This window comes from Lynx canadensis, chromosome X, assembly GCF_007474595.2.
Source record: "Lynx canadensis isolate LIC74 chromosome X, mLynCan4.pri.v2, whole genome shotgun sequence".
Taxonomy (NCBI): Eukaryota; Metazoa; Chordata; class Mammalia; order Carnivora; family Felidae; genus Lynx; species Lynx canadensis.
Genome location: NC_044321.2, coordinates 55,660,121 through 55,732,209, shown reverse-complemented (window position 1 = coordinate 55,732,209; position 72,089 = coordinate 55,660,121). Strand labels below are relative to the sequence as shown.

The 72,089-nt window shown below is 43.2% G+C and overlaps 2 protein-coding genes across 2 annotated transcripts in view; both read right to left on the bottom strand.

Moving 5' to 3' along the window:
• The window catches only part of DGAT2L6 (diacylglycerol O-acyltransferase 2 like 6), a 25,502-nt gene extending 17,266 nt beyond the window's left edge, over positions 1–8,236 (bottom strand). Inside the window, exon 1 of the mRNA XM_032592194.1 lies at positions 8,152–8,236. Coding sequence (XP_032448085.1) covers positions 8,152–8,236 — 85 coding nt within the window. The remainder of the gene's footprint in view (positions 1–8,151) is intronic.
• Positions 8,237–20,597: 12,361 nt separating this feature from the next.
• IGBP1 (immunoglobulin binding protein 1) lies at positions 20,598–53,533 on the bottom strand. Its single transcript, XM_030305397.1, has 6 exons — positions 53,191–53,533; positions 52,514–52,807; positions 43,907–44,102; positions 36,516–36,595; positions 35,728–35,840; positions 20,598–21,092 (listed from the first exon to the last, which is right to left on the bottom strand). Exons 1-6 carry the CDS (start codon positions 53,379–53,381, stop codon positions 20,947–20,949), a joined length of 1,020 nt encoding a protein of 339 aa, XP_030161257.1. The 5' UTR covers positions 53,382–53,533; the 3' UTR covers positions 20,598–20,946.
• Positions 53,534–72,089: the final 18,556 nt, after the last annotated feature.

The window sequence follows — 72,089 nt, the reverse complement described above, 5'->3', positions numbered from 1 at the left end:
CTGTAGGTACACTAGATGATCTGAGGTGGTGTATGGATGGTAAATCATTTTAATATATAGTGAATAAAAAGTGAATTTATGGTAGTGATCTAAAATATCTGTTATAATACACTAATTTAGGTAACAGCAATGAGTCAATTTGGAAAAAAATGTTGTCATAATAGCATAGGTGGTACTCAACTGTAGAAAATCCAGAAGGTGGGATGTGAATGGCTGAAATATGGGAAACAGGGGCCCAACCACCTTAGTGTACTCCCCATTCCCAACTCTATACCTTTGGTGGTGCTGTTCCTTTATTCTGACTACCCTCTCTTCAACTTTCTGCCTATCAAAGTTCTTTCAGGCTTCAAGGATTTGCTCAAATGATACCCCCTTGATGATACTTTTGGTGATTCTCTGCTCAGAATGAAGGGTTCCCTCCTCCACACAACCACAGCACATTACTTATGCTTCTGTTTGACTCTGTTTCATTCTGGTGCTTATGTAGTTAGTACCTCACAAGTCTAGCCCTCTCCCTATTAGACACTAAGCTTCTTTTGTTTTATAAATTTTTAAGTTTATTTATTTATTTATTTATTTATTTAGAGAGAGATAGAGACAGAGAGATCAGGGGAGGGATAGAGAGAGAGAGAGGGAGAGAGACAATCCCAAGGAGGCCCCATGCTGTCAGCACAGAGCCCAATGTGGGGCTCAAACTCATGAACTGTGAGATCATGACCTGAGCTGAAATCAAGAGTCAGATGCTTAACTGAGCCACTGAGGCACCCTCAGCACTTATTATTAATAAGCACTTGTTCAGGACTTAATGTACATTATCTCATTTAATTCTCTCATAACCCTGACAAATAGATAATTTTATTATCCCCATTTTATATATGAACAAATGTGATGCTCGGAGTGGTCAAACTTTGGGGGAATAAAAAGTTCCAAGCTTTAGGAAAAAAGTAGGTAGCATTTGTGGAGTCTTTACTATGTGTCAAGAGCTATTTTAGACACTTTGTGTGTGTTACCTCATATTAATACCTGTAGGAAAGAAAGTTCATGCCTTCCAGGAACTGACAGTCTAGTGGAGAAAATTGATACCATAAATAGTGGATAGATTCCAGAGGGTAAGACTATATAGTCAAATGTTATTTTATGTGAACCCAAGCAGAAGACCATTCCTTACTGCTGGGGAACCTGGAAAGGCTTCTTGTGGAGGGTAAGATTTAAGTTGAATTTTGGAGAAAGAGTAGGATTCTGACAGAGAGATTAGTGGAGGAAGGGCTTTCCATGCATGAGGAAGAACTTGAACAAAGATCTGTAGATGGAGGAGCCCAAGGCCCATAACACCATAACCTGAAAAAGTACAGGGAGACGGGGAAGACATGGAATAGGAGATGGAACTGAGAAGGAAGCTGGGGAGATTAGGCTTCACGCTAGAGGAAATATGAAGCCAGTGAAGGTTATCAAGCAGAGGAACAGCATGATCATATCTGTGTATCAGGAAGATAATTTGAGACAAATGTAGTAGCAAGAGAAACTGTAGGCACTAATTAAGAGATGCAGTAATATATTTTTAAAGTGTTTATTTATATTTGAGAGAGAGAGAGAGAGAGAGAGAGAGAGCAGGAAAGGGGCAGAGAGAGGGAGAGAGAGAATCCGAAGCAGGCTCTGTGCTGTCAGCACAGAGCCCAGTGTGGGACTCAATCCCATGAACTGAGATCATGACCTGAGCCGAAATCAAGAGTTAGACACTCAACTGACTGAGCCACTCAGGTGCCCCAAGATGCAGTAGTTTAGATGAGAGACAATGGGAACACGAAGTAGGTTACTATTTCTCAAACCAATTTGAAAGATACTATGGAGGTAGAATTTTCAGAGTTTGGCAGTTGATCAGATGTAGGGGGTGAATGAATAATGCCTTGAAGGATCTGGGAATGCTAGGAAAGTATTAAAGTCTCTATTTGCCTAATTTTCTAGGATCTAGTTACTCATTATTCTTCCTGAAGGTGCAATGAAATCAGAATGTAGGGTGCTTGTCTCAGAAGTGGTTGGCTTTCCTCTGTTGATTAAATGGCAAGGTTGGCAGTGTCTTATGAGTTGGAGTGGTTGGGCTTGAAGTAATGTCAATTTCTATAACAGAAAGAAAGAAAATGAACATCTATTGAGGATTTTTTTTGGCTCTTTGATCTTCAGAATGGTATTTAGAGGAAGATACTATACTCTGTTTCTACAATGGTGGAGGGTGAATGGCTTACTTGTGAAGATCACATAAAAATAGTATTGATGGAGGCACCTGGGTGGCTCAGTCAATTAAGTGTCCAACTCTTGATTTTGGCTCAGGTCATCATCTCACAGCTTGTGAAGTCAAACCCTGCATCAGGTTCTGCACTGAGAGCGCAGAGCCTGCTTAGCATTCTCTCTCTCCCTCTCTTTCTGCCCCTCCCCCTCTCAAAATCAGATAGATAAACTTTAAGAAGAAATAACATTGACTTACTTGCACAAGGTCCAGTAGCAACAGGTGGCAGACCTGGCCTATCTGATTACTAAGACTATGTTCTATTTTATGTAGTATCAGAAACCAGAGAAAGAAGGCAGACCTAAAAAAAGTGGGGGGTGATCAGAGGTGATCAGGTGAAAGAGAGGAAAAAGAAAAAGAGATGGACTTAATGGTCTCTACTGAGGGAGAATTTAGAATTTAGTGTCAATTTAGTGTCAGGCCTGGTCTTGTGAGAAATATAACTATGACAAGATATGGCTCCTATTCTCATGGGGCTTATTGAGTAGAGGGGGCAAAGGATACAAGGGCTGCTACCTAACCTATTTTTACAAAGTGCTTTGGACTTTCAGAGGTGATACGGTCTTGGGTTGGCTAGAAAATGTTGCAGAGAAGATGTGAATTGAGCAATATTTCAAAGGACAGGTTGTCCATGATTATTAGTCCAGGGAGAGGGATCAGAACATCTTTCCAGTGGAGGGAATAGTCAGAGCATAGGTGAAGGAGTGGGAGAGTACCCTTTATGTTTGTTCTATGAATAGACTGCTTGGAACACAAGCTTCTTATAGGGTAAGAGTGGGGGGATGAGCTGGTTAAAGGTTAGAGCCAGAGAGTGGAGGAGGGCCTTGAATGCCCAGGCTAACATATTTGTACATCACTGAGTAGGCAGTGGGAAATCACTGACTATTTTTGAGCAGGAGAGGACTGTAATTAAAGATGTTTTCAAAAGACTCTACTGGGAGCAAGCAGTGGAATAGATTGGAGAGGGTGAAGACTAGAGGGTAGAGAGCCAGGAAAGCAGATATTGCAACAGTTTAGGTAGATGGTGACACATGCCCAGAAAAGAAGAGACAGAGAGCCATCCTCCAATGGAAGCTGGCCCTCAGAGGGCCTCTCAGGGCCATTGCCTAATTCTAAGGGTCACGAATATTTGTATTTTACACCTCCCCCAAACTGTCTTTTCATTCCTCTCTTCTCCCTTCTTCCCTCCTTCTTGTTCCTCTCCTTTTTCTCCTCTTTCCCCCTATTTCCTCTCCCATTACTTTCAGGGATGCTCAGTAATCAGCCATGATTCTAAACGTCATTCAGGAAAGTGGAGAGGTGCTGAGGGAGGCTCTGAGCAAGAAAGAGGAATGAAGGAAAGCAGGTGCATGAAAAAATTAAGAAGGAAATCGAGGAAGGAAGGAAGGAAGGAAGAAAGGAAGGGAGGATGGAAGCTATTCTATATGGAGCATTTACTGTATACCAAGCTAAGAGGATGGGGATACTGAGGCTTAGAGGGGTCCAAATACTTGTTGGAAGTCACACAGCTAATTGTTATCCAAGTTTGACAAACTCGAGAACCCATGTCCTGTTCATCATGTTTCACTGTTTCTATTTCCTGCTTTTCCTGATCCCCTTAACTTGGTGTGATAATTTTTCCCTGAAACCCTAATATCACTTTGTTGTGACTATTTCTTTCACTTACTACAGTCTGTCTTACATCGTAGTGACTTCTGTGTGTGTCCAGCACTGATGCATAAACTGTGTACAGTGGTGGAACTAATGATTGCTTTATCTTTGTTGCTAGATAGTAAGGAGTTTGTACTTGATCCATGGTAGTTTCGACAAGGACCGTCACCACCTTGTAATTAGTATTTGCTCTATAACTATTGAACAGATTTGAATGTCTTAGGCACTTCTGGGGACATCTTACACTGTTACAGATGCTCCAAGACCCAGGATTCATGTTGTATTTCTAGCACAATCACTAAAATGATAGAAACAGGATGTATAACATCTAACCTAGTAGAGGAAGGCAAATGGAATGATAAAAATAATCAATGTAAAACAAGACAAGATAGGGGCACCTGGGTGGCTCGGTCGGCTAAGCTTCTGACCCTTGGTTTCCACTCAGGTCATGATCTCACACTTTGTAGGACCGGGCCCGGTGTCGGGCTCCATGCTGGCGGTGCTGAGCCTGCTTGAGATTCTCTCTCTACCCCTCCCTGCTCGTGCTTGCTCTCTTTCTCTCTCAAAATGAATAAACATTTTTTAAAAAGAAAAAAAAATAAGTCAAGACAAATGGCCAACAAGCATATGAAAAGATGCTTAACATCACTAATTGTTAGGGAAATGCAATCAAAATCCCACAATGAGATATCACCTCACATTCATTAAGATGGCTCCTATTAAAAACCCCCAGAAAATAAAGAAGTGTTGGAGAGAATGTGGAGAAATTGGAACTTGTGCACTGTTGGTGGGAATGTAAAATAGGTGCAGGTGCTGTGGAAAACAGTGTAGCTGTTCCTCAAAAAAATTTAAAATGGAATTTCCATGTGATCCAGCAATTCCACTTCTGGGAATATATCCAAAAGAATTGCAAACAGGATCACAGAGATATATTTGAACACTCATGTTCACAGAAGCATTATTTACAATATTCACACAATAGAATATTATTCAGCCTTAACAAGGAAGGAAATGTTGTCATGTGATACAGTGTGGGTGAAACATGAAGATATTATGTTAAGTGAAATAAGCCAGTCGCAACAGGACAAATAGTGTATGATTCCACTTATATGAAGTACCCAGAGGAGTCAAATTCACAGAGACAGAAAGTAGAAGAGTAGTTGCCAGAGGCTGGGGGGAGGGGACAATGGTGAGTTCTTGTTCAATGGGTACAGACTTCAGGAAGAGAGCTCTGGAGGTGGATGGTGGTGACAGTTGCACAACACTGAATGTACTTAATGCTGCTCTAATGTACACTGAAAAATAGTTAAAATGGTTGGTTTGATGTTATATGTATTTTACCACAATTAAAAAAAACTTTTAAAAATGCAGGTGAAAGAAAACATTCACACTTATTATTAGTGTTTTCACTTTAGACACGTAGGTGCCATCATTTGTCCATAACATTCCCACCCCACACCTCCAGCTCTTCCAGAAGAAGTGGAAGCTGGTAAGATGGTGGGGGGGGGGGCTGGGAGTGGGCATTACTAGGAGGCTAACCCTCACCTATGGGCCCTTACATATTCAGTGTTGGATGTGCCTTGTACCCTATCCCTGTCCACAGTGTCCTTTGAAAGGGGGAAAGGAAGAGAGAAGAAAACACTTAAAAACAAATCATTTTCTGGGAGAAAAATGAAAACATTTTATTGAGGAGTGCTCCCTAGAAGAGTCAGAATAATCTGGGCACTTGTGTTCGAAGACCACACAAAGGGTTTCTGGGTCAGTACAGACTCCACACCTAAAGGGAAGAACTTACACACCTCTTCCTCTCTCTTTTATTAAAAATTTTTTTAATGTTTATCTTTGTAGGGGGGGCAGAGAAAGGGAGACAAAGAATCCAAAGCAGCTCCAGTCTCTGAGCTGTCAGCACAGAGCCAGACTTAGGGCTCAAACTCACAGGGTTGTGAGATCATGACCTGAGCCAAAGTTGGACGCTTAACTGAGCCACCTGGGCGCCCCTCTTCCTCTCTTGACCTCTTTTCCCTGCTCTCTAGTTCCCAGACTTGCCCACTCTTTCTAGGATCCAGACTTGAAATGGTGGCTGCCACCGCAATACCAAGACTTTTAGGACATTCCTGTGCCCCCCTCACTTTCCTGAGGGCTGCAACTTGTCAAAAGGGTCTGTTTGAGGAGTTAAGACAAACGTAAAGGAAAACAGAAAATATGAAAGACTAGAAGCAAGTTTACAAAAAAATCGCTTTTTCCCCCCTTAATACAGCTAGAGTCAGGCCATTGATGAACTAAGTGCTCAGCATGATTTGATTTCAATAAGGCTCAATAAGTCATCATCTTTGGCAGTCACAGATGCCTTTGGCAGTCTGGTGAAGCCTATGGACCCCTTCTCTGAATAATATTATAAATGCACAAAATAAAATATATAGACTTACAAAGGAAATGCAAAATATTAAAACACAGTTCTCAAAACATCACCAAAAATGTGTCATAGTAACATGGGCTTCTTGGTTTATGCATCAAATAACAGACCTAATGGCAGTTCCAATAACCACTGGCATTTTGAAGTAGTCGTGAGCATAAATGACATTTCGAGATGCCTGCAACAACTGGCAAATGAAACGCAAATCTGTGATGTCTATTACTGACAAATTCACTGGTGCTGTTAATGTTTCTGTGGCTTGTTGCCTACATTCATTATTTCAATTCGAAGCTAGTGAAAATAAAGGTAAATTTTGCTATATGAATTCAAAGTTGTCCACCCCTACCCCCAATTCTAGGTCCATAGGCCTTTGGTTAAGGCCCTCTGCTCTAAGGGATCATATAGTCTCCCATAGATTGGAATTGGCTGCCTTCAGGGTGACATTTCTCCCCATCCAGTTTCCAAGCTTTGGCCCTGGAATTGGTTGCCCATGAAGTCCTAGATTCCGGTTGGGAAAAGCTTAGCACTCTCAACCCATTTGCCCAGCACTGATAATTGCCATGCTCTGAGTCCACTGAGCAACTTGCCTTTTATTAAAGTTCTGTCTGGGGTGCCTGGGTGGCTCGGTTGGTTAAGCATCCAACTTTGGCTCAGGTCATGAACTCACGGCTTGTGGGTTCGAGCCCCACGTTGGACTCTCTGCTGACAGCTTGGAGCCTAGAGCCTGCTTCAGATTCTATGTCTCCTTCTCTCCCTGCCCCATCCCCACTTGCACTCTCTCTCTGTCTCTCTCTCTCTCTCAAAAATAAATGTTTTAAAAACTTTAAAAAAATGTTTGTTTAGGGGCGCCTGGGTGGCTCAGTCGGTTAGGCGGCCGACTTCGGCTCAGGGCATGATCTCACGGTCTGTGAGTTCGAGCCCCGCGTCGGGCTCTGTGCTGACAGCTCAGAGCCTGGAGCCTGTTTCGGATTCTGTGTCTCCCTCTCTCTGACCCTCCCCCGTTCATGCTCTGTCTCTCTCTGTCTCAAAAATAAATAAACGTTAAAAAAATTTAAAAAAAAATGTTTGTTTAATGAGTCACTAGGGCAGCTCCCAGATTTTCCAGAATTTTCTCCCCATAGTTTTAGACTAGAGAATCACCTTATGCCTACCTAGCAATACCAACTCTGCAAGCCACCATCACCTTTGCCCCCAACCCTGAATAGGACTCTTTTTGGCAAGTTCAGAGGGAGTGAGCGGGGGGATGCATAAAATGGGTGTTGGGCATTAAGGAGAGCACTTGTTGGGGTGAGCACTGAGTGCTGTATGTGATGAATCACTACATTCTACTCCTGAAAGTGATACTACACTATATGTTAACTAACTGTAATTTAAATAAAATCTTGAAATTAACAAAAAAAACAAAAAAACAAAAAAAAAAACAAAACAGGGGGCAGTCCTGGGAAGGCTGCGGTGATCTTTAAACCAGAACAACCATGTATGGAAACCAATTTGTCAATAAATTTCATATATATAAAAAAAAATAAATAAACCAGAACAACCAAAGGCTCACTCATGGCCTTCATGCCCTCAGTTGGAAAGAGGGAAATCTGATGATTTCATTAGAAACCTAATGATTTCATTCTTGCTCAACAGCATCCATCTTTCTGGGTGAGAAGCAATAGTCCTTCCCAAAGAGGGTGGGTGGGGTGTGGCGGGGGGGGGGGGAACCAGCCAAATGATCTCTTTGGATCCTTCCTCATCTGGGATTCTTGCCCTCGTTCTTGGCCTGTTCTCCTGTGCTCTCCAACCCCTGGTGTTCACTTACCTAAAAATACGTAGACGGGGAGCCACTGCAAAACAGACAGGGTTTGGAGGCATTCGTGAAGACCCAGTCGGGAAAGGAAGGCCATGGCTGTTGTGGCAAGAAGCCCAAACAGAAGGCCAGCACTTCTAAAGCTGTGCTGATTACAGGTGCTTTGCTTTCATCTCTTATCACTGAGTCCCTTTAGCTGCTGAAGGTTTTAGGCTTGACCTAACCTTTCCTCCAGTCTTCCTTGTTCTCTGTCCCGCCCTGGCTTCCTACACACACATGAGGTTTCAGATCATGCTATCTAATCTCCCTAATATATATCCCTTCTCCTTGTGTGCTTCATTGCAATAAGGGAGATATCGCTTAGGGGTGGTTCTTGCTGTGTGTGGGGAGGTCCCTGATAGAGGAGTGCAGGAAAAGAGAATGGCTTAGACTCCAAATAAGACCTCTGAAAAGCAACCTACTTCCCTGCTTAAGAAAGGAGACCTGGTAACTCCACTTGTTTCTGCCCTAGTGGCTGCTCTTTGGCTCCTCCTGTCTTCTGCTGAGAGCCACCTCGTCAACTTGGGCCTTTTTCTGCACAGATATCTTAACTTCTCAGATCCCTCCTTGTGCCTCTATTTCACAGGGGCTCGGTATCAGCGGCCAGATACCACATGGTAGAGTGGGAGAGGCACTGTACAGAGAACATATCTTGGGTTCCAGTCCAAAGTCCACCATGTTATTCCCGTGACACCTTTGCCAATTGCTCCATCTCTCTAGATCTCAGCTTGAGCATTCGTTGTTGGAAGGCAGTGTAGTGGTTAGGAGCACAGATTTTAGAGCCAGATAGCTGGGGTTCAAATATCAGCTCTGCCACTTACAAGTTGGTGAACTCCTGTGCCTCCGTTTCCCCATCTATAAAACAGGGATGATAGTAGTACCTACTTCATAGGGCTTTTCTGAGGATGGGATGAGTGAATGAGTGTAAAGTGCTTAGCATAGTGCCTGGCACACAGTAAGCATTGTGTGTTCCCTGTTATTATTTGTTGACTTCAGTTCATGTCTATTGAATATCTACTATGTTTCAGGCTAAGAGGCTTACTTGTACACACTGGCCTTTACAAAATTAAAGATTGTTCCCAGGTCCCAGAACTCTGGATTTATAATTTTTTTCTGCAACTATCTATGGAGTGACTACTGTTTGCCAGGCACTGCTGTAGATGCTGAAAATTCAGTGGGGAAGAACATGGACATGATTTCTGCCTTCATTGACCTTACAGTCCAGTGGGGGAGACAGACATTAAGCAAAAGAAAATCATAAAAGTGTCTATGCACTTGAATTTGTGGTAAGTGTCTTAAACAAAAAGGCCAGTATTGTCAGCATAAGGCCTTGGATATAGAAGGTGCTCAAAAAACATTTTGAATGTAATCAAAAAGGCTGCTAGGAAAATCAAATACAAAAATGGTATCAAGTATCCTACAAGTGCAAGGAAATAGATTCCTTAGGCTTTTCCATGCAGATTAGCAGAATTCTGTCTTCCTCCCTAAACTCCACTCTGGTTTTCACCTGCCTGATTAGACTGACTAAGATTTTGCAGAGTTAAGCTTAGGGAACATTTTTGGTATGTTGTGGGGGTGGTGTGATTTCATTCCCCAATGTACTCTAGATGGTCACCAAGCATGTCACCCCATTTTGTCTAATTCCTCTTTCTTTTCTTCCCCTGGCTTCCTGGGGTTCTCAATCTGCTTATTGGGGCTACTTGGCCACATACAGGGTGAGATGTATTGGAGCACGTCCACTCAGAATTTTCACAAGAGGAGGGAGAGAGTTAAGTTAGGTGGGCCTCGGTCTTCTAGGGGAAAGCGCAGATGTAGAAGGCTGGAGTATCCAGAATGGACAAGATCCACAATGTTGAGAGCTCCATGTCCCCTTATATATCAGGTCTCTACCCTCCTTCACCTTCAGATGGGTAAATGGAAGAGGCCTAGAAAGGACTCAAGGTCACACAGGGTGTCCAAGGCAGGGCAAGGACAGATCAATTTCCATTTCTCTCTCCCTAATGTCCAGCTCAGGGCCTGGTACAGAGTAGATACTCAAGTAAATGTTTGTGGAACAAATGAAGGAGATCTGGTCTTCTGGTTCATCAAGCAAGGTGGACAGGCAGGGATGGGTCAAGCCCCTGATTGGTCACCCTTTTCTCCCCAAAGCAGAAATCATGCTTTGGAGCTGGAGCTTTCTATAGCCAAGTGGACAAGTGTAACATAAATACCAGGGAATGCAGAAAAGGCAGGACAAAGTGAAGTAGGCCAGCAGACAAACCCTGAACAGTCAGCACTCATGATTTCCCAATTACAGTTCATTCAACCAACAAACAAAAGCTTAGCTGTCTCAGAGTAAGCAGTACCAAAATAAAGGTGGCCAAGAAGCACAAAGGTCTGCCAATTTCATTCACAAACATTTAAGGCTGACATGATTCTACCCCTCAAGAAAGTCACAGTCCAGGATGTGAGGTAGACATAATCACCAACACATCTGGGGTACTATGAGGTGCGCAGAAGAGAGAAGCGCCTACTAGCCTGAGAAGATAAGGGAGGACTTTATGGAAGAGGAGGTGCTGCAGTGAAGGGAAATGGACTAGGCACAAAAGGCATGAACGACAGTCCAGGAAAGACTGCAATTAGTTTCTCAAACCAACAGGAATGGGGTTCTGGGATAAGCTGGCAAGCTAAGGAGTGTCTAAGGAGCAACAGAAAAACAAAGACAGGAGAAAAATGGAAGGAAGAGAAGGTCAAGGGGACTGGGGGCTTCAAAAGGAATGGTGGAAGTGAGGGAAGCTCTGAGAAAGAAGCAGTCCCAGGATTCTTCTTCCTGGATTCAAAGGTCCACCCTCAGCCTTCAGAATGGCTCGTTTCCAGAAAGCTTTGGATAGCTGAGGTTTTACCATAGTGCTCTATCCTCTGATCTTTCCCCTTCTGCCATACTTTTTTCCTAAGTTTATTTTTTGAGAGAAAGAGAGAAAGAGAGAGGGGGGAGGGGAAGAAACAGAGGGAGAAAGAGAATCCCAAGCAGCCTTCATGCTGTCAGCACAGAGCCTGACAGGGGGCTCAAGCTCACGAACCATAAGATCATGACCTGAGCCGAAATCAAGAGTCGGATGCTCAACCAACTGAGCCACCCAGGCGCCCCCTTCCCCCGCCTTCTGCCATATTCTTATTGGGTTAGGTGTTGCAATTTCAGTTCAATTAAAAGTACATATGGAGAACCTATTTAATGGCAAGCACCAGACTAGGTACTATAGAAGGTACACACATAGTCCTTCATTCACCAAATTTTTATTGAGGTCTGGTTATAAGCCTGGTATTGTTCTAGGCTGACAACTGTGCATGTGTGGTGTGTCAGGGAAGAGAGGCAGAGAGTAAAAGAAGTGCATAGGTCATCAATACAAGGATTAGGGCCATCGGAAAATTACAAAGACAGAGGGAAAGGCTAGTGACCTTGGACAAGATACTTCTCCAAGTCTCAGTTTCCTAATCTGGTAAAAAAAAGGACTAATCATATTTATTCGCTGTGACGATTAGTGATAATGTTTGAAAAGCTCCTTGGGCAGTGTCTGACACCCAGGAACTGCTTGATAGGACTGGTATTCAGCTGTAGGGAGGTGGTGTTTGCAGTGGGCTCCAACAGGCAGAGAAGTAGGGAATATGATCCTTCCTGTGGTGCCCAGTAGACACAAAAGTCTGGAGGGTTTTGCTTTGGCACAGGGACTGGTTTAGTTTGACTGGAGTCTCAGGTTTGTGGAAGGAAGAGGACAGAAGGCTGGAAATCATACGTGGGATGTTTTTCTTACAAATCTCTTCACGTCTGGAGGTCAGGGGGTCTAGAATCTAGTGAAAGTAGATCCTGGAGAGGTGGTTCCAAGGAAGGGCCTGCAAAGGTGGAGGGTAGGGCAGAATAGGGTGGGTATTTCAAAATCTCATGAATGTCAGTGGATCACTTCTCAGGGCAGGCAGGCCTTGGAGTACAGTGGCATCTGGTACCTTGTTCAGGCTAAGGTGACCAGCCATGTCTGTTTGCCAGGCACTGAGGATGTGGGATTTTCAATGCTAAACCCAGGATGGTCTTGGGCAAACCAGGCAGTTGGTCCCCTAGTTCAAGTGATTGTCACTGTCTCCTGGACTTTAGCTTCCGCAGGTCTCCCATCCTTTTCAGTCTCCATGCTGCTGCTAGAGGATGTCTGTCAAATACAGTTCTTTGCATCTGTCCTGTTTCAAACCCTCCAAGGTCTCCCATGGTCTTCGGGATCAAGTTGGAACCCTAGAGCCTGGCATCCAGAGCCCTTTCTACACTGGTCTCTGCCTTCCTTGAGAGTCTCATTTCCCATCACTTTCACAACCCATTAAATACAGCCTCCTTCCCCAAACAGGAAGTGCCCTCTCCTCTTCTGGGCCTTACCAGCTTGACTAACTCCTACCCCTTGCTATCTCTACCCTGCTCTCCCCTCTGGATTCCCAGGGTACATTACACCTATTTTGGGGAGAGTATATATCAGGGAGTTAGTCTGGGATTGTGGACCCTACCTCTACACCCAGCTTCTAGTACAATGCTTGGTAGGCTTTTGGTGTATATATTTTGTTTTTTTTTTTTTTAATTTTTTTTTAATGTTTTTTATTTATTTTTGAGACAGAGAGAGACAGAGCATGAACGGGGGAGGGGCAGAGAGAGAGGGAGACACAGAATCGGAAGCAGGCTCCAGGCTCTGAGCCATCAGCCCAGAGCCCAACGCGGGGCTCGAACTCACGGACCGTGAGATCGTGACCTGAGCCGAAGTCGGACTCCTAACCGACTGAGCCACCCAGGCGCCCCATATTTTGAATAGTTACTATATTCGTGTGATTCAAAATTCAAAAGGGACTATAAGGAATTCAGTGAAAAATCTCCTTCCCACTCCTGGCCTCTAAGCACCCAACACTGTTTTCCCCTCCAGGGATATTTCATGAGCACAAGGCAAATAAAGTAATTTACTTTGTTAAATGAATACAGGAGCAAACCAGTAAAACCCAGAAATAATTCAAATGCTCACGATCTGGAGCTGGCTAAGTAAGCTATTATATAGCAACATTACAGACAAACCTGCAATCATTAAAAGTCACTAAAATTACTGTAAGACAGACTCTGTAGTATGCGATATGTTATGCTGTAAAAGCAGAATATAAAGCAGACCTCTTTGTTGAATGCACTTTGTACAAATGTGGTCTCTTCAGTGATAGGATGAAAGGATATCTGAGAGAGAAAAATGAACCCTGCTGTAAGGTGAAGAGATTCTGGGTTGTCTTTTATGTCAAGTTGTTTGAATATGAAAAGAGAGAGGCTGGATTATTATGAATCTGACTGATGAAGAAGTGTGATTCATGATGGGACTCATTCACTCAGTAATTCATTCCACAAACACTGACGGCTTGCTTTGTCAGGAGGAAAGAGCGTGAAACAATGTGGAGCTTCTTGGGATGAGCACTAAGTAGTCTGTGGGCACCTAAGAAGCTCTGATGGAGTGAGAGGGGTGGGAATGTGATGATTTCATTTCAAGACTGTTGAATCTGAGTTGTGTTTGTTTGTCAAGAGAAGCTGTGTAGTAGATGGTAGGATCTAGCTCTGGGAGCTCAGCAGAAAGGTTGTGGCTAGCGCTAGCCATCAGGGTATCTGTGGTCAGGGAAGCTGGAGGTGGGTGGAGCTCACCCAGGGAGAAGGTAGACAGGTAAGGAGAAGACAGGTTACATAAAGCTGGTGATAGGTCATTCTGCAAACCTCTCAATGTGTCTGAGCCAGAGCCAAGGGCACCAGGATAGAAGAGGTGGTATCTGTTGCTGAGTGTTCAAAGGCCCAGAGTCCAGGAAAGAAATCCTTCCTGCCAGCACCTGGCCTCTAAGCCTCTTGCACTTATGGCCTGGGTCTTGTTTCAATTGTTTAGGAAGGCCTTGGACCAAGGGGGGCTTTGACAGGCTTAAAAATATGTAGAAGTCCCTAAGCCAGAGGCTAGGGTAGAGGGTTTAAATTTTTTTAATGCTTATTTATTTTTGAGAGAGAGAGTGAGACAGAGAGAGAGACCGAGACAGAGCATGACTGGGGGAGGGGCAGAGAGAGAGGGAGACACAGAATCTGAAGCCGGCTCCAGGCTCTGAGCTTTCAGCACAGGGCCCAATGTGAGGCTCAAACCCATGAAACATGAGATGGCGACCTGAGCTGAAGTCAGATGCTTAACCAACTGAGCCACCCAGGTGCCCCTGGGGTAGAGGGTTTAAAAGATTAAAGATTAGCTAGGACTGGAAGGGGAGAGCAGATGGGCCTGGCATTGGGAGTGTTCCCTCCCCCAACAGACTGCGGGATGTGGGGGCCCCAGGAAGGGGAGGTTTCTAGGAGGGGGGTGTTTCCCCCACTGAGCAGGTCTCAGATGTGCCCTGGAGTGCCTGTCAGGCAAAACTGATAGAATTGTTGCCCAAAACTTAGAGAAAGGGAAAGGGTTACTCCCAGAGCAGTGTGCCACCAGGGTGTTATTGCCCACCTGCATAGGTCCCCTGTGCTTTGTGCTTTCTAGGGAGGCACTGAGGCTGACTAGAAGGGTGTGGCCTTTGGAGTCAGGCCAACCTGGAATCCAGGCCTACCTGTACCACTTAGGGCTGAGTGATCTTTGGGAAATCACTTCTCTGAGCCTCAATCTCCTCATTTCTTTTTTTTTTTTTAATGTTTATTTATTTACTTTGAGAGAGAGAGTCAGCAAGCAGGAGAGGTGCAGAGAGAAGGAGAAAAGAGAATCCCAAGCAGACTCCAAGCTGTCAGCACAGAGCCCGATGGCAGCGCTCGAACCCATGAACTGTGAGATCATGACCTGAGCTGAAACCAAGAGTTTCTTAACTTCCCGAGTCATCCAGGCGCCCTTCAGTCTCCTCACTTCTAAATTGAGGTTATAATATCTTATTTGGGCTGTTGTTTGTGAGGATTAGAAATAATGTAAATCTCCTGGTATATAGTATAGTATAGCATAGCATAGCAACTATTATTTTTATTGGTGTTACCACACGGGAGTAGGCTAGCCTAAGTTATTGCTGAGTCATCCTGTCTGTGAGGGATTTATTGCCAGTTGTGAAAAGGAACTGAAATCTAAGACTTTGTTTACCATCCTACACATACATCTGTCAAAGGTAGCCTGGTGAACAGATGTGTTAAAACTGGTTCTCAGGTTCCACTGCACATAACCGTGCTCTCTTGGGCTGGTCATTTCAGCCCACAAAGCAGAGCATTTCACAAACCCTTTTGCTGGTGGTGATATATAGACAACAGATTGAGAAAGCATTAGAGGGGCAGGGGTTACAATAAAGTTGTGAAAGACTGAATAAAAAAAATGCATCCCCTCCTCTGTCCCCCTAGCTTACCAGCAGCCTACCACTCTTATTCCTCACTCTTGTGCCATACTTTGTCACTGAAGTGTGCTCACATATTTGATTTCATTTGCCCCTCACATCTGCCTGTGAGGTAAGTAGGGCAGATGTTGTCTGCATCTGGATGGGGCTAAGGCAATGACACAGATGGGATTAGAACCCACGTCTCCTTGTTGTGGAACATGAGTTAAGCTGTACCTTCAATGAATGGGTTAAAAACAAACTGTGAGGAAATGATGCACAGGTGTTGTAGGGCTGTTTGGGCAAGGAGATAATGGTAACAATACTATCTTGCTGTAGGGCATCCAACAGAAATGGGTGACAAGGTGTCTGTGGTGCTGATAAGCAAACTGCAAGGCCCAGAGTAAGCAGAGGAGGACTGTGGTGTTTAGGTGATACAGAGAAGTGGATTTAGTTCCAAAAGTTCCCCCACCCTTTGCAAGTTGTTTTAAATGACAGAAGTGACCTGAGTGACCAGGGTGGCCTGGGGTGATTCTGCTAGGGAGTGGCAGATTAAGACCCTAGCTCAGTACTCTTAACACCAACCTCTTGGTCTTGAAATCAGCTCATTCAGTCCTCTGCCCCATCTTTCTCACAGGCACATCCAGAGGAACAAGAGTGGAAGGGACAGATCACTGCAGAATGGCATGAAAAGACAGTGCTCAGCACTCATCTTTTATTTTTTTAAGCTTATTTATTGAGAGAGAGAGAGAGAGAGAGCACGAGAATGTGAGTAAGGGAAGAGCAGAGAGAAAGGAAGATGGAGGATCCCAAGCAGGCTGTCAGAGAAGAGGGAAGAGGGTGAGGCTGGGCTCCATCCCATGAACCGTGAGATCAAGAGTCTCACGCTTAACTGAGTGAACCACGCAGGTGCCCCTCAGCATTCACCTTTTAAAAATCCCATTGGCCTCCAGGCACCTGGGTGGCTCAGTCAGTTAAGGGTTGGACTCTTGATTTTGGTTCAGGTCATGATCTCTCAGTTCATGAGTTGGAGCTCCCCATTGGGCTGTGACAGTGTGGAGCTTGCTGGGGATTCTCTCTCTCTGCCCCTCCTCTACTCACTCCCTCTCAAAATAAATAAATAAACTTAAAAAATAATCTGGCCTCCATGTGAGAGCTACTGAGGGCAAACATTTTGGCTACACTGATAGGTTTGCACTTTCTACTTATTAGCTGTGTGACTGAGCCGTTTTTCCTGAACCCGTTTCCTTCTTTGTAAAACAAAGATATCATCTCCTTCCTGACAGGTTGTTAGAATGAAATAAGCAGTCTGTGTGAAAGCATTTGGTAAACCATGATGCAGTATTACTATCTGGTGAACTCACCTCCGGGAGTACATCAAACCCAGCTCTCTCTAGGACCCTGAAAGGGCCAGCTGTGGTGGGAGTAGAGAAGGTGGTTCTTTTTTGGGGCTGACTGTGGCGAGGAGGAAAATGGAGGAAGCTGGGCTTGCTCACCGCCTCTGTCTTCATATCCCCCAGCTGGGGGGGAAATGGCAGGGGAGCTGACATAACCTTTTCCTTGGTGAGTCAGCTAAGAAGGAATTTCTAGAGCTCCAATAATGTATAAGTGGTGGTTTGGGGTTGGGTTTTTAAAGCTGCTCCCTCTTTTTAAGCAGCTTTAAGACACAAAAAAGCACAAGCAACTGGGAAGCTTACGGAAAATGACAGAAGCACAGCTTAATAGTGTGAACTTGGGGAAATCAGTATTCTGGAGCCAGTGCTACCTATTTTGCAGCGCCATTGTATTAATAGTATGTGAAAGCGCTGGGTTCAGTGCCCAATACTTGTCTGTCTCCTTTCCCTTCCTAGTGAACAGACTATAATCATGGAGCTCAGACGAACAGAAAGCATTTACTCTTCAGCTGCTCGAGTGTATTATAATGGCTGCCACTATTGAACATCCCCATGATACAGCTCATGTCTAGACATCGAGGAAACAGGAGGAGTTCAGAGAAATTTTATCACCCGAGATCACATAGCTTGCGATTTGTAAAGCCAGGATTCAAACTCACCTCGTCTAATTTACCTCTTAGGTATCAGAATGTGTGAAGGGGTTAATCAAGCTGGATCTTCTAGGAGGCCCATCTTTAGATAGACTCAGAACAACCTGGTCCATTTTGAGAATGAACTCTGGGTGGAGTTTCAAGAGCAGGAAATGAGCCATTACTACAGGAAACTGGGTAGTAATTGGAAGAAAGCTAAAAACAAATGTTTGCAGGGCACCTGGGTGGCTCAGTTGGTTGAGTGCCTGACTTCAGCTCAGGTCATGATCTCACTGTTGGTTTGTGAGTTTGAGCCCCATATCAGACTCTGCTGTCTAGACGAAGCCTGCTTCCCATCCTCTGTCTCCCTCTCTCTCTCTGCCCCTCCCCCGCACCTGCTCTCTCTCAAAAAATAAACATTAAAAAAAATAAAAACAAATGTTTGCTTCCCAAATTCTTGGGGAACTTAATCTGTGCTCTCCCAGTTTCAGGAGCTTATGTTGTGAGGGTGAGGTCAGTCCTTTATCAAACAGTATACAAATGGGGCACCTGGGTGGGTGGTTCAGGTCGTCAGTCGGTTAAGCGTTTGACTCTTGATTTCAGCTCAGGTCTTGATCTCGTGGTTTGTGAGTTCAAGTGCCACATCAGGCTCTATGCTGGCAGTTCCAGCCTGCTTGGGATTCTCTCTCTCTGCCCCTCCCCTGCCTTAACTCTCAAAATAAATAAACTTTAAAAAACATATTTAAAAAACAGTATACAAATATATTATTGGTAGTCTTCTGTCTGCTCCCACTAAACACAAACCTATTTCTCGTCTGACAGCCCTCCACTTACCACTCCATAAATAAGAGGGACGTGAGTCTCCTGTTTAAACCCTTCTCCTAAGTTAGATGGCAGAAGCTAGAATAGGAAGGCCGAGTCATCTCCCTCTTGAAAGAAAACCTAAGTGTACCTAAGCCACATAGAACAAAAGTATGTTTTCTATACAGATCATGCCTCGACACATGGCTGCTTTTTTTTCCTGTATTAACCCAAGAGCTGAGGACTTCCACAACAGAAAGTAGGTACCCTTCCATGTCATCTGAGCCATTGTCCTTCCTCCACACCCACTTACTGACATGGCTGTAGGCACCTCACCAACAGCACAGTGACTGCCATGGCACATTTACCATGGCAGACTGTGCCAGCACAGCATCGCACAGCACAGACAAGGAGAGCCCAAATGGTCTTTTTCTTTCAAGTCTTTATTTAAATTCCAGTTAACACACCGTGTAATATTAGTTCCAGGAGAATTTAGTGATTCATCAATTACATATAACACCCAGTGCTCATCGCAACAAGTGCCCTCCTTAATACCCATCACCCATCTAGCCCAAACCCCACCTGCCTCCCTCCATCAACCCTTGGTGTGTTCTCTTAACTGCAGTTAAGCATCTGTTTTATGGTTTGCCTCCCCCCCCACCGCCCATGCTTGTTTCATTTCTTAAATTCCACATATGAGTGAAATCATATGGCATTTGTCTTTAACTGGCTTATTTCACTTAGCATAATAGTCTCTAACTCTATCCATGTCATTGCAAATGGCAAGCTTTTTTTCTTGTGGCTAAGTAATGTTCCATTATACTACATCTTCTTTATCCATTCATCATTCGACGGAAATTTGGGCTCTTTCTATAATTTTGCTATTATTGGTAATGCTTCTATAAATGCTGGGGTACATGTATCCCTTTTTTAAATTTTTATTTAGTTTTTAATTTACATCCAAGTTAGTTAGCATATAGTGCAATAATGGTTCAAAGAGTAGATTCCAGTGTTTCATCCCCTATGTATAACACCCAGTCTCATCCCAACAAGTGTCTTCCTTAATGCCCCTTACCCACCAAATGGTCTTCTTGATGAGGTTCCGGAGTGGTGGGGGTTCAGAGCTGATGGCCAAGAAAGAATTCTCCAGAAGTCTTTGGTGCAAAAATGTGATTTTATTAAAGCACTGGGACAGGACCCGTGAGCAGAAAGAGCTGCACTGGGGTTGTGAAGAGTGACTGGCTGTATACAATGGAGTTGGGGAGGTAAAGGCAAAAGGAGGCCTCCAGAAGGACTTTGATCTGCTAAAGAAGACTCCTTAGAGGCCCTGCTGTTGTCAAGCTAAGGTTGTTTTTCCTCTAGTAAGGCATTAATGTTAGGACAGTAGGGGGTTCTTGGAGACATGTTACACTCTGTATTTGCCTCAAGTATTTGTCAATGGGCAGCAGGTGATAAAGAAACTTAATTTTACCTGCCATTTCCTTGCCTTGTTTCCCCACATCACTACGGAGGGGAAGGCGATATTACGGGATCCAGGAAATTGAGTGTAGAAGTTTCTGGAGATTAGGCTATTTGTAAGATTGCCTTTTTCTTGTAATTTACTAAGGTATTTGTAAACTGATGGAGATTCATGTCCTGCATGACTGTGATCTCTATCAGTTAACCATTCGTTTCCTTTCCTCTCCTTTGTTCTTGGGCAGCCAGGAGTGACTGAGGAATATCACACATATCCCACCTGGGGGGGGGTGCGGTATGCTAGCTTGTACTTTGCCCTCAGTTTGCCTTATGCTCCCTCATCATTAAGACAGCCCACTTAAGAGCTGGGCTACAGCCTGACCTGCTCTTTACCCTAAGGGTTCCGGCAAATAGTTCCAGGAGAGTAAAGGCCCCGGCGCCAGCCGTGTACACAAGGATGACTCTCACAGCACCTTATCTGCTTCCCTCATTTCTACCAGTCAAGGCAAGGAAGACTAGGTAGACAGGACTGTTATGGTCCATTCATTTACAGCTCTAATAATTCCTGAACACAGTGCTGTGTCTCAGGCAGGGAAAGTCCCAGCTTTCACACCTGCCCCTTGTCAAGCCATGTTGGGTTATTTCACAGTGCTACGGTAGGAAGGAGAAAGCAAGTGCCAGCTCATCTGGGTGGTTTTGATGCTGGGAAAGTCACTGCCCACATCAAAGATGACCAGGATCCCCTTCAGAAGCCCGGGGACCCACAGTTGACTCTCTCCCCCTCAAAAAAAAAACCCTGATACCTCAATTTCTGCACAGGCTCCTGTAATAGAAGGGACTTTATTATTTTTTTTAAAGATAATTCATACAGCCATTGATTATACAGAGCAATTTTTCAGTACTTTTGTCTTTCTACTTAAGAAATTGGAATTACACCATGATGAGGATGATAATGCCAAAACAAGATTGCTGGCTCATCACCTAAAGTATAAATACATACTTAAATTGGCTGACACTTTATTGAACACAAAGCAAGATTAAGCATCTTTTTCTTCATTGAACACAGCTGAAGCAGGAGTCCAGGGAGAGGAAGACAGCATGGCTTTCCTTGTTGCAGAAGGTGTGAGCCCCTGTAGTCCCGTCTTGTTGTGGGAAGACTAACCCATGTTCTGTCGGTTGCCATACCCTCTGGGATGGGTGTCCTTCCAGTCATCCCACTCCCGAGCTCTGTGGAGTGTGTGTTCATCATCTTCTTCCTCCTTTTGTTCCTGATCTTCATGTTCCTGAGCAGTTCTTTTGAGCTCTGCCAGAGTGGAAAAATGGGAAAGCAGGGGTGAGGAACTGAGGGAATGTCAGGAGCCTCGGCTCCACTCTGAACACAGCTGCCCAAAATGAGAACAAGGACTAGTACCTAGCTTCCTACCCCAGGGCCAGCAGAGTCTCGGAGGATACTTCTATTACTTAATCAGTGACATGTTAAATGATAGATAAGAAACGATGCACTGAGTGGTTTTCACAAGAAGGCAAAAACATAACAGTTGAATTCTCAAAATCAGTTCTATATTGGGAAAGAATTCTTGCTGAAAAGGCCAAACACCACCCCTTACACACACACACACACACACACACACACAAACACACACTCCAAAAACACCAACTGCCCAACAGAACCCCAGCAAGCCAAAAACACTAAAGTAAAAAATATTTATGATTTACTGATTTATGGTATGTCTGGAAGGAGGGACTGCAGGTGACTTTTTCTCCTCCATCCAGTTTATTACAGTTCTACAGTTCTGTGTGTGTGCGTGTGTGTGTGCGTGTGTGTCAAGTTGTAAATCACAGGGCAGTTGAACCTACCAGAAACGAGTATCTGTGCTATTTGACACTTGTTTGGAACAGGGTCTGAAATCCAAAAGGCACACCCAAAAGAAATTAAACCAACTGCTACATCTCTCTTTTGCATTAATTGTGTTTTCTCTTTGCGAGGTAAAGGAGCGTTTCTTGGCTACCCTGACTTTGCCCATGAGAAAGATGCTCATTACTATGATAACAAATGAAATACATGGGAATCTAATCTCTTCCAATCTGATCTATGTTTTTTTTTAACACTTTTTATTGTAAAATAAAAGATACTGGAAATCACACAAAAATATATATAACTTTAAGTTTTTATAGGGAGGCTATACCTTTGTAGCCTCCACTTGGGCCAAGAAATAGAGCTTCTGGGGGCACCTGGGTGGCTCAGTCGATTAAGCATCCGACTTCAGCTCAGGTCATGATCTCACAGTTCGTGAGTTGAAGCCCCGCACTGGGCTCTGTGCTGACAGCTCAGAGCCTGGAGCCTGCTTCAGATTCTGTCTCCCTCTCTCTCTGCCCCTCCCCTGCTCATGCTCTCTCTCTCTCAAAAATAAAAACATTTAAAAAAGAAAAGAAATAGAGCTTCTGTACTTATCCCAAAAGCTTCTTCAGGAGCATCTTCCAAATAGGAATGCCCCCTTTCTCCTCCCAAAAGGTAACCACTAAACCAACTTTTATAGTAATAACTTCCTGGAGTTTATTATAGCTTTACTACCCAAGTGTGCATCCCTAGACACCAGAGTTGTCCACTTGTACATTTTTGTGCTCAATGATCTTTAGTACAGAGTTGTGAAACTATCAGCGAGAAGTGATTTCCTTTACCTCAAAAAGATCCCTTGTGCCCACGTTCTGTTGATTCCCTTTCCTTCCCTCCCCATAGCCCCTGGCCGCCAGCAATCTACTTTCTGTCTCTATAGATGTGCCTATTTTGGAAATTTCACATAAACGGAATCAAACACTATACGGTGTTTGTGTCTGCCTTCTTTCGCTTAAGCGTAATGTTTTTAAGGTTAGTCTTACTCATTTAAACATGTTTTCCGATCAGGGCACCTGGGTGGCTCAGTTAGTTAAGCATCCAACTTTGGCTTGGGTCATGATCTCACAGCTCGTGAGTTCGAGCCCCTCGTCGGGTTCTGTGTTGACAGCTCAGAGCCTGGAGGCTGCTTTGGATTCTGTGTCTCCCTCTCTCTCTGCTCCTCTCCCACTCACACTCTTTCTTTCAAGAATAAAAAATAAAAACATTAAAAAAATATGCAGTCAAAAAAATAAAAATGTTTTGTGATCTTCTTAATCTACAGGCACCAATTCCATCCTTTTCTTTCCTTACAAGTTATCTATTGAAGAAACTGGGGCATCTGACTTGTATAGTTTCCCCAAATCTGGATTTTGCTGTGTACTTGTGCTGCAGTCCAACAGGGTCTTCTGTATTTCTGCACATTGGCAAGTGGATACAGAGGCTTGATCAGACTCAGGGTTGAGCCCTTCCACATGACTCCAGCTGGTGCTGTATTCCCTCATCAGGTGGCACATAACATCTATATCTCATGTGTGGTGATGTTAGCAATTGACACTTGATGCCTGGACTCACTGACTTTCTGGAGGTTTCAAAAATTGATATTCCTCATTTTAACATTTCTTTTTTATTAACTAGAATGCTTTTATGAAGACAGGCCTCCCCTCATCTCCTATGTAGTTACTCAAGAAAAAAAGACAATGTAAATGCTTCTTTCACTTTGTTTACCACTTGCGAAGGTAATCAATTGGTTCCTTATCATCTTCTGAAATTGAACAATTTCTACTTTAAAATATAATTATGACTCATGGATTTAAATATATATATATATATATATATATATATATATATATATATATATATATATATATATTTTAAGTAGGCTTCATGCCCAGTGCGGAGCCCAATGTGGGGTCTGAACTCACGACCCTGAGATCATGACCTGAGCTGAGATCAAGAGTTGAATGCTTAACCGACTGAGCCACCCAGGCGCCCCAACATATTTGATGGATTTTAACCCACTGCAATGATTTCTTACAAAATAAGTAAATAAGCTTTTAATAGAATAGTTTTATATTTACAGAAAAATTTAGAAGATAGTATGGAATTCCTATACATCTGTACCCAATTTCCCCTATGATTAGCATCTTACACTACTTTTTCCCTGAGGTTTTATCTAGTGTCCTTTTTTGGCCCCAGGATCCCATCCAGAGCGCCACATTACATTTAGTCCTCTGTCTCTTTAGTCTCATCTTGGCTGTGACAATTTCTCAGATATTCCTTGTTTTTGAGGACCTGAGCAGTTTTGGTGAGTGCTGATCAGATATTTTGCAGAATGTCCCTCAATTTAGGGGTACCTGATGTTTTTCTCCTAATTAGACTGAGGTTATGGGTTTTGGAAGAGAATATCATAAAGGCTGAAGCACCCTTCTCATCACATCAAATCTAGGCTACACAACCATCAACATGACTTCTCACTGTTGATATTAATTAACCTGGATCATCTGAATAAGACAGCATTTGTAAGGTTCCTAACTGTGAAGTCTCTCAGTCCCCTTCCACACTGTAGTCTTTGGAAGTCACTAAACAGCCCATACTTAAAGGGGAGAGGGAGTTGTGCTCCATGTCTTTGAGACAGGAGTATATACACAGATTATGTAGCACTTTCCTGTCTCTTCTCTATTTATTTATGTCATCATTTATTTCTATTGCTATAGACTTAAGGATATTTATATATTTTTTTGGTAATCCAATACTGTTATTTTCCCGCTCAAATTCTTCCAGTTTTGGCCAGCAAGCTGGCCCTTGTGTCCATTAACATACTTTAACATACTTAAATTGTTTTGTTTTTTGAGTCCTTCTTCATTTTCTAGTACTAAAAGATTCTTCAGGGTCATCTTGTTTATTCTCTGCCTCAGCCTAGAAGCAGCCATTTCTCTAATGGGCTCTGGTTTTTAAAATTTTTTTTTTAACGTTTATTTATTTTTGAGAGACAGAGCATGAACAGGGGAGGGGCAGAGAGAGAGGGAGACACAGAATCTGAAATAGGCTCCAGGCTCTGAACTGTCAGCACAGAGCCCGACGCGGGGCTCGAACTCACTGACTGTGAGATCATGACCTGAGCCGAAGTCGGACGCCTAACTGACTGAGCCACCCAGGCGCCCCGGGCTCCAGTTTTTTAAAATTAGAGAATGATATTAGAAACCCAAATTTGTGCCCTGGATGTGCTTGTTGCTACTGACAATTACCCTTTTTGAAGCCAAACTGTCTCTGGCTAGTGGAAACTTTCAAATTGGCTTCTGAGTCCTTTTGATAGGAGCCTAGTTGTCTTTCAAAATGTCTTCCCTGTCTTTTTTTTAAGGATGTATGTATGTATGTATGTATGTATGCATGCATGTGTGTATGTATTTAGAGGCAGTAGGGAGAAAAGGCAGAGAGGGAGAGAGAGAAATTCCCAAGCAGGCTCCCCACCATCGGCACAGAGCCTGAACTCACGAACTGTGAGATCGCAACTGGAGCCGAAATTAAGAGTCAGATACTTAACCGACTGAGCCACCCAGGCGCCCCTCTTCCCTATCTTTCTAACAAGATGTTTCCAGCTCATCTTGTACATTTCCTGCCCCAGACTTGGAATTAGCTATTTCTCTAAGACATCATGGTTTCTTTTAATGGGAATGGTATTTCAAGACCACAAGCTGTATGCATGTATTTACTTATAAATAAAATTTCTCATGAGCTCCTATTCAGCACTTTATTTCTAACTTAAACTTTTTTGAATTTCATCTGTGTTCTTCCACACTAAAAGTCTTACTTTTCAAAGACAGAAGATGATAGAATTAGACTATCTCATAATTACTCACATTATTTCACACACAGTCTTAGAATAACACTAACGTTGTCACCAATGTAATTGCTGAGAACAGTTCATTATTTTTTGCATATGCTTTCCCCAATTCTCCATTTAAAAAAAATAGTTGTACTGTACCTACATTATCTGAGCACTGAACATATAAACATTACATACTCTACTGTCTCCCTGTTAACCCCTATTTAGTCTTGGTTCTACAAGTAACTAGTGCTCACCACCAGTACTTAGTTGAGGTCTTTCTCATCATTTTGGCTATCTGAAGCTCATTCTCTAGTAAATTCCTTAGGAAGGGATCCTGGGAACAGTAAGTATTTCCTGAGCTCCTCTATGTTGATAAATGTCTGTACCCTTTATACCTAACAGTTTTACCTGATATAGTGTCCTTGGCTCATATTCTTCCCCTTGAGTATGTTAAACATGTTACTCCATTTTATTCTGGCATAAAAGCGCTGGTGTCACAAGAGTTTAAAATCACAGGCTATTTTTGCTGAAATGTCTAAGGCATTTTTTCCTCTTCTTTAAAGTCTAGTAATTTTATTATAACATGTCTTCTTGTCAGTCTCAGGTACACGGTGTGCTTTATCAAATTGTATTTTTTTTTTTTTTACCACCAGGAAAGTTTCCTTAACATTAGTTTTTGGCATTTCTTTCTCCTTGCTTTGGTTTTCTTCTGTAGATAATCCTATTACCCATAAGCCAGGTCTTCTCTGCTATCTTTAACACTGGCCACTTTCCCCCAACCCCCAGTCCTGTTTATCTTTCTTTTTTACGTAAAACATTTTCTTTTTTACCTTAGTAAGGCATTTTCTGGTTTGTTCACCCATTCTTGCTTGTTTCCGGTCTAGCTTTTACTTCTGAAATAATTCTTACGTCTCCCAAGTTGTCACCGCATTTCTGTGTTTTATGAATCCTGATTTGTATGGTTCTCCTATGTCTTATACAGTTTTCCTAATGCCTTCCAACTAATTTTCAAACAGTATATATTTTTTAGCAGTAAAAATATATTAAATGTTTAAAAACAGCATATATTTTAGATTTGTTGTTTTTTTGAGTCTGTCTTTCTGGAATGCTTTTGATCCCCCCCCCACCTTTATAATAATTTTGTGTGGGATCTGACCTTGATAATTTTGTGTTCAAATTTTTTACAGCTTTATTGAGATAGATTTCACATACCATAAACCTCAGCCATTTAAAGTGTACAGTTCAGTGGTTTGAGGATATTTAGAGCTGTGCAACCATCACCACCATCTGTTGTTCATTCTTACGTGTAATAAGCTTTCCTGAACTTTCAGAAAGTATGGTTCAGGGTAGCTTTTCTCACTTCACGGAGGCTCCCTTTCTGCTATTTGTATGTATGTTAAAGAGATAAGACGACTCTTGCTTCATTGGAGTTCTTGGCTCCAGTCCTCTCTCCCACTTTCATCTGACCCTTCTCTTTCCTTTTTAAAATAATTTTTTTTAATGCTTATTTTTGAGAGACAGAGTGTGAGTGGGGGAGGGGAGGGCAGGCAGAGACACAGACACACACACACACACACACACACACACACACACACACACACACAGAATCTGAAGCAGGCTCCAGGCCCTGAGCTATCAGCACAGAGCCCGACACAGGGCTCAAACTCACAAGCCGTGAGATCATGACCTGAGCTGAAGTTGGATGCTTAACCGACTGAGCCACCCAGGTGCCCCTCTCTTTCCTTCTTTATGGTCCCTGTTCTACTCAGTTTCAATGTTACTGTCAGCAATTTCTCCTTAGTGTGGGACCTTGTCTTGGAAGCAAGATCTGCTGGGTCATTTTCAAGAGTTCATGGAAGATTAGACTTCTCCATATCTTTCGGACCCTCTGGTCCTTTGTATTTACCCAGTTTTTGTTGGAGTGAAAAACCCCTCCCATTTCAACTGCTGTCCTTAAACTGGACTGCCACATGCTTAGTGAGTACTTGTTTGCTGTTTGGGGATTCTGCTGTTTGTCAGCTCTTTCAGATGATCTGTCAATGCTTCCTGCTTTCTCCTACACAGATGCCAATCACATGCTCATCTTGTGGTTATGAGTGACTTGCCCTTACTGTTTTTCTTGTGAAGTTCATGGGGATGTGCTGTCGCCTGGTTTATTGAAAATGTTGCTCATGAGGTTTTTTTGGTGTGAAATTATTGAAACATACATGTACACATAGACACAAACATAGCATTGCCCAAAAAATTTTCACATCTGAACACATCCATGTAATCGGTACTCAGATTAGATGCAAACACTAACTCCACAGAAGTCCCCCTTAGGTCCAATTCCACTCATGATCCCCCACTAAGGGTAAACATTATGCTGGCCTTTGACCAGCATATACAAGTTTCACCTGCCTGTGTACTTTACATGAATGGAATCCTATAGTATATCCTGTTTTGTGTCCGGCTTGTCTCACTCATAATTACATTTGCAAAATTCTGCCATATTTGCCACTGATACCTCAAAAACTAGAGTTAGTTTAACTTTTGCTAAACAATATTTTGTTATGTGAACACACCAGAATTTCTTTATCCATTCTATTATGTAAAGGCATTTGAGAAGTATCCAGCTTGGGGTATCACAAATAATGCTGCTATGAACATTCTTGCATAAGCCTTTTGTGGACATACAGTCTCATTACTCTCAGGTATGTACCTATGAGCAAAACCGCCAGGCCATGAGGGTACACATACGGGCGACCTTTGTGCATCACCACCACCACCTCTAGATTCTCCACGTCTTTATTTTTTCTTTTCTTCTATTTACTTTGGGTTTATTTTGTTCTTGTTTTTCCCAATTTCTTAATGTAGAACCATAAGTGATTAATTTTATCTTTCTCTTTTTCCTAACATAAGCACTAAAAGTCCTACATTTCCCAGTCAGCACTGCTTTAGTCGTATGCCACAAATTGTAATGTATTTTCATTGTTACTCAGTTAAAAATATTTTCTCACTTTCTTTGTGATTTCTTTTTTGACCCATGAGTTATGTAGAGGCAGGCTTTTCAATTTAAAAATATTTGGAGGGGTAGGGGCACCTGGGTGGTCTCAGTCAGCTGAGCTTCTGACTTCGGCTCAGGTCATGATCTCAGTTTGTGAGTTCGAGCTCCACTTTGGGCTCTGTGCTGACAGCTCAGAGCCTGGAGCCTGCATCACATTCTGTGTCTCCCTCTCTCTCTGCCTCTCCCCCACTCATGCTCTGTTTCTCTCTCTCTCAAAAATAAACATTAAAAAAAATTTAAAAAAAGTATTTGGAGGGGCGCCAGGGCGACTCAGTCGGTTAAGCATCCAACTTCAGCTCAGATCATGATCTCACACACAGTTTGTGAGTTTGAGCCCCGTGTTGGGCTCTGTGCTGACAGCTCAGAGCCTGGAACCTACTTTGGATTCTGTGTCTCCCTGTCTCTCTCTGCCCCTCCCCTGCTCATGCTGTCTGTCTGTCTGTCTGTCTCTCTCTCAAAAATGAATAAATATTAAAAAAAAATATTTGGAGGGTGCCTGGGTGGCTCAGTCCGTTAAGTGTCTGACTTGGGCTCGGGTCATGATCTCGTGGTTTGTGGGTTTGAGCCCCACACCAGGCTCTCTGCTGTCAGCACAGAGTCCACTTTGGATCCTCTGTCCTCTCTCTCTGCCCCTCCCATATCGTGTTCACTTTCTCAAAAATAAAATAAGCATTAAAAAAAAACCCCTATATTCTTGGGAATGCAAATTGGTGCAGCCACTCTGGAAAACAGTATGGAGGTTCCTCAAAAAATTAAAAACAGAACTACCCCACGACCCAGCAATTGCACTACTAGGTATTTATCCAAGGGATACAGGTGTGTGGATTCAAAGGGGCACATGCACCCCGATGTTTATAGCAGTGCTATTGACAATAGCCAAAATATGGAATGAGCCCAAATGTCCATCGATGGATGAATGGATAAAGATGTGGTATATATAATATAATATAATGGAATACTACTCAGCAATCAAAAAGAATGAAATCTTGCCATTTGCAACTACGTGGATGGAACTAGAGAGTATTATACTAAGTGAAATTAGTCATAGAAAGACAAATATATGACTTCACTCATATGAGGAATTTAAGATACAAAACAGATGAACATAAGGGAAGCAAAAATAATATAAAAACATTACTTTTTGCTTATATATATACAAATATATATAAGATATATATAAGATCTTAAGATATATATACACATTAAATATAGATTTATATTTTATAATTTATATATATTAAATATAAAGAAACAGAGAGTTGCTGAAGGAGTTGTGGGAGGGGGGATGGGCTAAATGGGTAAGGGGCATTAAGGAATCCACTCCTGAAATCATTGTTGCACTATATGCTAACTAACTTGGATGTAAATTAAGAAAAAAAAACAACTATAGTCTAAAAATATTTGAAGACTTCCTAGGTATATTGTTATTGATAATTCCATTGTGTCAGAGAACATATTTAGTGTGATTTCAATCCTTAAAACATATTGAGACTTATTTGATGGCCCAGAATATCATCTCTTGGTGAATGTACCATGTGCATTTGAAAAATGGTGTATTTTGCAATTGTTGGATTTATTGTTCTGTAAATATAAAACAGGTTAAGGTGGCTGCTAGTGTTGTCCAGATCATCTACATCCTTACTGATTTTCTGTCTAGTAATTCTTTCAATTAGTTACAGAGAAGTATTAAAATCTCCAACTATGAGTGTAGATTTGTCTATTTCTCCATTTTGGTCTGACAGGTTTTAATTCTTGTAATTTAAAGCCTGTTATTAGACATGAAGATGTTTATTACTGCTAGATCTTCCTGATAAATTTCCCCTTTTATTGGTATGAAATGTTCTTGTTTACATCCAGTAACACCTTTTGTCTTGAAGTCTACTTTATCTGACTTTACTGTAGCTACTACAGCTTTCTTATGCTTACTGTCAGCATGGTATATTCTTTTTCATCTTTTCACTTTTAACCAATCTGTGCCTTTACATTTAAAATGCATCTCTTGAGGTGCCTGGGTGGCTCAGTTGGTTGATTGTCTGACTCTTGATTTTGGCTCAGGTCATGATCTGATGATCTGTGATCTTACGAACTGTGAGACCAAGCCCTGTGTCGGGCTCTGTGCTGACAGTGCAGAGCCTGCTTGGGATTCTCTCTCTCCCTCTCTCTTTACCCCTCCCCCACATGTGCTCACTCTTGCTCTCTCAAAATCAATAAACATTTAATAAAATCAAATGCATCTCTTGTAGACAGCATGTGGCTGAATCTGAAATCAATTTCTGATTTCTAATTTGGAGGTTTATTCCATTTAAAGTAAGAATAATTACTGATATTACTGGAATGGGATCTATTATTCTGCTATTGGTTTTCTGTTCACCGCATCTATTTTTCTTGTTTGTTTCTCTATTTGTTCTTTTTTGCTTTCTTCTCTTTTAATTTCTCCACTGACTTTATAGCTTTGTCTATCTGCATTATTTTTAAAAACAAACAATACACAGTGTTGCCATATACTTCCTGCCCCCACAGAGGCATAGCTTCCCCCACTATCAGCATCTTGCACCAGAGTAAAATACTTGTTACAATCAGCAAATCTACACAGACACATCAGTATCATCCAAAGTCCATAATTTATGTTAGAGTTCATTCTTGGTGTTGTACCTTCTGTGGGTTTGGAAAAATGTATACAATGACATGTATCCACTAGTATACATGCAATAGTTTCACTGCCCTAAAAATCCTCTGTGCTCCACCTGTTCATCCTTCCTCCTCTAACTCCTAGCAACCACTGATCCTTTTACTGTCTCTCCAGTTTTGCCTTTTCCAGAAAGTCATATAGTTGGAATTGGATTAGCATGTAGCCTTTTCAGACCAGCTTCTTTCACTTAGTAATATGTTATTTAAGGTTTTTCCAAGTCTTTCTATGGCTTGATAAGCTCATTTTTTTTTTGTAGCAATGAATACTATTCTATTGTCTGGATGTACCACACTTTATCCTTTCAAGCTACTGAGGACATCTTGGTTGCTTCCAAGTTTGGCAATTATGAATAAAGCTGCCATAACCACTTGTGTGCAGGGTTTTATGTAGACCTAAATTTTCAACTCATTTGGGTAAATACCAAGGAGCAGGATTGCTGGATTGTCTGGTAAGAGCATGTTTAAGTTTTGTAAGAAATGGTCTTCCCAGGTGGCTGTACCACTTGGCATCCTCATCAGTAGTGAATAAGTCCCCGTTGTTCCATACCCATGTCAGCTTTTGGTGTTGTCAGTGTTTTGGATTTTGGCCATTCTTCTAGGGGTGTAGTGGTATCACTGTTGTTTTAATTTGCAATGCCCTAATGACATATGATGTTGAGCTTTTCATATACTTATTTGTCCTCTGTAGATCTTCTCTGGTGAGGTGTCTATTCAGGTCTTCTGCCTATTTTTTAATTGGGTATTTGTTTCCTTATTGTTGAGTTTTAAGAATTCTTTGTATGTTTTGGAGAAGAGTCTTTTATCAGATTTGTCTTTTGCAAATATTTTCTGCCAGTCTGTGTCTTGTCTTCTCATTCTCTTGATCCATTATTTTTTAAGTGGTTGCTCTAGGTAATACAATATTCCTTCCTAACTTCCCAGTGTACTTGGAGTTAATACCGAACCATGTCAGAGACAGCCTCAAAGATGGACTCTATCTGTCTCAGCCTTCTGGTATTCACGCTTTTCTGTAGTCCCCTCCCATACTATGTGACCCACAGAATATGGCAGAAGTCATGGTATGTCACTTCCAATGTTTGGTTATATAAGATACTGAGGCTTCTGTCCTGGTCATTCTCACTCAGATCATTTGCTTTGGGGAAAGGAAGCTCTTAGTTGTGAGCAACCTCAGAGACCCACAAGGGGAGGCCTCCTGCCAATAGCCACATGAATGATGAGTTCATGAGTGGGAAGCAGATCCTTCAGCCTCAGTCAAGCTTTCAGAAGACTGTATAGCTTACGTGTCAGCTGACACCCTGACTGCAACCTCAAGAGATCCTAAGTCAGAGTCACCCAGTAAAGTTGATCCTGGATTCTTCACCCTCAGAAAATATGTGAGACAATAAATGTTTATTATTTTAAGTTGCTACATTTTGCAGTAAACTGTTACACAGCAATAGATAATATGTACCACTTCACATAAAACAGAAGAATCTCACAAAACAAGATCCCATTTACTCTGTTCTTTTTGCTATAGCCATCATATGTATTCCATCTACATACATTATAATCCCCACAGGACGCTATTATAATTTTTGCCTTAAGGAAGCCTTTTTTCAAAAAGCCCTTTCAAAAAGTTGGGAGGGAGATAGTCCTTTGTATTTACCCACATAATTACCATTTCTGCTGCACCTTATTCCTTGAATATCCAAGTTTCCATCTGGTATCATTCCCTTTAGCCTAAAGAACTTCCTTCAGAATTTCTCATAATGCCAGTTTCCTGGTGAAGAATTCCTTCAGCCTTATCTGAAAATGCCTTAATTATGCCTTCATTTTGATGTATATTTTCACTGGGTATAAAATTCTGGAGTGACAGGTCTTCCTCTTCCCCCAAAACTTTACAGATGTTGCTCCACTGTCTCTGGCTCCCATTGCTTCTAATGGGAAGTCAGAAACAACTCCTATTGTTGTTCTTCTAAATGTAATGTGTACTTTATCCCTGGCTGCTTTCAAGATTTTCTCTTTTCCTTTGGTTTTCAGCCGTTTGACAATGATGTGCCTATGTGTGGCTTTCTTTGTATTTAACTTGCTTGGGGCTTGATACAATTTCTGAATCTGTAAATTTGTGTTTCATTGATTTAGGGAACATTTCAGCCATCATTTCTTCAAAAAATTTTTTTCCTGGCCCCTTCTCTGTCTCTCTCCTTTCCTAATGGTATTTCAACTGTACATATTGTGGACCTTTTAACCTTGTTCCACAGGTCACAGAGGCTCTGTTCACCTTTTTTTTTCCAATTTGTTGTTTGTCAGACTAATTGGAATTAATCTATTGTCAAATTCACTGACACTTTCTTCTGTCACTGCCAATTTGCTATTATTAAGCTTATCCAATGTTTGTAAACTTCAGATACTGTATTTTTCAGTTTCAGAATTTGTGTATAGTTCGCACTTCTCCACTGAGAGTTCTTTCCTTTCTTTTCTTTTTTTTTGAGCATGAAAATAAAATCTTTATTTTTAGTTATTACTCACCAATAACAGAAAGTTAGGTTCACAGTTTTAGCTCCTGACACAAAGTGAACTAGGAGGCAAATCTACATCCATTGGATACAACTAAATGGACCAACTTTTTAAAGTTCAGGCTATCTTGAAAGCTTGCAACACACCAGATATCACTGTATTCTCTAGGGACAGAATGTCAGCAATGGCTGACACAAAGTAGAACTTGTGAAGTGTTTTTGATTGGAGGTGTTTCTATATGTTGCTAAAAATTGAGAGGTTTATCAACATGTTACATGTCCAGGAACAAGTTAGGATACTTGAAAATCCAACCACAATGATTTAGGAGCATGTATGTTGTAATCTCAAGAGGGTTCAAGAGTCCATACGGGCTACATTAATACTTGTCTCTGGGTAGCAGGTACTGTTTGTAAATACAAAGTTAGTGGATAATAGATATTATCTACTAAGACTTCTTATCTTCTCACTTATTACAAGCATATTTTCCCCTGTCCTTGAACATGTAAATAAGCTGCTCTAAAGTCCCTGTCTGCTAATTTCAGCATCTGTGTCATCTGGGGTTTGTCTCCACTGATTGCTTTTCCTCTTGAGCAGAAGTCCCATTTTCCTGTTTCTCTCTATGTGTAATAGTTTGGAATTAAATCCCAGACTTTGTGAATGGTATGTTGTAGAGATTCTGAGTTCTGTTTCATTTTAGCAGGCACTTCATTTGTCTAGAACCAAAATTCCAAATTCTATTTCCTCTGCACTGGGCAGGAGCTGAATCCTCCATTGTTACTTTAGCCTTATCTAGAGCGCTTGGAATCTATCCTGGGCACACATAGCTTAGGTGTCAGCCTGAGATTTGGGCAAGGTTTATACAGAGAATCAGGGCTCCTCCTCTGAGGTTCTCTCCTTTATGAGATATCATCTCATTTTTCAGTTGCTATGGTCACCTTGAAGTCATTTCTCTCATTCCTCAACCAGTAAGGCTGTAAGTTTCTATCCAAGTTTCACCTACCCCCACATCACAGTAACTGCAGACTGCCAGTGGGTGAGAAGATGTAAGAAACAGGAAACCCTTTCAAATGACTTCTCTTCTCTTCTCTTCTCTTCTCTTCTCTTCTCTTCTCTTCTCTTCTCTTCTCTTCTCTTCTCTGTGCTATAGTGGAAATAGCACTGGAACTGGGGGTTTTAAGACCTGAATTCAAATCCTAGCCTGGCCACTTTCTAGCTATGTTGCATTTGGGTACGTCAGTTCTCAGACACCATTTCCTCATCCTAAAACGGGGATAAGGATGTTTGCTTCATAGCGTTGTTAAGAGGATCAAATGATATAAGAAACAGGCTCAGGATCAAATGATATAAGAAACAGGCTAGGTGATGTCCTATCTATTAAGTAGCAGGAGTAATTGGTTACCCCAGGTTTGTCCACACTTTTTCTAATATACCATGTTGCTTCCATCTTTATAGGGACACCCGTCTCCACCTCTCCCTTCCAAAGATGACTCCAAGTATGTACTGTGATCTAATTACCGAGTTGGACACCAAGAATACAGTAAGTCAAAGTCCCTGTCTTCAAGAAATTCCAAGTACCATTCCCTTCTTCTAAGTGTTGACTACTCTCCAGTCTATGTCTGCTTTTGGTCACTCTCTAGTTCCTTTAGGTAGAGGTTTTATTTTCTTCAGTTTGTAATTATTATCTGTGGGAGGGATTGGCCTGATACAACCTACACTGCCATTACCAGAGGTGCAAATGCAGTCCATGGATTTTTGGTTTTGCTATCTAGATGCTCAGTCTGTTTTTATGCCACAACATCTGGAAAGATTCCAGAATCATACAGCTGCTCCCTACATCTTTCCCAAATCATCTGCTATTTATCTTAATAATAAATAACATAAAATATTGCCTAGAATCTCTGTTCAGATTCCTTATGCTCCTAAAGGGCAATAATACTTGGTCTGAATTTAACTGCTAGGGAGTAAGGGACCAATAATAGTATAACTGCTTTCCTCCTACCCCTTCATACCTGGTGTTGTCACGGCTATGCCCTGATCTGGTAATGCTCCATATTTCCGATGCTGATCATACCAGTCATTCACTGTCATAGATGCCAGGCTTGGATAACCAGCTCCAAATACTCTGCAAGAATCACACCACATTTAGAAAACTAAACACGCACAACACTACTAAAAAGCCTCTTCTCTTTAGTGACAAAGGCTGCGTTTATTTCATCCTGGCTCCCCTGCCCAGCTATCTTCTGAGGAGCTATGTAAACTGGAGGATATGTAACAAGAAGCATCCAGGAAGGGGCATTATAGTCAAGAGCTTTCACGGGAAGATAAATAGCTCAGGATCATCACTCAGAAAGCAATCTCAGAGGCCAGTGTCCCACAAAGCAGATGCTTTGTATTTATAGTTGGTGGGTCTGAACAGTACACAGAGGAAAGGAGACTTTCCTGCCACCCAAATGGAAGAGTGTCTTCTTTCAAGAACTCAGAATTAAATCCGAAACAGGCCAATATGTCCTTTTGAAAATTGTAGCTGAAGGCAATGGGAAACAATTGAAGTGTACAATTCTCCACCAGATTCCTTTCCTCTGTTTTATTTTTGTTAGTTTTCTTTTGAGCCTACTTTTAAGCTTGAGTTTGAGTGATATGTCTGATGAAGACAGACATATAGAAAATATTAGAGGTAACATCACATTGATGAAAGAACAGCCACCACAGATGAGGACATGGCCTTTTAACATGCACTGTAACTGAACCATAAAAGCAGGGTGCCTACAAAGGCAACCCACTTTTTAGTACTACCTACTTGGCTTGGGTCATGTTCCGAGTGAGAATGAAGGGTTTCATTGGAGGCCTGTCCTGACGAGGTGAGTAAGAAGTTGGTACCTGGAAAGGAAATTCATTATCAGAAACACATTTGCCATTCTGCTTACCCCATGATACAGGCTCTTAAGGCTTCAGGTGCCTGAAAAGCCGTGGATTCAAACGTTGCCCACTCCCTATTTATCAGTCTGTAAGATACAACAGCAGAATACTAATGGTGGAGGCTGTTTAGCTCCCCTGAGTACCTTGCTGAAAAGGGAGGAAAAGAAAGTTCTCCCAGAAATCATCTCGCCAAAAGTAAAAAATCATTTGTCTTTAAAATATTCCCCTCTAGGGCGGCCCGCTGGCCAAGCAGAGCCCCTGAGTCTGGCTTGCAAAAGCGGAGGGGCCGGACAGAGTGTGTTCTGACAGCAAGCGGGACTTAACATCTGGAAGGTTATAAGCTAACAGCTCTGCTCGGAAAACGGGAGGTCTGGAGGACAACGGGAGGGAGAGTTGTTGAGCCCAGACGACAGAGCGCAGCTTGGCGGGGGAAAAAAGGCTCTTGCCAGCGCCATCTCCCTCGCCCATCCCCCAGCCAAAATCCCAAAGGGAACTGGTTCCTGCCAGGGAACTTGTTGCACCGTGCAAACACCCAATGCTGTGCTTCTGCGGATCCATGCCTCCAGCGGCAGGTCTCACTCCCTCCCAGTGCCGCAGGGCCCCTCCCAAAGCGGATCACCGAAGGAAAAGGGAGCTGAGCCTGCCCCTCCCACCCCTGTGCAACTTGCCAATCCACCCCAGCTAATACGCCAGATCCCCAGCACCACAAGCCTGGCAGTGTGCAAGTAGCCCAGACGGGCCACGCCACCCCACAGTGAATCCTGCTCCTAGGAGAGGGGAAAGGAAGGTACACACCAGTCTGTGCGCATAGCACAGGGGAAGTGCCCTGAAGTTCCGCACAACTCCAGGGACTATCCAAAATGACGAAACAGAAGAATTCCCCTCAGAAAAACGTCCAGAAAGTAACAACAGCTAACGAACTGATCAAAATCGATTTAAACAATATAACAGAAAGTGAATTTAGAATAATAGTCAAAAATTAATCGCTGGGCTTGAAAACAGTATAAAGGACAGCAGAGAATCTATTGCTACAGAGATGAAGGGACTAAGGAACAGCCAGGAGGAGCTAAAAAAAATGCTATTAATGAACTGCAAAATAAAATGGAGACAACCACAGCTCGGATTGAAGAGGCAGAGGAGAGAATAGGTGAACTGGAAGATAAAATGATGGAAAAAGAGGAAGCTGAGAAAAAGAGAGATAAAAAAATCCAGGAGTATGAGGGGAAATTTAGAGAACTAAGTGATGCACTAAAGAGAAATAATCTACGCATAATTGGTATTCCAGAGAAGGAAGAGAGAGGGAAGGAAGACAGAGGGAAAGGTGCTGAAGGTGTACTTGAAGAAATCATAGCTGAGAACTTCCCGGATCTGGGGAAGGAAAAAGGCATTGAAATCCAAGAGGCACAGAGAACTCCCTTCAGACGTAACTTGAATCGATCTTCTGCACGAAATATCATAGTGAAACTGGCAAAATACAAGGATAAAGAGAAAATTCTGAAAGCAGCTAGAGATAAACGTGCTCTAACATATAAAGGGAGACCTATAAGACTCGTGACCGATCTCTCTTCTGAAACTTGGCATGCCAGAAAGGAATGGCAGGAGATCTTCAATGTGATGAACAGAAAAAATATGCGGCCGAGAATCCTTTATCCAGCAAGTCTGTCATTTAGAATAGAAGGAGAGATAAAGGTCTTCCCAAACAAACACAAACTGAAGGAATTCGTCACCACTAAACCAGCCCTACAAGAGATCCTAAGGGGGACCCTGTGAGACAAAGTACCAGAGACATCGCTACAAGCATGAAACCTACAGATACCACAATGACTCTAAACCCATATCTTTCTATAATAACACTGAATGCAAATGGACTAAATGCGCCAACCAAAAGACATAGGGTATCAGAATGGATAAAAAAACAAGACCCACCTATTTGCTGTCTACAAGAGACTCATTTTAGACCTGAGGACACCTTCAGATTGAGAGTGAGGGGATGGAGAACTATTTATCATGCCACTGGAAGTCAAAAGAAAGCTGGAGTAGCCATACTTATATCAGACAAACTGGACTTTAAATTAAAGGCTGTAACAAGAGATGAAGAAGGGCATTATATAATAATCACAGGGTCTATCCATCAGGAAGAGCTAACAATTACAAATGTCTATGCGCCGAATACAGGAGCCCCCAAATTGTTGAATATAAAACAATTATTCACAAACATAAGCAACCTTATTGATAAGAATGTGGCAATTGCAGGGGACTTTAACACTCCACTTACAAAAATGGATAGATCATCTAGACACACGGTCAATAAAGAAACAAGGGCCCTGAATGATACATTGGATCAGATGGACTTGACAGATCTATTTAGAACTCTGCATCCCAAAGCAACAGAATATACTATCTTCTCCAGTGCACATGGAACATTCTCCAAGATAGATCACATACTGGGTCACAAAACAGCCCTTCATAAGTATACAAGAACTGAAATCATACCATGCATACTTTCAGACCACAATGCTATGAAGCTTGAAATCAACCACAGGAAAAAGTCTGGAAAACCTCCAAAAGCATGGAGGTTAAAGAACACCCTACTAAAGAATGAGTGCGTCAACCAGGCAATTAGAGAAGAAATTAAAAAATATATGGAAACAAATGAAAATGAAAATACAACAATCCAAATGCTTTGGGAGGCAGTGAAGGCAGTCCTGAGAGGAAAATACATTGCAATCCAGGCCTATCTCAAGAAACAAGAAAAATCCCAAATACAAAATCTAACAGCACACCTAAAGGAAATAGAAGCAGAACAGCAAAGACACCCCAAACCCAGCAGAAGAAGGGAAATAATAAAGATCAGAGCAGAAATAAACAGTATAGAATCTAAAAAAAAACTGTAGAGCAGATCAATGAAACCAAGAGTTGGTTTTTTGAAAAAATAAACAAAATTGATAAACCTCTAGCCAGGCTTCTCAAAAAGAAAAGGGAGATGACCCAAATAGATAAAATCATGAACAAAAATGGAATTATTACAACCAATCCCTCAGAGATACAAACAATTATCAGGGAATACTATGAAAAATTATATGCCAACAAACTGGACAACCTGGAAGAAATGGACAGATTCCTAAACACCCACACGCTTCCAAAACTCAATCAGGAGGAAACAGAAAGCTTGAACACACCCATAACCAGCGAAGAAATTGAATCAGTTATCAAAAATCTCCCAACAAATAAGAGTCCAGGACCAGATGGCTTCCCCGGGGAGTTCTACCAGACGTTTAAAGCAGAGATAATGCCTATCCTTCTCAAGCTATTCCAAAAAATAGAAAGGGAAGGAAAACTTCCAGACTCATTCTATGAAGCCAGTATTACTTTGATTCCTAAACCAGACAGAGACCCAGTAAAAAAAGAGAACTACAGGCCAATATCCCTGATGAATATGGATGTACAAATTCTCAATAAGACACTAGCAAATCGAATTGAACAGCATATAAAAAGAATGATTCACCATGATCAAGTGGGATTCATTCCTGGGATGCAGGGCTGGTTCAACATTCGCAAATCAATGTGATACATCACATTAATAAAAGAAAAGATAAGAACCATATGATCCTGTCAATCGATGCAGAAAAGGCCTTTGACAAAGTTCAGCAACGTTTCTTAATAAAAACCCTCGAGAAAGTCGGGATAGAAGGAACATACTTAAAGATCATAAAAGCCATTTATGAAAAGCCCACAGCTAACATCATCCTCAATGGGGAAAAACTGAGAGCTTTTTCCCTGAGATCAGGAACACGACAGGGATGTCCACTCTCACCGCTGTTGTTTCACATAGTGTTGGAAGTTCTAGCATCAGCAATCAGACAACAAAAGGAAATCAAAGGCATCAAAATGGGCAAAGATGAAGTTAAGCTTTCACTTTTTGCAGATGACATGATATTATACATGGAAAATCCGATAGACTCCACCAGAAGTCTGCTAGAACTGATACATGAATTCAGCAAAGTTGCAGGATACAAAATCAATGTACAGAAATCAGTTGCATTCTTATACACTAACAATGAAGCAACAGAAAGACAAATAAAGAAACTGATCCCATTCACAATTGCACCAAGAAGCATAAAATACCTACGAATAAATCTAACCAAAGATGTAACAGATCTGTATGCTGAAAAGTATAGAAAGCTGATGAAGGAAATTGAAGAAGATATAAAGAAATGGAAAAACATTCCCTGCTCATGGATTGGAAGAATAAATATTGTCAAAATGTCAATACTACCCAAAGCTATCTACACATTCAATGCAATCCCAATCAAAATTGCACCAGCATTCTTCTCGAAACTAGAACAACCAATCCTAAAATTCATATGGAACCACAAAAGGCCCCGAATAGCCAAAGTAATTTTGAAGAAGAAGAACAAAGCGGGAGGCATCACAATCCCAGACTTTAGCCTCTACTACAAAGCTGTCATCATCAAGACAGCATGGGATTGGCACAAAAACAGAGACATAGACCAATGGAATAGATTAGAAACCCCAGAACTAGACCCACAAACGTATGGCCAACTAATCTTTGACAAAGCAGGAAAGAACATCCAATGGAAAAAAGACAGTCTCTTTAACAAATGGTGCTGGGAGAACTGGACAGCAACATGCAGAAGGTTGAAACTAGACCACTTTCTCACACCATTCACAAAAATAAACTCAAAATGGATAAAGGACCTGAAGGTGAGACAGGAAACCATCAAAACCCTAGAGGAGAAAGCAGGAAAAGACCTCAGCCGTAGCAATCTCTTACTTGACCCATCCCCAAAGGCAAGGGAATTAAAAAGCAAAAATGAACTACTGGACCTTATGAAGATAAAAAGCTTCTGCACAGCAAAGGAAACAACCAACAAAACTAAAAGGCAACCAACGGAGTGGGAAAAGATATTTGCAGATGACATATCAGACAAAGGGCTAGTATCCAAAATCTATAAAGAGCTCACCAAACTCCACACCCAGAAAACAATAAGCCAGTGAAGAAATGGGCAGAAAACATGAATAGACACTTCTCTAAAGAAGACATCTGGATGGCCAACAGGCACATGAAAAGATGCTCAACGTCACTCCTCATCAGGGAAATACAAATCAAAACCACACTCAGATATCACCTCACGCCAGTCAGAGTGGCCAAAATGAACAAATCAGGAGACTATAGATGCTGGAGAGGATGTGGAGAAACGGGAACCCTCTTGCACTCTTGGTGGGAATGCAAATTGGTGCAGCCACTCTGGAAAACAGTGTGGAGGTTCCTCAAAAAAAAAAATAGACCTACCCTATGACACAGCAATAGCACTGCTAGGAATTTACCCAAGGGATACAGGAGTGCTGATGCATAGGGGCACTTGTACCCCAATGTTTATAGCAGCACTCTCAACAATAGCCAAATTATGGAAAGAGCCTAAATGTCCATCAACTGATGAATGGATAAAGAAATTGTGGTTTATATACACAATGGAGTACTACGTGGCAATGAGAAAGAACGAAATATGGCCCTTTGTAGCAACGTGGATCGAATTGGAGAGTGTTATGCTAAGTGAAATAAGTCATACAGAGAAAGACAGATACCATATGTTTTCACTCTTATGTGGATCCTGAGAAACTGAACAGAAACCCATGGGGGAGGGGAAGGAAAAAAAAGAGATTAGAGTGGAAGAGAGCCAAAGCATAAGAGACTCTTAAAAACTGAGAACTGAGGGTTGATGGGGGGTGGGAGGGAGGGGAGGGTGGGTGATGGGTATTGAGGAGGGTACCTTTTGGGATGAGCACTGGGTGTTGTATGGAAACCAATTTGACAATAAACTTCATATATCGAAAAAAAAGGAAAGAAACTGAAAAAAAAATAAAATGATTTGCATTATTAAAAAAAATTAAAAAAAATATTCCCCTCTAAAGAAGGAGATTCCAAAGGCTTTTTCCATGTTCCAGATAAATCCCTCAAGCTGATTTTGAAGTCCCTTTCCTCAGCCTGGCCTTCAGTGCTAAAGTTGAATGATTAAGACCCTTTCCAATGTAACTATGCAATTAACTGTCAAGAACTTCCAGGTTTTTAGAAGACGGTGTTCCTAAATGCAAGGGGGGAAGACTGTGTTAGTAACTTTCATACAGTGTCGTATAACAATGTTTCAGGGAACCTCAGCTGTACCGAGAATACTGAAACAAAAAGTATGGTCAGAGAAAAGGTGTTCACTTGGGTTTACGTCCATCACTTCCAGAGCTGATCCCAACACCAAATAAGGGAGTGTTTAACAACAACAACAACAACAACAACAACAACAACAACAACAACAAAGAAGGGGGCAGGAGAGGATCCAGAAGAGTCCAGCCTCAAAATGCTTAAAAACCATTCATCTAGAGATGCTCAAGGGGCCTCCTGGCCTTAGAATATTGCTTATTCTTTGATTGTTTAACATGAGGAACTAGGCTGATGTTACCTGGAGGCATAAGCTCCTGGGCTAATAATTAGCACAAATCCAATTTGGAAGAGGTTTCTCTGAGGACCGAAATAAATGCTTGCGACTAGCTGATAAATTCAACTCAATCCATGCTTGTATCTTGAACCTAAAAGTAAGTGGCAGAGGAGCCTAATCTTTTGAAGCAGCAGCTCCAAAACACGGTGATGATCTTCAAAGTTGGCCAAAGCTGCCTTACATCAGGTTTTATCAGTGCACCCAGTATTTTGTGCATGGAAATGTCCTTCTGTGTCTCCTACTTGGGAGATCTAAGGGTGTAAGAAAGCATCATTGTCTAAGGTTAAATTTGGATTCCTCCCCAAACCTAAATATATTCCTGATCTTTCCTTTGATCTTCTTCCTACACTTTTCTTTCTCTCCTCCAGTGCCACTTTCCTTCTCAGTTCCCATCCCATACCTCTTCCAATTTGTTTATTACAGTCAAACACAGATTTTAAAGGCCCACCTCCCTGTGCATTCCTTAGGCAGTCATGACCTCTCATGGCCAAAACCAATTTTTACTTTAAAGAAGTCTCCCTACCTGTGGCATGTCACAAAATTACAAATGGCTAGAAGTGTTTTACAGGTTAGAAATCCCTGGGAAACAACACTGTAAGCTAGAGAGAAGGCTACGCCTAGTGAATCTTCAGCCTTCTCCACTAATCTTAAGAAGAACAATGATTTTATGGAGACTTAAAAGGATTTTAATTCGATTACTCTCCTGTAGAACGTCCAAATCTCTAACAGCTTTTTGAGCTATATGAGCAGTGACCAGGCTTACCTGTTTTGAGGAGTCTTTTTCTCTCAGGATCTTCATCTCCTGGTCAATGCTCTCAATCTCTTCTAAGCTGATACCAATCCACCTTTGAAGGTGAAGGAGGTAATATTCACGAACACGCTCATCATCTGCTTGACCACTTTCCACAGCAGATTTCAGTGCGGACAACCTATGCTCCACCTCCTTCTTCTGCTTGTATCTGTTGCACAGAAAAGCATTACCCATGAACTCAAAAATAGAGCGCTATTCCATCAAAGGAGGCCACAATAAGAGTTTACCTTTGCTGATGACCAGGCAGTGAGTATGCCGGTTTCCCCTTTGGCAAAAATACAGATTCTATACCACCAAAAATACAGATTCTATACTCACCACCAAGGCAGTTCCCTCAAGACTGCAAGGCAAGGAATGGATGAATAGGGGCTCAGAAATACATTCTAAAGCTGGAAAATTACAGATATAACCTGATCTGAGCAACTCCTCCCATCATCTTCCAGGTGGAAGCTCAAGGCTTACTAGGTTAGATACTTAGTATCAAACAATGTCCACTTGGGAAGTACCACTTCAAGGAGTCACAGATTGCAAAACAGTCCCAGCTCTTCTGGCTCATCCTTTTGCTAAGGGAATCATATGGTTTGAACCAAGGAAATACTCTATTATATTTTTCTCAAGTACAAGGTGCTACACTAAGTGCTTTTATTTACACTATCACATTTTTTAAAAGGTAAGCTTTATGCTTAACATGGAGCTTAAACTCACCATCTGACCCAGCCAGGTGCCTAATATAAAGACTCACAACCATCCTGCTTGCCTTTTTCAGGATACATTCTACATGTCATCTATCATTCATCTGAAAAATATTTACTGAGTACCTATTGTGTGACAGGCACTCTTCTCAGTGCTGGATATACAGCAGTGTATACAACAAAGTCCTTGCTCTCCTGAAGCTTTCGTTCTAGTGGAAGCAGACAAAAAGAGATGATGAGTCAGGTTGTGATAAGTGCCATGAAGCAGCAGCAAAAAGCAAGGTAAGGTGAACAGAATGATGGCATAGAAGTAGAACTGCTATTATATACAAGGTGATCAGGAAGAGGTGACATCTGAGCAAAGACTTCAGTAAGGAAGCAAGCCATGCCAATATCCAAAAAAGTATTCTAAGGTGGAAAAGCAATACGAAGGTCCTGGAGTGGGAGAGAGCCTGACTTGACATGTTTGCAAAACAGATAGGAGGCCGGTGTGGCTGGCGTGAAGAAGAATGACAGTAAATGAGGTAAGAGAGATAGCCAGGACCACAATTTGTAGAACCCTGTGTGCTCCAAGACCCCAAATATTAAACACCAGGATATTTTGAGATAGGAAAGCCACTGGAGGCTTTTGAAGAGAACACATGACATGAATAGAGTGACATGAAAATTTTTTTTATAAGGGCCAGTCTGGCTGCTGTACTGAGTATAGAATGTGGGGCGGGAGGTGGGAGGCAAGGATGGAAGCAGGGACATCAATTAAGAGGATATTGCCACAATCTAAATGAGACAGTGACTTGAAACAGGGAGGTGGAGAGATGTGGATGTATTTAAAATAGAAAACAGATTTATTGGATGTAAGGGCTTGAGAGAGAAAAGTCAAGGAAAAGAATCTGGAGTTCTTAACCTGAGGTCCATGGATAGAGTTTGAGGGGAGGAGGTCCTTGAATTCCCTGAAATTTAATATAGAATTCTACCTTTTTATTTTTAAAATTTTTTGGCCTGGGAGAGATCTGTAGTTCTTATCAGATTATCAACAAGGTCCATGACCCATGTAAAGTCAAGAACCACTGCTCTGGAGACATTCTTTTTTTTTTTTTAATTTTTTTTTTTCAACGTTTATTTATTTTTGGGACAGAGAGAGACAGAGCATGAACGGGGGAGGGGCAGAGAGAGAGGGAGACACAGAATCGGAAACAGGCTCCAGGCTCTGAGCCATCAGCCCAGAGCCTGACGCGGGGCTCGAACTCACAGACCGCGAGATCGTGACCTGGCTGAAGTCGGACGCTTAACCGACTGCGCCACCCAGGCGCCCCGAGACATTCTTTATTATACAAACTTTTAGGATCTTCTGATCCTTTTACCCAACAAATGGGGCAGTTTATATGTTACAAATAACTGTCACAGCATCGTCATTGGCAGCTTCTGAGCAAAACAGCACAAAGGTCAATTCCTAGTTCATGAATGCTATTACAGACATTGCTTGAGAACATTTCATTCTGGTTCCAATCCTACCCCCACCCTCTTTCCTGGATGTACCTACATCAGGAAAAAACATACCAGGGCCTTAGAATGTATACAATCCAGGGTAAATTCTGGGTCAGTTTACTGGTCCTCTGAGTAACGTTCTTGTGCTTCCTCTCCCATTATCTGAATGCAGTGTAACCGTGCTCTCCAGCTGCTTCTTCACTTCCTCACTCCTATGATTTCACTCCTTGTCATCTTTGAAACTTCTAGCTCTTCCACTCCTGCTTTTTTGGCCAGCGTTTTTAAAACCTTTTTGTCTTAGTAAAAGAACCCTTTCTTCTTCCTCTCCTTCTCCTTCTTCTTTAAAGTAGGCTTCACACCCAGCGCGGAGCCCAATGTGGGGCTTGAACTCACGACCCTGAGATCAAGACCTGAGCTGAGATCAAGAGTCGGACCCTTAACCGACTGAGCCACCTAGGCACTCCAAGAACCCTTTCTTCTTGTGAGAGTTTATTTGGAACTCCGTAAGTAATAAACAGATAAAAATCCACCCTAGTTAAAATAGAGGAGGGCTCCCAACATCCCCCCTTACCCAGGCACTGTGGTGGAATCTTACAGCTCCAAGGGACAGATTGAAAATCACCATCCTAGACCTTCACCACTGTTCTAGATTTCCCATGGTGAGCCATTACATGGAAACACTCCCTACCATCCTAGGATCCCCAATGCCTGTCACCCTTCTGACTCTGGACAACTTTCCCCATTCCCTTTTTCTGGTCTCAGGCTGTTGCAGAGAGCTCATGAGTTACAGATTTGTGTCAAATGAGTCAACAACAAATTCAAATGATCAAACTTTGGCCAAGCGGTCACTCTTGCTCATCTCTTTTTGTTCATCTTTTGTGGATTCCGTGCCACCATCACACGTGCCAGATGGCCAGACAATGGCCATCAATCTCCTTCTTTCCCTCAAAATCTCTGTAGTTTCACCTTTCCTCCTTCCCTCGTCTTTAAGGAGCTAATGCTGTTTTTACCAGGGCGATGTCTTTACCATTCCACTTTTGCTATCAAACCTGTCACTACCCACATTTTCCCAGGACTCACGCTATCAATCATCCTGGCATCAGCAGTTACAATTTTTCACTCTACTGGTGCCTTTTTCCCCCATCCTAGAAACACCTTCCTTCAATCCATAGTCTATCCTTTCAAATGACCATTCTTCTCTTTCTGTGCCTTGCTGGAATGAGCACGAGAACTGGGAATTTGAAGATCTGCGTTTAAATCCTAGCCCGAACACTTATGAGGTAACTCTGGACAAACAAATTCTCATATCCCATTTCCTTATCTCTAAAATAGAGATAATAAGCTACATTTCCTGGGGTTGTTAACAGAATCAAATGTAACAATACACATGAAAGTACTTCATAAGCAGCAACAGAATACAAATATTGTTAGAGGATGGGAAAATGGAGGCCAGGAGGGGCTAGATGATGCCCCACTTATTAAGTGGAGGAAATCAGATTGGTCACTCCAAGTCCAGGCTTTATGTGCAATACCGTATTGCTTCAATTTGTCTTATGACTACCGTGTAACTGTTCCTCCCACAGAAATTTCATGTACTTACTATAATCCTCTTGTTGTCTTGGGCTCTAGGGATACAGTGATACAATTATGATACTAAAGATACAATTAGTCAAGGTCTCTGACCTTTAGGAGTTCGCAGTTTACAGAAAGACAGACAGTTACACTGTGATAAGTAACAAAAACTAAATGTTACAGTATTTAGGAGGGGAGCTTGGCAGGGAGAAGCTTCAAAGAGTACTTAACATTTGCTCTCTCTCTCAGGCTTCTAAAAGCACTTCTATCTATACTTTGCTGAGTGTCTTACTTCTGATTGCTCTTTCCCGCCTCTTTCTGCTCCCTTAATTTGCCCCAAGGTTTTATCCTTGGCCTTTTTTCCCTCTCTGAACGTTTTTCCTTGGTAAACTATCCGTACCCACCAAAAGCTCCTAAAGTTTTAGCACTAGCCACCAAACAGTCTCCTCCCAGTTTTAGTTACATTGCCCTCTGTCTATGGACATGGCTACCCAGCTGGCACTTCGGAATCTAAGTTCAGTGAATCTAACACTAGACCCATCCATTACTTACCTAGCTTCTACTTCTCTATTTCTGTCACAAGAATGGAGGTGCAGATAATCAAACCAGACTCATACTTACTGTCAAAGTTGAGAATCAGTAGAGAGGATATGTGAAGAAACAGGTTTTGAGAGAGAGGATATACCATTTAGGTGTTTTATGTAGGATGGCCTCAGTAGGTAAAGAGGGAAGACTTACAGAAAATAAACAAGGATCTCAACAATGTGTTTTCTAATCACACAAATGTTTCCTGCAAAACTAATGTCTTTGATAGCTGTCACTTCATTTTTATCTCTTCTTCCCAGCTGAAATACTATTATAACATGTCAATTTGTCTTTCTGCCTCTCACTTTCAGGATTCTATACACACATTACTTCCTTGTGCAGACCTCCGATCACAGTACTTTTAGCTTCTGCCTAACTGGACCATTCTGCATTCCCTGTACATACCTCAAGCGCCTTGGGCTTCTGCTCATGTTGTTCCCCCTGCTTGTCAACAATAAATATTTCTTGAGCACATCCTCTTTGCCAGGCCCTGTGCTAGGCATACCACAGTGAGTAAGAGAGAAATAGCTTCTGCCCTCAAGGAGTACACATTCTAGAGTAGAGGAGAAAGACAAAGCCCAGGACGACAGAAAAGTGAGGAGCATGTCATGCAAGGAGAACACATACAAAGACTGTAGTAGGAAGGAACTGGGTTTGTGCAAAGAACTGAAAGAAAAGGCAACTGGGGCTGGAACCTAGCGGAGAGGGTAAGCCTGAAGAGAAGCAGGTGCCAGACTGTGCAGGGTCTCATAGTTAGTGGTTTGGCTATTTCAGGTGAAGTGCTATTGGCCTACACTAAGGTATGATAGTGGAGACCCAGAGAAACAGAAGAACAGAAGATTCGTTTTGTAGCTAGAACTGGCAGGCCTGGCTGGTGGATGGGATGTAGAGATTCAGAAGGGAGGAAGTGAAGCTAACTCCTAAGTGAATGGTGGTGCACTCAATGAGATGAAGACCTGGGTGTGGGGGCACATTGGGAGTTAAAAAACCAAGGGTTCAACTTAGGCCATGTTAAATCTTAGATATCTGTGAGTCTGAAGGTCAGGAAAGGTCTGGGTTCATGACATAAATGTGGGAGCCATTAGCATAAAGATAACGTTGTTATCTTGTCTGGTAGACATTTTTAAAAAATGTTCAAAGACCAAGCTTTCCAGCCAAAGAAATGCAAGTAAAAACAATGAGATACCTTTTTTGGTTTTCCCAACTGGATTTTCTAAGTGTTAACGTGCAAGCCCAGTGTGGTGGGGCATATTCTAAAACTTTGTTATTGTGGAAAGCAATGTTGCTACCATCAAGTCTTAAAATATTCAAACCCTTTGATCTAGTCACTGGTCCTTCTAGAAATCTATCCTAATGAAACAGTGACAGATGCAGTTAAAGATGTCTGTTCATACCACTACTTACAAGAGCAAAACCAAAAGAAACAAACGAGCCCCCCCAATCTATACATAGTCTAAATATTTGACAATAAAAGATTAGTTTAAATAATTGTGGCACAACTATAGGATGGAATATTATGTAACCATTAAATATCATGGTTTCAAAAGACACAGGGAAATGCTCACAATATGATGTTAGGCTTGAAGAGGATAAAAAACTATATATACAGTATTATTCCACATTTATTAACTAAAGTAACTATATATCTGGAAGCAAATACATCAGGAAGTTAACAAAGATCATCTTTGAGTGCCAGGATTAAGGCCTTTTTTTTTTAATTTAAAAAATATTGGTTTTCCAATTTTCTACAATCAGTATTATTTCTTTTACATTCAGGAAAATCTGTAATTTCCATTTTGACCATAATTCAAGGCTCTTCTCAAGTGCATTGCATCCTGAAACTTCATCCTCATCCCTCCAACCAGATGTGCTCACTCCTTGGTCTTTCTCTACAACACTGTATCTCTATGGCATTTATAGTCCTTTTTGGGGTAAAGTATAATTATTTGGATACCAAACTCACTGCTTAAACTACCTGTTACGTGCCAATGAGCTGCCCCCACCTTCTTACAAAAGACATGATGCTGAATTCCACTTCTTATCAGTTTATCCCATTTCCTCAAAAATTATTCACTGTCACTAACCCTGAACTATATATACCACCTGAAATTATATTATTATTTACTAGCTTATTGTCTGTCTCCTCCACCAAAATAAAAGCTTCATGAGGCCATTGACTTCATCTGGTTCTCCATTACCTAGAACAGTTCCTGGTGCACAAGAAAGGCTCAATACATATTGGCCAAGTGAATGAATCAATTTTCACCTCTCCAGACCAGGCCTCTCCTCTGAGCTACATACTACCAGATACCTCTATCTGGAGGACTCCTAAACACCTTAAATGGCTCAATACCGAATTTTTACACTTTCCTATCCCCTGATTTGTTCTTCCTCCTCTATTCCCCATCTTAATGAGTTCCACAAGCCATCTACCTATCACACAAACGTGGACATCTTCCTTGTGTTGCTTCCATCTACCCCACCTCTCAGAACTAACTGATCACCAAGTTTTCTGCCGATTCAACCCTTCTAAATAAATCTATCCCATCTCTTCTGCCACTGCTGTAGTGAGGCCTCATTACTTGTGACCTAACTGGATCTAATATTCTCCCTCACACTGCTTCCTAACTGCTACCAGTGTATGCTAGTTAAAATGCAAATATGATCGTGCTACTCTTTAAAAAAAAAAAAACCCAAAACTTCCAGTGAATCCCAGTCAGCAACTGAAGTTTAGGTTCTTTAGCATGGCCTACTGGTAAGTGACATTTATAGACTAGTGACTATGTGCCAGATACTGTGCTAGCTGTTTTATGTGCTCTTATTTATGTTTCTTAATCCTATAAAACAGGTACAATTATTATTTTTACATGATTTCACATGAGGAACCCTGAGGCTCAGACAGGTTATATAAGTTACCCAAAGTCCAATGGCTTACAGGTAAAGCTGGGTCTCAAACCCCACTCTGACTCCACAACCTGTACTCAGCTACTAAGATATAACAGTAGCTGACTTTGAGTATTTACTGTATCAGACACTGTGCTAAGCGCTTTTTGTGTATTTCTCTTTTCATCTTCAAAACTACTTTATGAAGAAAGACCTATTGTTATCCAATTTTACAGCTGGGGAAATTAAGGCACAAGTGATTAAGCAACTTACCCCAAGCCAGAGTGATTAAATGGTGGAACTGAGACTAAAACCCCTCCCCACGTTCTTAGCAGTAGGGCTGTTCCTTCACCTTCCTCACACCCCAAGTCTCCTTGGTCTGGACCCCACAACATTCTTCAGCATCGCTCCTTCCCCTTTTCCCTCACCCCTTTCATGTTCTAGCATCATCTGATTGCTTACAGTAGTTCCCCACATACATTCCAAGCCCAGCACTGTGCCCTTTCATGCCTCTGTAGCTTTACTAACACTATTTCCTCTGCTGGATAATACCCTCCTTTCCTCTTCCTCTAGATGATACTCCTATCCATCCTTAAACAACTCATCACAGGAGTCACCTCCTCCTGGGAGACTTCTGTCTCTCCTGCTCCTTTTTTGGTTAGGTGCCCTTCCTGTCTGTTCTCACAGTACCTGTGCATTTCTCCATCACATCCTTTTATATTGCTACTCTGTTTCTATGCCTCTTTTCCTCACCATACTGTATACTCCTCCAAGGTGGAGACCACCCATATTCCTACAAACACACTCAGTTTGTACCCCCAGTGCCTAGCATAGATCCTGGACACTGTGAGCACTCATCAAATGTTTTTTTACACTAAAATGAGAGTAAGCAACTTCAAGGTCACATGATGAAGCTGTGCAGGACTAACATTAGCTCAGGATGTTACACACCTGAGCCATTACTCAGAACAGAACTTCTCACTCAGTGGACCATAAATGGATTATAGCTACAAGACACTGTGCCCTTCAGAGATATCTACCCCATTGTACCATATGAATATTGCTGTGCTGTGCTGTGGGATATGATCGGGAGACGCTATGCTAAAGAACGTTCTGCTGTTGGCAACCACAGGGTAGCAGAGGTCCGACAGGTATGACCATCTCAACAAAGGCAGAAGCTTCTTGAAAAACTCAGGAGAACTTCCTCTCACCAGGCCTAATGCTCAACAGGAACCAAAAGAGTGACAGACACCACTGTTCCCCTCCCTCCCAAAAACATGCACACACACCCCCACAATAGCACTGCCATTGGGCAGTCCTCAAATTATAGCTATTGACCCACCTCTTTATTTTAGCCTGTCTTTGAGATGCCATTGCAACGAGGCTAGGATAGGCCATGGAGGAACTAGCAGTATTATTATCAGGTGAGTTGTTCTTGGTTTTGGGCAGCTCAAACTCTGCCACATGATAGTATTGGCACTGAGTTAAGTAGTTTAAAAAGTGTTCTCGAGCCCACTGCAAATGATCTAGACGCTTGCTGGGGTTGACTTGTTTCATGGCGAGCGCTCCTTGAAATGCTGGCACCAGCAGGTACTTCAGGTCGGTGGAAGCAATCTCTTCCAAATCTTCATTTCGGCTGGAAAGAGCAAAGAGGAGGCTGTGAAGCCTAGATGGGCAATCACACTGTAGCCCCTTGCTGCCTGGGGGAGGGGAGGGCGGTGGGTGCGCGAAGGGAGAAGGCCCGAGGAACAGTGGCCGGTTTTCTTGAATGAAGGTGGCTGACGGCTCATACCCAATGCCTTTGCAAAGAGTCGACACTAGGGAGCAGAGTCGCGGGATATCAACTATCTCGAAGCCAGGTGGAGAACGTAAACAAGGTACACAAGATCGCAGCGGGAGGTGGGAATGAAAGGTTCCTAGTCCTTTTTAAAAGGGTCTCCTCTACCCAGACTCAATGACTCCACCCTTGGTAACCATTATTACCTCCGTTCTTAGCCATTATTACCCTGTCCCCCATACCTGAACAAGTCGAGCTGTGCTAACATTTCAACAGCCTTCTTAAGGAGGTCTAGTCCCTTGAACACCTTATCTTGGATTATCCGGGAACCGGTGGGCTCAGTCGCTACTTCCACTTCGTCCAGAAGCTGCTTGCTGGTTTCAAACAGCTCGGGAAGCCGCGGTGGCAGTAACTCGTCTTCTGCTGTTGCCATCTTGGTGGGAGGAAGGTACGCGGAAAACCTCACTTCCGGGGTCAAAGGCAATCTTGGAAAAGGAGAACTCGGCGAGTGTGAACGAGACCGGAAAGAGTGCCGTATTGGTCCAGTCGCTCCGTCATTACCAAAGCGTCAAAGAACTTCCGGAAGCCACTGGTTGCAGACACTAGCCACCGGTTCCATAGGCTTATTTTTGCAGGCTGCTGCCTATCACAAGTAGTAGGGATCTGCTAAAAACAAGCAAACAGGCACATCCCTGGGTGTTGTTTTACGGTTTGCTCCTCGTGGCCGACGCCTAGCCGGGATGTTCCGTGGGCTCTGAGCTTAGCCCCGGCCGGACGAACTGCGGGGGCAGGCCAGGCGCACGCCTCACCTCACGAGGCGCTCCCTTTGTTGAGGGGCCGGGGCAGACAGGGGCTCCAGGCGCCCCCTCGCTCCCTAGGTTTGGTCGTCTGTGCGCTTGAGTGCGAAGTGCAAAGGGCGCCCCCCTGCGGCTTCCATGCATCCAGCCTCGGGAGCCCCAGCCTTCTCCCAGCCAATTCTGGGGCCCGCCCTCTTCCCATTCACGTCACCCTCCTACACACACACGCACTCACGCACGCATGCACACTCTACACCCCTCCCCCGCACCCCTGCGACCTATGGGGGGGGGCTCCTACACGCACCCACCCCTCCCTCACACACCCCTGGTAACCTGCAACTCTAGTCACTCCACAGTTTCCTTTCAAAAGTTACTTATTTTGTGAAACCTTCTTTTATACCCCCCCAAGCCACTGAAAATTTTCACTTTCTGTGAATCTGTCAAGACACCAACGACAATGGATTACAGCTAGCGATTTACAACTCTATTTCCCTTACAAGAATGAGTCTGATTAAGTTTTACACCCTTCCAGCTAACCTAGTGCTCAGTGTCCTAAGAATAGAAAAAAAAAGTGGTCGGTTTGGAAAGCAACCCAATCATGCAGAACTGCGGTGTTCAATAGGGTAGCCTCTAGCTACATGGGGCTACTGAGCCCGCGGATGTGGCTATTTTGAAACGAAATGTGCTGTAGGCGTAAAATACACAACCAATTTCAAAAACTTACTACGAAAAAGGAATATAAGATATCTCGATTTTCACACTGATATGTTAAAGTGCTAATATTTTGTATATGTTTGGGTTAAAGATAGGGTTACAATTAATTTCACTTGTGTCTTTTCACTTTTTTAACGTGCCCACTAGAAAACTTAAAATTACATATCGGGATCACATTATATTTCTACTGGACAGCAATGATGTAAAAACAGAACTCCAGGTCTTTGAAAGAAGGGATGTCATTGCTTTGAATGAATCAATATACTGATTGCCTTCGGACACACCACAAGTTGCCCTAGGGGATTTAAGTTAAGCAGAATGCACACTGCCTAACCTGGAAAATAAGTTCTTCAACTAAATATATTTTAAACTAACTTTGGTTGAGAAGAAAAAAAATCATGTGAAAACAACTAGAGGGCAACATAGGACAGTACAGAACTAGGGGATATGCTGTATTGCACAGGCTGTTGGAAAACTAAGAAATGACAAGTCATTCTATGCTAAGAGTACTTCAGAAAGCTTCTTAGACAGGATATGCAGTCTGAGAATTTCAAAGCTGGAAGGGGACCTCAAACAGCAGAGGAAAAAACTGAGACCAGAAAGAAGTGACTTGCCCAACCAGTTGTGACAAAGCCAGTGTCTTCTATGTTCACTTGTTTTTAACCTGTATCTATCTTAGATCGAGTAGGATTTAAAAAGATGGACAGGCGCTTTTAAGTGGGACTCCATGAAGCCCCAAGCTAAAACAGTGCTTTGCAGGAGGGAAAGGGGTGTGGGGCGCACTAAGTGTAGGTTGGAAAGGCTTCCCAGGTGATTCTAAGAAACCTCCCCTGACAACCCCCCAGCTTTAGAAGCTGAGGAAGAAAGGTGGCTCTGGAAAATTACTTATTTGATTTGTCTGGCACCTCTAATTACTCTAGTAAACTGAACTTTCAGGGTCAGTGACTACAGGAATACAAAGAAGATACAAAGAAGATAGTACTTGTGGAGGAGACTTGGAAACTCGGTAATTGTGGGACTACAGATAATGTGTTTCTGTGCATTTGCTTGGATTAAGACACAGCTTTGCTGTTGCCTCAGAGAAAAAAAAAGTATGCAGAAATTGAATTTGCTCCTCAACTTTGTAAGCCCTTTTTCTATGGCTTTCAAAATAATAGTCTTTATGGGAGTTGCCAATTGCATTCAGAGTGCATATTCAAATTGTTGTGCTAAGTAGTGCACTGCATCCTATTCTGAGGTGATCCCCAGATTAAAAAGTGGTTAGAAAAAAAAGCAACAATAAAAATGAGTTGTTTACTGTGTTTCTGTGTGTAAACACTATCACATTAAAACATCCTAGTGATTTTAATTTTAAGTCCTAGTTTAAGGGAACAAGAAGGGCCCTTGGAAATCATGGAAATAAACTTTTTGAAATAGCAGAACTGGCTTTCCAAACCAGGTTTTAGGCAGGCCCATAACTTCTTTTTCTTTAAAAAAAATTTTTTTTAATGTTTATTTCTGAGAGAGAGAGAGAGACAGAGTGTGAGTGGGGAGGATCAGAGAGGGAGAGGGAGACACAGACAGACTCCAGGCTCTGAGCTGTCAGCACAGAGCCCGACATGGGGCTCAAACCCACAAACTGTGAGATTATGACCTTAGCCGAAGTCAGACACTCAACCGACTGAGCCACCCAGGCGTCCCAGGCCTATAATTTCTAAAAGGGCTGCTGTGTTTGAATGGATACACGGAGGCCTGCCAACTCAGCCTCTGGCCCACCTTTCCTTCAACCTGCTCAGTGGCACCAAAGGCACCAAGGTACCTCTGTGGGATTCGAGGACTCTAACACAGTAGAAAGGACGCTAATCTAGCACAGCCACCTCATTTAGCAGATAACGAAACAGACCGAGAGGTTTGGTGATTTGTCCAAGGTCACAGAGCTGAGACAACTGACTAAGCAACAGTATACAGAGCGAGTTGGGATGAGGAGAAACTAGAGTCCAGGAGAATAGTAGAAAGCATTTTAAGTAATCTATATATGACTGCAGAAATGAGATGACTTTTCAAGTATTTTCTGATGTGACTCCCTGATAGACATGACAGATATTCATTTGTCATGTTTGACTCTTTTTAAAAATTTTTTTTGGGGGCGCCTGGGTGGCGCAGTCGGTTAAGCGTCCGACTTCAGCCAGGTCACGATCTCGCGGTCCGTGAGTTCGAGCCCCGCGTCGGGCTCTGGGCTGATGGCTCAGAGCCTGGAGCCTGTTTCCGATTCTGTGTCTCCCTCTCTCTCTGCCCCTCCCCCGTTCATGCTCTGCCTCTCTCTGTCCCAAAAATAAATAAACGTTGAAAAAAAAAATTTAAAAAAAAAATTTTTTTTTGATGTTTATTTATTTTTGAGAGAGAGAGACAGAGCACGAGTGGGTCGGGGCAGAGTGAGGGAGATACAGAATCCGAAGCAGGCTCCAAGGTCGGAGCTGTCAGCACAGAGCCCAATGCAGGGCTTGAACTCACCAACCCACAAACCGTGAGATCATGACCCGAGCTGAAGTTGGATGCTCAACCGACTATGCCATCCAGGTACCCCTGTCATGTTTGATTCTTAACACAAATTTGTCAACTTAGTAAACCAGTTGTGTGATTCAAGAGAAATGTTAAAGCAGAACTTTTCCTGCCTATCTGAATTGGTGTGCTTGGCAGCTTAGACCTTCTCCAGTCTGCTTTAGAGGATCAACTGCTGTTTTGTCCTGAGTGAGTAACATTCTACTGATAATTGTACCTGTAATGCCAGCAACAGCTCTAGATGAGATCTCCTTGTGTAGGGGGCAAAGCCAAGAGCAGGCTGTAACTGGCCAAAATTTATTTGTGGAATAATTACTTTCTCATTCTTAGTGTTTAAACTATCTTCAGCAAGTTTTTTTTAAGTAATCTCTATGTCCAACGTGGGGCTTGACCTTATGACCCCAAGGTCAAGAGTCACATGCCCTACCAACTGAGCCAGCCAGACGCCCCTTCACCAATTGTTTTTGAGATTAGAATTTGTCTGACTAATGGCAAGAAGCTTACTGAGCCATGAAAGGAAAAACTCCAAAACAGCAAAGACTGCATTAAATCAAAGATTTCAGTTCCTACTTCTATATCTAACTTTTAGGAATGTGGTTCTGCAGTTAAAAATACTCTGGACACTCAGATTTGTGTTCCACCTCCTCTGCTACTGAGTAACTGTATGACTTTGCAGAAGCCCCTTCCATCCTTCTTTCTACATTCTTTGTGTGCTACCACAAAGTTAGGCACTGGGAATTCAAAGAGCGAGGAAACAGGGTTTGAGCCCTTAAGGGGCCCATAGTTCAATGGAAGAGACTTGTAAACAAATAACCAAATAGTGATTGGGTAAGAATGGAGGGAATAACTTTGGCCCTGGTGGGGGGGGGGGCATTCCCATATAGGTCAAACTCTATACCTGACTTACAAGATCCTTTCTGATCTAATGCTGACATCTTTTTCATTCTCTTCCTCCATGGACCCTAAGTTCTACCTTTAGCAAACTCCTTGTTCTCCAACACCTATCGTGCTACCTTAGGCCTTCCTGCACTGATAGGGGCTGTGCCTTCTGCCTGGAATGTCCTTCTCTCCCTTGTCTGCCTGGCAAATTTCTATTCATTACTCATGACCTAACTCAAGAATCCCTTCTTTCAGGATGTATTTCCTGATCTTTCACCTGTAGGTGAGACACCCTCCTCTAAGCTCTTACAACACTTCACTCATCTCCCTATGATAGGTAGTACTGGGTAATGGTTTTCTCTATCCACAGCTGTCTTTCACTAGACTGAGAGCTCCTTGAGGCCAGGTAGAGTGTCTTATTAGTCTTTGTTTACCTCAGCATAGCACTTCACACCTGTTCAGCAGGAACTCAGTGTTAAAGGAAAAATGTTCCATAACAACAACACTTAACCTTCTCCAAGCACTCACTACTGCCAGGTGACCATGCAGAGTTCTTCACATGCATTTTCTCAACGGATTCTCACAACTTCCATTATGAAGCTGATGTTACAACCTGGTTTTACAGAAGAGGAAACTGTGGCTCAGAGATGCTGAAGTAACTGGCCTAATGGTGTTGGCTTATACTGGGATTTGAACCCAACTCATTGAATTGAGATCCGATTTTAGAGCTCAAGCTCTTAACCACTATATTGTACTATAGAAAAGGGGGGGATTTACAGACCTAGTGAAGAACAATTTGCAGACCTAGGTCTGAACATGACATGACAGACCTAGGCCTGAACATGAGGACACGAACATGTAACAGACTTGTGTTAACAGTAAAAGGAAGTAAGATCAAATCAGTAGGCTGGTCCGCATTATGGAGAACATATAGTCAGCCAGGGGAGTGTAGATGTGGTATAAACAATAGGAAGGCATTTGGTTCAATTAAACATTTATTGAGGACCTATTACATGCCAGCCACTGTGCTAGCTACTGGGATATAAATTTGCATAGTCTTTGCTCTCGAGGCTCCAACAGCTAAGGTGAAGGAGAGAAAGACAACAAATGATTTCGGTGTAATGTGGTAAATGCCTTTATAGTGACATGTGGACGGCATGATGGAAACACCCAGGAAGGAAGCCTAGCCAGGGGGGTTCACAGAAGGACTCTCAAAGGAGATGATGCCGAAACTGAGTCTTGAATGGTGACAGCATGTGTAGGGGAGCTTGAACCATTCTGTTATTATTGGAACATACAGTCAGAGGCAACAGCACATAGGTGATTAATTTATTCACGATGTATTTACTGAATGCCTGCTATATGTAAGACACTGTTCTAGGCACTGGAATGAACAAGACAGACAAAACCCCTGTCCTCATGGATCACGAAAAGCAAGCAGGGGCTACTGCATGCTCATTTGTATAACCCTTAATTCTAAGAACTTAGATAAACAATGTCTTAACTGAGCTCCATAGTAGCTCTGAGAGACTACAGTAGATATACTTGTCCAGCCTTTCCCAAAGTATGGAGGCATACAGGTGATGTGACAGATGAATTTAGGTGGTACACAGAAGAACACTGAAAACATTTCAATAGGTCTAAGTGAACCCCTAGTAGCCCTCTAAGCACCAGAGATAGAAAGCTTCACTTCCCACGGTTCCCTAGGTGACTCCACTCCACCCCCATCTGTCGCCATGGAGATGAGAGGCTTCATTTCTCCAATTCCCCTCCTCCACCCCTAGGTGAGCCTCAGAAAGTCCCCTCCCCATCTTCATGGAAAGAACTCCACACTCCCCAACCTTTCTTCCAAATCACATCCCCACTTCTCAAGCTGTCTCCATAGAAACTAAAAGCCTCTGAGAACAAACTGAGGGTTGATGGGGGCGGAGGGGAACGTGGGTGATGGGCATTGAGGAGGGCACCTGTTGGGATGAGCACTGGGTGTTGTATGGAAACCAATTTGACAATCAATTTCATTAAAAAAAAAAAGAAAAGAAACTAAAAGCCTCATTCATCCCCCTTCCTCACTCATCTCCATGGTGACCCTCAGCCCTACCCCCAGGACAGTACCAGGATCAATCTCTACTAGAGGTCTAGAACTCAGAGAGGGCTGGAAGGAAGGTAAGGGTGACTCATTGCTGTGGCTTCAGTCTCTGTCTCTCCCAGCTTTGAAGGCATGGTGACCCCTCTTTCAAACAAAGGGGGTTAGGAAACTACAGTTTACAGAGTATCAGTTAATTAGGTGCCAGGCACTGGGCTAGGTACTTAAACTCATAACCAGCCATTTTACAGAGCTTAAGGAAGAGAAGCTCACAAAGATGAAGGCACTTGGCCTTGTTGCCCCCACCGAGCCCCTTATCATCCTCACTGAAACTGGGCACCAAGAGGATTTTACTTCCAACATTCTCCTTTGCTATATATGACCTTGGACAAGTAGCTTCCCATCTCCATGCCTCACTTTCCCCATCTGTAAAATAAGACTGTTGGACAAATTGTCATCTTGAATATCCCCCTTATTAATGTCAGGTCATAATAGTTCTGATTTTTTTCATTGATTTTTCAGGTATGAACACTGGAAAATCTTTTAAGGTGTTTTTGTTTTTTTTTAAACTGTCACAGTGGAGGTCTCCAAACTTTTTTGATCAAAACACTCCAAGTTTTTGTTTAGAGTCTCTCATGGTTTCTTCTAGGGCTTTTGGTTTTGTTTCAAAATTTCTATTTTGAAGTAATTCATAGGAAGCTGCAGGGTCCCAGTCTTGTGCATCCTTCACCCCACTTCTGCCAATGTTGGCATCTTGTATGACTGTATGACAGTATCACAACCAGTTGACTGACAGAGAGACATTCCACGGAGCTTATTCAGATTGCACCAGTTTTACATGAACTTATTTGGGTGTGTGTGTGGAGTTCTGTGCAGTTTTGTCACACGGGGAGGTCCATGCATCACAGCCCCAGTCAAGGTACAGTACTGCTCAGCATTCACAAGGAGTCTTCCTGTTGTCTTTTTTATAACAACATTCACCTACTTCCTTCCCCTCATCGCTAGTCCCTGGCAACCATGTATCTGTTTTCCTATCTATAATTTTGTTTCTTCAAGATTGTTACACGAATGGAATCATATTGTATGTATCCTTTTGGGATTGGCTTTTTTCACTCAGCATAGTTCCCTGGAGATTCATGCAAGTTGTTGCCTGTATCAATAGTTCATCCTTTTCATTGCTGAGTAGTATTCCATGAATGTACCAGTTTGTTTAACCATTCACCTGATGAAGGACATCTTGGTGCTATCATAAACAAAGCTGATGGTTTTGTTTTTTATTTTGGTGTGTTGTGAACAAAAGATGTCTTTCACAGAGCAGAAGTTTTTACTTTTGATGAGGTCCAATTTATCAATTTTTCTTTTTGTGAATTATGCTTTTGGTGTCAAGCATAAAAAAGCATTAAAAAAAGCATAAAAATCCTTTCCCTAGCCCCAGGTCCCAAAGATGCTCTCCTAATTTTTTCTAAGAGTTTTACAATTTTATGTTTTACTTTTAGGTAATCTATTTTATATTTGAAGTCATCCATAACCGATCCATCGTGGGTTCTGTTTTGTATAAGGTGTGAGGTTTAGGTCAAAGATTATTTTTTTTTGCCTATGGCTGTCCGACTGCTCCAGCACCATCTGTTGGAAAGACTATCCTTCCTCTACCGAACTGCTTTTGTGCCTTTGTCAAAACTCACTTGGGCAGATTTGTGTGGGGCTATTTCTGGGTTCTCATTCCTGTTCCGGTCTATGTGTCTATCCTATCAGTATTGCAGAGGATAGGCTTTTGAGACAGAATGCCTAGTGCCACTTGCCAGCTTGGGTGACCCTGAGCAAGGTACTCTCCCATAGCTCCCCATGTCACTCAGTATAGAAAACAGGCCTTCAGAGCCCCACACGATCTAACCGCTGCCTACCTCTCTGTGCTTATTTCCTATTATCCCACCCCTTACTCACTTTGCTCCAGCCACACTGGCCTCCTGACTGTTCCTCAATCACATGTGCTCCTACCTTAGGGTCTTTCCTGGGCTGTTTCCTTATCATAGAATCCTCTTCCCACAGACATCTCCATGGCTAACTTTCTCACCTCCTTCAGTTATTTTCTCAAATTTTCCCTTCTCGGTGAGGCTGTATTTAAAATGGCAAAGCCTCTGCCGCTCCCCTTTCCCTGATTTTCCTCCATAGTATTCATCACCATCTAACACACTATGTCATCTACTTATTTTTTGTCTGTCTTCCACGGCAAGAATATGAGCTCAGTGACAGCAGGCATTTTTGTACTATTCACTGCTGTATTCCTAGTGCCTGGACTGTGCCTGGTATTAATACACCTTTGTTGAATGAAGACATGAGTGGAAAGATGGATGGATGAATGACTGAATGAATGCTGTGAACCAGGGCCCAGCTCACTTGAGCAGCCTCTCTGCCCTTTGGCTTGTGCCAAGACAGGACCCTAGCCCCATCTACTTGTCTCTCTAAGGCTGACCACCAGGTGGCAGTTGGAGCCTGAACTCTAGCTTCATTTGCTCCTCCCCACCCCTTCTCCTAGCCACCTGTCAGTCTTGCTCTGGACTGTTTGACCTTCTCTGTCTAGGCATGGCCAGGGGATACTGTGTGAGCTGTTGAACAGGGTCAGTACCTCAAGCTTTGCATCTTTTTCTCCTGGTTTCTTTCCTCACCCTGCTCTCTGTCTCAGATTCTGGCCATTAGGCTGCCCCAAGGTCACTTCTGTAGCCTCTAGGACATCAGGACACATGGACCTAAAGAATTTCATCTCTGCTTCTGCCCAGCCTCAGCAAGCCCCTCCCAGTATTATTATACACCTTGAAGGAATAAAGACTAGATACTTTAGTGCCAGGGTCAAGCCTTTTGAGTCAGCCTGCATTTGGATCTCCACTGTGCTATTTATTAACCCCATATCCTGGGTGATGTTGGGTAAGTGACCTAGATTCTTCAAGCCTTAGTTTTCTTAGCTGTAAAACGAGGATGATAATGGTACCAAACTCACAGGGTTATGTGAAGATTCAATGGGATAAATGTGTACATTGTTACCAGAGTGCCTGGTATAGAATAAAGCTCACGAGAAAAACAATTACGGGCTGGGGTGGAGATAAACGAGACCAGATGTGACAAGAACTGGCCAGGTAGTATGAGGAGGGTGCCACCTAGGTGACAAGGAGCCTTAAGCAAAGAAAAAAAAAGATAGAAGATCAAGGAAGGCTTCACGAGAGAAAACACGTTTCAGCTGCAGCTTATAGGAAAGTCAAACTGCCAGACAGTCAAGCTAGAAAGAGCATTCCAAGGAGAAAGAATGGTATGTGCAAACAGAGAGAGGTATCAAAAAGTGTGGGCACATTCCAGTAACTGTAATTAGTTAAGTATGACTAAAATGCATGTTTCTTGTGGGAGAGTGACAAGAAATAAGGACAGATAAGCAGGGGCCAGATCACAAAGGGTGTCATGTGCCAGGTGAAGGAGGGGGCACTTGATCTGGTGGACAGTGGGGAGTCATCAAAGAGCTTAAAGCAAGGAAGTAGATGGTCGTAATTGCCGGCTTGGCGGTCCAGCTGCTGTGAAGGAGCCAAGAGACTAGAGGCAGGTGAGAGATGAGTTGGGCTTTGCCTAGAGAAGTATTAGAGATGGAGACCAAGGGATAAAGTCCAAGGACTGTTCTTCAGAAGAAGAAATCAGCAATCAAGTTTTTCTAAGAGCTTGCCTGAAAAGGGAAGGAGAGCTAGGGCCAGAGAAGGATGTCATAGAACAGTTGTTATGTTTTAATACATGTGAGACTTGAGGCTCTTCTACCCCCCACGGAGCTTGGCATAAATGAATTGAGTAAGTGGGTAGAAGGCACCCAGCACAACACCTACTAAGTGGTGCTATCCCAGATCCAACCTGGCCACCACCCTCAGACTTTCTTCTCATCTCTGAGCCAGAGTCCCATGATACAGCGGCTGAGAGGCTGGGCAATTTACTCAGAGCTTCAATTTCCCTTTCTCTGAAGGAATTTCCCTATGACAGCCCCATAGAGCTGAGGAAAACATAGGCCAGTCAGGGAAGGGATCCCATGTTGCTCATTTCCTGGCACCTCGAGATGTCAGAAAAGCCTGGAAACTGTCCTCTATTTCCTTTTCACTTTCAAAGGCCTTCATCCCCATCCCCAAGTTCTCTGCCTTATGAGAATTGTTGGTTCTTGGTCTCTAAGGCCTCCTGCAGCTCTAACACTCAAGGACTGTACTGAGTGTAGGATTCCCCTGATTCATTCGTGGATAGAAACACATTTCCTGTTGCCATAGATAACAAGGGACTTTTGAACTAGAAAAAGATACACTTGTTTGTTCTTGTGGAAAAAGCACTTCCTGCCCTGGCATGGGCCTATTTAAAAGTACTCAAGGTCCATCCAGGTTCAGGTTTTGGAGGAAAACTGAAGGAGCCTAATGGCAAGGCCCAACCAGAACTCAGCCCGCTCCCGGCCTTGCTGTCTCTGAAGCTCATGGGTGGCAGCCCCAAGCTTGCTACCTTTCCCACGTTGGGGACCTTTGCCTTTCTGGTCCAGTATGGGGTGAAAATATGTGAGTCTGTGGTGGATAGGACAGAGACAAATGAATATCTATGCTTACATACTCTGTGTTAAGAGCTTTATAGGTATCACTGAATTTTATCTCCACAGCAAGCCTATGAGAGAGGTATTTGTATCATTATTCTACAGATGAGCAAACTGAGGCTCAGGGAAATTACAGAATTTGCCTAAGATTATTAAGCTAGTTACTGGTAGAGTGAAGAGTTGAACCTCGTTTGTTTTTACCTCGAAACTCATTTTTACCCAGTAAGTTATATTTGTGGGGCAGGGTGGGCAATGGGGGTGAGCTGGAGGATGGGAAAAGAACCTCCCAGGATGACCCTTTTCCCAGGAGAAGGGGCTAGAAATAGGGTTCTCCTGTCCTGCGTGGATACCCCATCTCTAAGAAAGAGTAACTAGGAGTAGGCAGTATCTACCCAAGGAATCCAGAAATGGAGTCATTGTTGCCTCTCTCCTTTCTTCTCCAGCCCCAATGAACTCCTGGGGCAGCAGGTGAGCGGGCAGACTCAGGTTTGCTGTTCCCTTAAACAAGCCTCTTCCCCCTCTCTGAGCCTTTTGTTCCAGCTATAAAATGAGAGTGTTTTCAGGGAGACATGGTCTCTAAGGTCTCTTCCGGCTCTAACACTCAAGGACTATATTGATTGTATTGTACTGTAGGATCCCCTGATTCATTTGCAGATAGAAACAAATTTCCTGTTGCCATAGAAAACAAGGGCCTTTTGAACTAGAACAAGATACACTCAAGGAGGCAAGATAAAGTAATGTAAAGGGCATGGGCTTTGAGTCAGTGAGACTTGGGTTAAAATTCTGTACACTGGGCAGGTCACTTTGCTTCTCTGAGCATCTTTCATCATCTCTAAAGCAAGAACAACCACCCCTACTTCTTGGAGCAAGGTCATGTATGTGACAGTGCCACAGGAGGTACTCAAAAGTGAATGGGGTTCAGCTCTTGTTCCCTGACTCCACCTCACTGTCTAGCTCACAGGATACTCTTTTCTCTCCCCCACCCTGATGGCCAGGCTATATTTCCTGCCAGGGTCTTGGCTTCCAAACTTCTCTGGCAGGGCTCCCATGAACAACTTGTCCTCTCTCACAACCTTCTAAAAGCCCTAGCGGTGAAGATGGTGCAACTGAGGCCAGACCAACACTTGGCACTTCAGGGAAACTAGCTGAAGGTTCTGGCCTCAGAGGCCCTTCATGAGCTTCGTTGGTCCAGCCCCCTCATCCTGGCATCCAACCTCCGGGACCATCCAGCTAATGACAGAGCACTCCAGTCCTTGTGTCACCTTCAGGCTTTGGACCTCTCAGCCAACCGCTTCAACAGTGACATGACTGCTTACTAGGTGGCCAAACTCAGCTCATTCAAGAGCCTCAATGTCTTAGACAACCACATGCCTTGCCTGTCCTGGGGCACCTTGTCGGATCCCCTTTGCTGTTGGACATCCACCTGAGCAACAACTACATTCTGTGTTTCTGCTGGCTTGCTCCTGCTGTAGGAGCTCGACTTGGCCAGGAATTCTGTTCACTGCACCTCTGCGTCCAAAACCTGTGGCAGCTCCACTTGAGCCCCAATGGCCTGCAGTTACCTGCAGCCGAGGAATGGGATGGGGCATACCAGTCTCAGGTATTAGACCTGAGTCATAACTGACTGAGTACCTTTCCGTTTCTCCTCATCCAATACCATCTCCTCTATCTTAATCTCTCTGACAGCTCCCTGGCCTTTCTAGAATTAAATCCCTTGTCCCCAGCTTAAGGAGGCTGCCAGTTGGTACCAAGAGATGACTAGGTGGAATCTCAGAGTGGCCATGACATAACATCCAATCTAAATGGCATCATCTTGACATATCCCACTTGGCCAAAGTAGGCAGAATTCCCAAGACCCTTTCTTGGTAAGCTTCCTGCCCTTCAGCACCTCAGCTTGGCCTGGAACTGTCTCCAGAATGTGACAACCCACTGCCTCACGGCATCCCCAGTTCTGAGGCCAGTCCCTATTTCTATACTGTCCTTCTGCCCTTGACATCTCTGGATATCCAGAGGAATATTAGTATTTGCTCAGCTAGTTCTTTGAGATTATGCCCAAACTGGAGATTGTGGACTCAGGGGGCCAGAACTTGCACCTGTGTTGGAAGTATGGTTCCATGGGGGAAGAACCCTTCAAAAGGTACCCCCAGCCCTTCAGGACAGCTTTCCTAGTGAACCCTTAGGGCCTTCAAAGGAACAAGCCCACAGTCTTATGTTCAGGAGTCTGCTCCTGCCTCCCTTCATTCCATAGATCTCTCTGGCAATGCAGGGGTGACTTTAACCATGAACACCTTTCAGGGTCTGTAGTTCTCTTTAAGCCATGGAAAATTTTTCTGTAGCACAATGAAATGAAAAGCTCCCAGGCATGGCCCCCTTGCCTACAGGAGCTCAGACCCTTGGCTTCTCTGACTACAAACTGATTAGCCTTCCCAGGGGCCTTGGTTGCTCTTGCTTGGCCAGTCTGGACTTTCCCTACCATAGCCTGCAAGCCCTGAAAGGGGTGACCTTGAGGACTGTGCCTGGCTACCTCACGAGCTTGACCATTTCTCACAATCTTCTCCACTGCTGGATGCTTTGGTTAGCTGCCAATGTGAGTGTGCCACACTTAGAGTAGGTATCTTGGGTGCCAGGAAGTCTCTTGGGCCAGACTAATGGGTGACCACAGTTCACCCTGTATGAGGCATGAGAGTTTGTGGGCTTCGTGGACCTGGGTGGTGGTGACTGGCTTGTTAGTCACCTGCTGTGGTTTGATCATCCTGAGAAAGAGCCAATGTCTGTCAGCTCAAGGCCTGACTAGGAAACTGCGGGGGGGGGGGAACTGGGGGGAATTCTTTTGCAAGGCATGGCCCCAAACCCTTTGGGAGCAGACAAATGAAGAGAATTAGGAAATATGTGATGGAGGATGAGCACAAGCAGGCCACAGATGCTCCCTATATATAGAGGTAGACACGTGGCAGCTACAGTGTGAATCCCCAGAGGACTTTAAAGAGGTCATGTTTGGGTCTTTAAGCCAGTATGTAGCCTCTGAGAACTATAAGAGACCTTTAGGCACATCTTCCCTTCCCTCCTACCTGAATGCTCATGCAGCCTCTGCTTTGACATCTCCCTCCCTTTCCAGGAAGCCTGTTCTAGCTATGGACAGTTCTGACTCCTAAGACAGGTTTTTTCCTTGTATGAAGTCCAGATCTGCTTCCACTCTTGGGTTCCAGCTCTGCCCTCTGGGGCCACATACAAATACATCTGTTCTCTCGGACTCTGATGGAAGTCTGAAGACAGAAGACCCATGTTCCCTTGAATCCTCTCTCCTCCAGGCTAGGCAGCCCTAGCTCTTTCAATCAATCCTTATGGTACTGAAGTGTCACCAAATGTAACCTGTGTGTCAGTTTCCTCATCTGTAAAATGGGGACTAAACCAGATAACACATGGAAAAAACTTAGACCAGTATGTGGCACATTTGTAAGCACTCAGTAAATGTGGGTTATTATCATTAAACTTGTATGTCTAGATTTGATCACTCTTTGAAGTCAAAAAGACTGTGCCTTATTAATCTCCATATGGCCAATGCTTTGTCCAGTGTCTGGCACACAGAGGCATTTAATTTTATGTTGGCTGTGAGACAGTGATGTGGTCTCTAGTCCTTGTTCCATTCTACTCACTCTCCTTTGAACGTAGTTTGTAATACTTAATGTACGAAGCCTAGAACTGACCCCCATCTAGTCATTTCAGGGTCAAGTAAATCACAAGTGTAAAATCTCAGAATCCTAGAATCTCACATCGGGGACAGACCTTAAAATTCATTAATCTACTCCATGGAGTCCACCTTCATTCATCCCCCAGCTCCTCCATCTGATGCTACAGGCCCCAGCAAGTTGTCATCCATCTCACGGATATCCCAGTGTACCAGTTTCTGGGAGGACAATAGTTCCTTGGGGGGTTGGAGCCCTGTGACCTCAACACACACCAAAGGAAGAGTCAAGGGGCTTGGTTGAGCATCCTGACTGAAGCAGACATCTGTGCTCTGGGCCACTTCCTTTCCCTTCATTTCTAATTACCTTTTTAAATGTGTGTTTGCCAAAGGGACAAAATGGGTGTTTCTGTGTCTGGGCATGTGGAGTGAGCAGTGATGAGTGAGTGAAAGAGGAGTAGTGAGTGGGGGTGGCAGATAGAGGGAGACAGAAGAGAGACAGAAAGCCGCAAAGAGAAACAAAAAGAGACACATGTACACACACAGAAACAGAGAGAGCCAGAGAGGGGAAAGACACACACACACACACACACACACACAGAGAAAGAGCAAAGAAAGAAATGTAGACAGTGGAGAGGGAGACTGAGACACATATACAGTCAGAGACAAAAAGAGCAAACGAGTGAGAGGGAGAGAAAGGGAGAGAGAGACACTTAAGTCACCAAGGGCAAGTGAGCATGGGATTCAGGCTGTCTATGTGTGGAACCGGGAACCCTTTCCCACCCAAATGATGGCCCTGAAGCCTCTTGGGAAAAGATAATCAGGCTCCTAGATTTTCCAACCAGAAAAACTCCAAAGGCCAGACCCTATAACTAGCCACATTCTTGTCTCCCTCCTATCAGCTGCGTCCTGAATGCAGTTCCCTCAGGTCTTGGTCAGACTGGGCATCACAGGGAACAGTCAGACAGTCCTTTCTCCAGCCACCCCAAGGCAAGAATATACATGCAGGCATCTCTGGTGATGCTGGCCTGCAAAAAGTACGCCAGTTTCCCAGACCAGAGTGAAACTGTGGCACTTAGACCCACCGACCAGACAAAAATATCCCTTGTGCCTGAAATCCGGGAGAGCTTGGACTCCCTGCCACATATTGTCCCTACAATCAAGTGGCTTGGCCTATGGCTCCCTGACCTTTCATTCTCAAAGGACCCATATTAAGCACCTGGACAGGAGTGGGGTGGGGATGAGCCCTGCATGAGAGGAATCCAAGGCCAGGCCTATGCTCACAAAGGGGTCCCAGAAAGAAAACAGCCAAAGCACTTTTCAGGCATAAAAGACATGTGATAAACTGAGTGAACGGGTAAGCGAGGCAGAATGAATAATCGACAAACACATCTACATAATGTACAAGAATAAGGATAAATGAATACCTGACAGCAGAGTGTGAACAGGCAGGGCAGAGCCAGCAAATTGGCCTCTCTTCTAACTAATCAGGAAAGGCTCTCTAGATAAGGTGGAATTTCAGATTGCTGAGCATGTCTGCCCTCTCTGTAATGTGATTAAAATTGGTTTAGAAATTTGTGCTATATTTCAAGTGAGTGCTGTACTTAAAATGTAATTGCATTTGGCCGCGTATTTGACATTCTTGAAATTAGAGCAGCTTGCATGCAATAAGGAAATTTGTCTAGAATGGAATTTGATTTTTAAGCCAACGCACAGAAGAGCAGTTGCAATCTGAGCCTCTGATGGATGGTTCCTTCAGGGCTGACTCTCTCTTTGCGCTTCCCGTTCATTCTGGGACTCTTCTCCGGCACTCAGCAGGAGGGAAGCTTCTTGACCTCTGACTACAGAAACCGCATTTCTGCTGGCAGTCAGAGTCTGAGTTATCGTGACTCCCTGATCTAGGCCTCTCTTACACATCTGCCAGCCTCAGACTGTATGCCAGGCTGAGGCAGTTAGTCTTTGTCACCCAGGATTTAAGACCTTGTTCTGGGATCTGAAACACCCAGATCTGGCGCTATGTTCATCCTGGTTTGTTCTTCTTTGTCAGAACCCAAGAGAGCTGCTGGGATTGCAGGCTAATTCTCTCTCTTCACTGTGGTGGAGGCTGAATGGCTGCTCAAGATTAAGAGAGAGGAGAGGAAAGGAGAGAAAAAAAGGGGTGTCACATTTCAGGGTGTCCAAAACCCTTTTCAGACTAGACTCTGGCTGGTCAGCTGTGCCCATGCCATTGGTGGTTATAGAAGAACAGCCTGCCTAGGTGATCCTAGAATCCTAAGGCTGAGAGGACTGCAGGGATCGTCTAGTCAGTCACCAAATATTTGAGCATGTACCATGTGCCAGGCACTGTGCCAGGTGCTGGGGTTATGGAGCTTTGTCCCTCTCTCAGGAGCTTCCAGTGCAGTGGGGATTACAGCCTTGATACACAAATGCACAATCATTTCATTATTTGCAGGTGTGTAAAGTGTTCAGGCAAAGTACATGTACTTGGCCTAGTTTACTAGTCTGGAAGACTTCCCTGCAGAATTAATAATTAAGGTCGAGGCTAGTAGGAGGAGAAGTTATCCAGGAGAAAGAAGGGTAGGGGATGGGAATTTGTAAGGGATCATCGTAGAAGGGAGTGAAGTTCAAAGTACTTCACAGACTGATTAGCTTCGCATAGAAAAACTGTCTTGCAAATAACTGCTTTTAGTCACAAGAAGACCAGACTGCAGTGAGCCTGGTGTAGAGACATGATCCCCTGCCTAAGCAAGCCTATGGCTCAGGAACATCAGCTACGTATCTGATGGACAGTACACTGTCAAGCTGGCAGGTAGGTGGAGAGCAGCTTTACCTAACCTTTTTCTAACCTTGTTTTTCTTTCCTAGGCATAGCACCTAGAAGCCTCCAAGCTGGCACCACTCCAGGGGATAAGGCTGGCCTTTGTGTATCTCAACTTACCCTAGTAAACATATTCTGCCAAGCCACGGGAACGTAAGGAACACTTACTAAGCACATGCTCTGTGTCAATTATCTTTACAAATACCTCATTAAATCCTCACAGTGCACTTAAGAGGTAAGTACCTTTTTGTTTTTGTGGCTAGGGAAACTGAGGCACAGAGTAGTGAAGTAACTTGCCCAAGGTCACAGGACTAGAAAGTGGGGATGTTGAGAGGCGCCCGAGTGGCTCAGTCGGTTGTCTGACTCCTGACTTTGGCTCAGGTCATGATCTCACGGTTTGTGAGATTGAGTCCCATGTCGGGCTCTGTGCTGACAGTGCAGAGCCTGCTTCGGCTTCTCTCTCTCCCTCTCTCTGCCTCTCCCTTGTTCGCATTCTCTCTCTCTCTCTCTCTCTTAAAATAAACATTTAAAAAAGAAAAGAAAGTGGGGGAGTTGGAACTCCAACCTGATGGGATTGATTCTCAGAGCAAGCTTTTCCTGCAGTTCGACAGGCCCTGCGACAGCTGTAATGTTCCTACCAAGCAGAAGTTTATCTGGGAGCAGAGCTCACTAGGTCCTGTTAGCTGTCCATCCTGGGGCCTAACTTCAAGCCCAGCTGGAGGTGCCATCACCATTCTCATCACACCTGTGAAGGACCAGCTGCCAGAGAACTTGGCTCCTCAAGTTCTAATCAGGCTTGATCTAGCACAGAGGTGCAATCTGCCAGGGAGGGTGCCAAGACAAAGGCTTGTAAGGATATCATTTGATGTCTCTGGGGGGGTGGTGAGACTCCCTCCACGTGTCCAGAGCATAGTGTGAAAGGGATAATGCTCTGGAGACTTGCCAGCAGCTCCTCCTTCCCTCAGAGGGGACAGTGAGTTCTTGGAGTCCTTTCCACTCCTTGGGATCCTTGGTGTTTCCCACGCCTGGCTCATCTGGCTCTG

Excerpts from the sequence above, each read along its gene's own strand:
- IGBP1 (XM_030305397.1), bottom strand. The coding sequence starts at position 53,381 with ATGGCAACAGCAGAAGACGAGTTACTGCCACCGCGGCTTCCCGAGCTG. Across the intron at positions 36,596-43,906 it reads AAAAAGACTCCTCAAAACAG|GTACCAACTTCTTACTCACC; the intron begins GTAAGCCTGGTC and ends TTTCCTTTCCAG. Across the intron at positions 35,841-36,515 it reads CGGAACATGACCCAAGCCAA|AGTATTTGGAGCTGGTTATC; the intron begins GTAGGTAGTACT and ends TGATTCTTGCAG.